Source organism: Sarcophilus harrisii, chromosome 3 (genome assembly GCF_902635505.1).
Source record: "Sarcophilus harrisii chromosome 3, mSarHar1.11, whole genome shotgun sequence".
In the NCBI taxonomy this organism is placed as follows: domain Eukaryota; kingdom Metazoa; phylum Chordata; class Mammalia; order Dasyuromorphia; family Dasyuridae; genus Sarcophilus; species Sarcophilus harrisii.
Window position 1 is genome coordinate 601,907,585 of NC_045428.1, and position 60,948 is coordinate 601,968,532.

General features: G+C 38.2%; 1 protein-coding gene, 1 long non-coding RNA gene and 1 pseudogene across 2 annotated transcripts; 1 reads left to right on the forward strand and 2 right to left on the reverse strand.

Annotated features, from left to right (window-relative positions):
• The first annotated feature begins 9,621 nt into the window (after nt 1-9,621).
• LOC100932267 (zinc finger protein 665-like) lies at nt 9,622-36,837 on the forward strand. Its single transcript, XM_031963478.1, is given in 5 exon segments — nt 9,622-9,702; nt 18,763-18,904; nt 23,025-23,151; nt 28,668-28,763; nt 33,306-36,837. Coding segments are annotated over 4 exon segments (2,985 nt in total). The 5' UTR covers nt 9,622-9,702; nt 18,763-18,871; the 3' UTR covers nt 36,035-36,837.
• On the reverse strand, nt 20,725-43,496 carry LOC116422936. The gene is made up of 2 exons (XR_004233429.1): nt 43,349-43,496; nt 20,725-20,924 (listed from the first exon to the last, which is right to left on the reverse strand). It is a non-coding gene; the product is annotated as an uncharacterized LOC116422936 (long non-coding RNA).
• A 10,065-nt stretch (nt 43,497-53,561) lies between these two features.
• On the reverse strand, nt 53,562-56,219 carry LOC116422703 (annotated as a pseudogene).
• Nucleotides 56,220-60,948: the final 4,729 nt, after the last annotated feature.

A 60,948-nucleotide genomic window follows, 5' to 3' on the forward strand; every position in this document is an offset into this window, starting at 1 on the left:
AAAACAAACAATATCACAACAAGGTGAAGTAGATCCACTATAACTGTAGCTTTAGGTTTGCCGATGAGCTGTTCTCTAGCTGTCCCTGGCGAGCACCTCCTGGGCCTCCCTCCAGCATCTGTGCATGTCACGTCTGGCCATTCCCTGACTGACTGTTCTGACAAAGATCCACCATTTCAATCAAGTTGCCCACCACTCCCTTTCAACCATCTATGCTCCAGGTCACTTGTGGAGACTCTCTAGGTTATGCTGCTAACAGCTGTTTGTGATATAAGCTTTAGTACAATTTAATAAAACTTGGCAAAAATTGCCTTCCAGTAATTAATGTGAAGAAAACAAGTTCAGGTCTTATGGAGCTAACCTTATGAGCAACAGAACTAGAGGAAGAACATCAGGATAAGCTTCAATAGGGTACCGTATTCTTCTTTTTTTTTTCTTGGCTAGGCAATTGTGGTTAAGGGACTTGCTCAGGATCACACAGATAGTAAGGGTCAAGTGTCTGAGGATGAATTTGAATTAAGGTCCTCCTAACTCCAGGCTTGGTGCTCTATCCACTGTGTTAAGAAACGAAATATTTTATTAAGAACTTTATTGACTCACTGATGAATCCTGGATTTTATTTTACATTCTTGCAAGAGTAGTTGTCTAGGCTAGTAGGCAGGAAAAATAATCTTTTATTTCCTATCTTAAAGACCAAGTCCCTCCTCCGATTCCCCATTAATTAGATGTTTCAGAGATTACAGAATATGAATCTCCATCTCTCATTACATCGCCAAGCACTGTGCCAAACAAACCTGGCACACATGGGAGTACAAATGCAAGCAAAAATAACACCAGTCCCTGCCCTTAAGGAGATTACATTCTCTTGGGGGAAGATTCTGAGTGGAGGAACCAGAAAAGAGGTAGGGGGCAAAGTCCAGAGGGTTCCTTTCAAATCTAACCCCTCACCCTTGATTACATTTCTTGTTTCAGGTTCCGGCCTTCCATTTCTTAGATTTCAATTTTCTAATTTAAGTTTTATTTCTCTGTATTTCTCAAGCTCTTTTTGGTCATGGCCTTCAGGTAGACCAATATATATCCAAAGGAAGGTAGCAGCCAATTGATGGTCCATTTAGGTTTTATAGGGAAAATTTAATCTCAAGGTCTTGATGTAACTTGGATTAAAGGACAGAATAACATAGTTATTATAGTTCAAAGCATCCTGAGTTCTATTTGAATTCAGGTAAGAATCACAATTAACTTGGTAATCCATTAAGTGTGCAATAGTATTAAAAACTTTATTGCAAAAAAAATGCTAACCATAACATGAGCCTTAAGTACATTAAATCTTTTTGCTAGTGGAGGGTCTTGCCTCGATGTGGATGGCAGCTGACTGTTCAGGAGAGTGATTACTGAAGATTGGGGTGGCTGTGGAAATTTCATAAAATAAGACAAAGTTTTGCCTCATTGATTGAACCTTCCTTTCATGAAAGATTTCTCGGTAGCAAGTGATGCTGATGTGGACTTTGAGCTTATTCTGTTCGCCTGTCAGGAAGAAGCCCAATGGGCTATTTTCAGGCCTATAACCAAGTTCCAGGCTATCCTGCTTATACAGAGGGATTTGTAAGAATGGAACTCTTTATCAGTCTCCACTGTCTATCCTTCAAACTTCTGGGACTTGGTCTGCAGTGCATTCCATCAGGCTCTTCCTTGATCTCTCTCCCAGGGCTACCAAATTTTTTCCTGGTCTTCCCCTCCTCCCTTGAGAAATCTCCCAAGACTCTGTATTTCTCCTATACAAGATGTGCTCATGATTTGCTAAATCCTTTTGAGGACTAGGTTCACTATGAGGTTCTCTCCCTCCCTCCTTCCTATCCCCCCTTTCTTTCTCTCTCTCTCTCTCTCTCTCTCTCTCTCTCTCTCTCTCTCTCTCTCTCTTTCTCTCTCTCTCTCTCTCTCCTTCTCCTTCTTCCCTTCCTTCTCTTTCTTTCTCCCAATGTCTTCACTTTAATGGTGACTTTCTCCTTCTGGCTAACTCTGCTTAGTTGGCTAAATTCTTGAATGGATCTAACCTGCCAGAATTGAGCTTCACTTACTTTTTAGTTGCTTTTCTTGAGTTAAAATCATTTCTTTCAAATTAACTAGGTGGCAGCATAGTGGATAGAACATTGGGTTTGGAAGCAGGAAGACTCATCTTTATGTGTTCAAATCTGGCCACAGACACTTCCTAGTTACTCTGCATAAGTCAATTAGATTTGTGTTTCAGTTTCTCATCTGTAAAATGAACAAGAGAAAAAAATGGCAAAATTTTGCAGCGTCTTTGCCAAGAAAACCCCAAATAGGGTCAAGAAGAGTTGGACTAGACTGAAAGACCAAATAATCACAAATTTAACCAGTACTTGTTAAACCTCTGCAACTATTCAAAGACCCAGGAATTTTCTTTGACTTCTTAAATCTATCTGGGAAAGGAAAACCCTTGGTCAAAGACATACCAACGTTGGTCTCAAATCTGTATCTCCTCCTAATCTTACTTTTCCTTAAAACAAATTTCTACAGAATGTTACCCTGAAACTCATTTGGATATCTCAAAAGCATTCAAACCCCAATTTGGAAATACACAGTAGAGAAATTGCATTTTATTCTCTGGTTAACTTCTAATTGGTTTATGAAGCCCAAAAAGTCTGTAGTCAAGGGGAAAATGCCCTTCTATCTTTCTCTCTGCATCCACCAAGATGACCAATATTAGAAAAGTAGAAAAAACAAGACTATGCTTTTAAATAATATGAACATTCCTTTCCTCAGGCAATGGGGAAACGGTAGTTAAAGCCCAAATGGCTTGGAAAAACTCAGATATCAATCGACCATAATCTGCCACAAAATAGACCTAAGCACTTACTGGAAAAATGTTTCCTTCTCATCTCTGTGGGTATAATTTTCCATATACCCAGATTCAGATAACAGATTAAGATGTGCAATGTACACAATGTTCCCTCTCTAGAACAATTTTCAGGGTTCTTTGATTAGTTTTGTTAGGATTTTAGTTGCTCCTCTCTTGACTCTGAAGATCTACAAACTGAGAAATCCTTTAGAAAGGAAATTCTCCAAGAGTTTAAGTTCCAAATTTCCTGTTTATATCCTGACTAAGAATGCTTCTCTGTTCTTCCAGGATTCCTCAATCCCTTTGAAAAGTAACTTCTCCAGTGCAATGGCTTAAATCATCTGCCATAAAAACAACAAGAAAAAGCTTCTGCAGTGGAAACATATGGGGGGAAGGGAAAGGGAATAAGTGAACCTTAATCTTAGCAGAAGTGACTCAAAAAGGAAATAACATATATACTCAATGTGGGTAGAGAAATCTATTTTACCCTGCAGGAAAGAAGGAGGAGAAGAGGATAGACAAGGTAAAAGGGTAATAGAAGAGAAGGCATATTGGAAGGCTGTGGTCCAAAGCAAAACATTTTTGAGGAGGGACAGGGTGAAAAGAAGGAGAGAACAGAATAAAGAAACAGGATGGGGGGAGTAAGGGAGAGGAATACAGTCAGCAATAGTGATTGTGAAAAGAATTTTGAAGCAAGTTTCTCTGATGAAGGCCTCATTTCTCAGGTATATAGGAAATTGAATCAAATTTATAAAAAATAAGACCCATTCCTTAATTGATAAATGATTGAAGATATGAATTAGCCCAAAAGGCTATAAAATCATGCATGTCCATTGACCTAATAATCACTAGTAGGTGGGTATTATTACCCAAATATCCCAAAAGAGGTTTTAAAAAATGAAAAGGAGCTAGATGTACAAAAATATTTGTAGCACCTCTTTTCTTAGGCCAAAGAAATGGAAATTGAGAGGATGCCCATCAATTGGGGAATGCCTGGATAAATTGTGGTACGTGTTTATGAGAAATGATAAATGGGATTTTCTCAGAAAAATCATGAGCTCATACAAAGTGAAATATACTGTATACAAAGTAATAGCAATGTTATAGGATGATCAGTGACTCTGCTACTCTCAGCAACATTCTGAAGGACCTATGATGAAAAATGCTGTCCATATTAAGAGAAAGAACTGATTGTGGTTGAATACAGATTGAAGCATACTTTTTTCTCTTAATTTTTAATGAGTTTTTTTTTTTTTTGCAGGGGAGAGCTATGTTTTCTTTCATAACATGACTTTTATGGAAATGTTTTGCTTAATTTCACATGTGCTTTCTCAATGTGAGATGAGGAGGAAGGAGGGGAGAGAATCTGGAACTCAAAGTTTTAAAAACAAATGTAAAATCTACTGGTCATCCTGCCATCTAGGGGAGGGGGTTGGGGGGTAAGAAGTGAAAAATTGGAACAAGAGGTTTGGCAATTGTTAATGCATATAACCTGTAAATAAAAGGCTATTAAATAAAAAAAAATAAAAAACAAAAAACATGTAAAAAAAAGTTTTACTTGTAACTAGAGAAAAATAAAGTATTAAATAAAAAAAGAAAGAAAAGTAACCTTTCCAATGTAAAGCTGGAGGCTACTTCTTGAAGAAAATGTTTTGAGGGGCCGAGAAATTACTTTCCTAAAAAGGCATCAACCAAGTGTCATCAACAATTGGGGTATCCAGGGTTTTGTATTTCCGATTATTACTAAATTGTCACATTAAACAAAAACAGCACCCCAAGACAAATATAGACTGGGTTTTTCTTCAAGGGGATGCCTACTTTGAATTCTGAAGAAACTGGGGTCTGAAGGGAGAGTCAGGTGCCTGATTGTAGTCCTTCATGGAAAAAAGAGCTACAGGTGGCAAATTCTGTCAGTGAACTCTTAGGGTTGGGGGGGCTGTTTTATAGTTCATTCTTTCTATCTCTTCATGGATTTGGAGAAAAACATTATGAGTGTAATTAATGTTGAAAACTGCTCAGAAAGAGCTATGATCTTACTGCGTGCAAGAGAATACATAGAGGAAAGAAACTGAAATATTATGAATATAAGAAAGTTTATAGTTACCCTTTTTTGCTGTTTTGTACATCAGAGAATCCACACCAGAGAGAAACCCTATGAATGTAATGGATGTGGGAAGGTTTTTACACAGCATCATCAGATGATGTACATTGGAGAGAAACCTTATGAGTGTTTGGAATTTGGTAAAGCTTTTAATGTATATTTTTCTGGTACTAAACATTGGAGAATTTATATTAGAGGAAAAATACCGTTAATATATCATATGGAAAGTCATCCCTTATTTCCCATCAGAAAATTCACAAGATAGAGGATGGATTTGAAATTTCATATTGGGAACAGGCCTATTTAGATTTAATATGGGAGGGCCTTCAGTCTGAGAACATCTCTTAATTTACATCAGAAGATTAGAATGGAGAGAAGACTTATGAATGTGTTCCATGAAGAATTGTCTTTTGTTGGATGATGGACCAGACATGATATTCATTGTGGGAAGACCTTCATCTGGAGTTCATATTTGTAATGTTGTTGGAGATAAAACTTGTGGATATGATGAGGGAAAGGCTCTTTCTGCTGCATAGATTTCAGAAGAATCAAAAATCTCATAGTGTGCAAAAAGCCCTAAGAATGGATTGCATTTTTCTCTAAAATTTTAAGGTTTCTCATTACTCCTCTACAATAAGCCTTAGCATTTCTATACCATAACTTTTTTTTTAGTTTTTCAAAATTATTTTATTTTTTCTGATTATACACGTATATTAACTTTGAAAATACACATTTCTTTTTTTTCTTTAAGTTTATGCTCTTTACTCCAAATTCCATATGCAATTTGACAGCCCTTTACACATAGTTCCAAATTGCTCTCCAGAGTCATTGGATCTCTTTACAACTCTACTAACAATGCATTAGTGTAACCAGTTTTCCTACATCCCCTTCAGCATTTATCATTTTTTCCTGTCATTCTTTTTTAATTTTTTATTATAACTTTTTATCGACAAAACATATGCATGGGTAATTTTTCAACATTGACCCTTGCAAAACCTTCTGTTCCACCTTTTCCCCTCCTTCCCTCCAACCCCTCTCCTAGATGGCAGGTAGTCCAATACATGTTAAATATGTTAAAGTATATGTTAAATCCAATATATGTATACATATTTATACGTTGTCTTGTTGCACAAGAAAAATTGATCTAGAAAGAAAGAAAAAAAAACCTGAGGAGGAAAACAAAAATGCAAGCAAGCCATAACAGAAAGGGTGGAAATGATATGTGATACACACTCATTTCCCATAGTACTCTCTCTGAATGTATCTGACTCTCTTCATTATTAAACATGTGGAACTAGTTTGAATCATCTCATTGTTGAAGAGAGCCACATCCATTAGAATTGATCATCGTATAATTTTGTTGTTGCTGTGCATAATGATCTTCTGCTTCTGCTCATTTCACTCAGCATAAATTCATGTAAGTTTCTCCAGGCCTCTCTGAAATTATCCTGTTGATTACTTCTTACAGAATAATAATATTCCATAACACTCATATACCACAAGAAAATACATATTTCTTTATGAATCATATTAAGGGAGAAAAATCAAACCAAAAGGGGGAAAAAAAACCACAGGAAAGGAAAAAAAAACCCAGAAAAAAATGATCATAGCATGTGTTGATTTATGTTCAATTTCCTTAGTTCTGTTTCTGCAGATGGTGTTTTCTATCCAAAGTTTTTTTGGGATTGCCTTGGATCACTGAGCCACTGAGAAGCCTGTCATAGTTGATCATCACGTAATCTTGTTACCGTGCACAATGTATTTCTGGCTTTGTTTGTTTTGCTCAGCATCAGTTCATGTAGGTCTTCACTGTAACTTTAGTCATTCTCCACCTCATAATGTTAGGTGGCACAAAAAGTTCTTATATATGTCTATATATCCATCAGATACCAACACACACACATATATATGTTGGATTTTTAAAATTATCAATAGCCTTTTTTTCAAAATACATGCAAAGGTAGTTTTCAACATTCACCCTTGCAAAACCTTGTAGTCCAAATTTTTCTCCTCCCCTTCCCCCAATCCCCTCTCCTAGACAGAAAGTAATCCAATATAGGTTAAACATGTGCAATTCTTCTAAACATAGGCACACATTTATCATGCTTCATGAGAAAACTCAGATCAAAAAAGGGAAAAAAAGGCAAAGAACGAAAAAAAGATGAAACTACTAAGATGGGATCCATATTCAGTCCCCATAGTCCAATTTCTGGATGTAGATGGCTCTCTCCATTGGTCTGAATCACCTCATTGTTGAAAAGAGTCAAGTCCAGTGGAGTTGATCATCACACATAATCTTGTTGCTGTGTACAGTGTTCTCTTGGTTTTGCTCACTTCACTCAGTATCAGTTCATGTAAGTCTCTCCAGGCTTTTCTGAAATCATCCTGGCTGATCCTTTCTTATAGAATAATATTCCATAACATTCATATACCATAACTTACTCAGCTGCTCTCCAGCTGATGGGCATCTACTCAGTTTCCAGTTCCTTGCCATTACAAAAAGGGCTGCTACAAACATTTTTGTACATTTGAGGGTCCTTTCCCACAAAGGAATACAGACCCAGTAAAGAAATTGCTGGAGCAAAGGGCTTGCTCTTTACTCCAAATTCCATATGCAATTTGACAGCTCTTTAGACATAGTTTCAAATTGTTCTCCAGAGTCATTGCATCTGTTTACAACTCTACTAATAATGTGTTTTCCCACATCCCCTCCAGCATTTATCATTTTTTTCCTGCCATTTTAGCCAACCTGAGAAGTATATAGTGGTATCCCAGAGTTTTAATTTGCATTCTTCTAAACAGTAGTGATTTAGACCTTTCACACACTAGGAAGTGTTAAGTGTCTGAGATCACATTTGAACTCAGGTCCTCCTGACTGCAGGCTGGTGCTCTATCCACTGCACCACCCAGCTGCCCCTAGAACATTTTTTTTTTCAATAAGAATTTCTTTTTATTTAATAGCCTTTTATTTACAGGTTATATGTATGAGTAACTTTACAGCATTAACAATTGCCAAACCTCTTGTAGAACATTTTTTTAATATGACAAAACAGCCTTAATTTCATCTGAAAATTATTCATATCCTTTGATCATTTATCAGTTGGTGAATGGTTTATATTTTTATAAATTTGAATCAATTCTCTGTATATTTTAGAAATGAGCCCTTTATCAGAGCCCTTAAATGCAAAAAAAAAAAAAAAAAAAATTCTTCCTGGTTTTCTGCTTTCCTTTTAATCTTGGCTGCATTGATTTTGTTTGTACAATAGCTTTTTAATTTAATATAATCAGAATTATGCATATGTTCTTCTTTGGTCATAAATTCCTTCCTTCTCCACAGATCTGAGAGATATTGTTTGTAGTATCAACCTTTATGTCTAAATCATGAGCATATTTTGTCCTTACCTTGGTTATAGGAGTATTAGATGTCGCTCAACGCCTAGTTTCTGCCACATTATTTTCCAATTTTCCCAGCAATTTTTGTCAGATATATGTTGGATGTTTTTGTAAACATTTCTTTGGGCTTCTGGATGGCACCATGGTTAGTTTAATTTATAAGTTGTTCAATTGTGGTTCAATTGGGTTTTTTCTGGCAAAGATATTGGAGTGACTTGCTATTATTCCCTTTTCCAGTTCTTTTTACAGAGAAGGAAACTGGTAAGGGCAGGTTAATTCCCCGAGAGCCTCCCCAGCTGTGGATCCCAGCGTCTGAAGGAGCTGCAGGGCAGCCTTTGCTGGCACAGGTGCTGCGGACTGGGAATGAGATAAGTGGGAGGCAGAGGGAAGCGGAGGGAGGTCGGACAAGGCGACGGCCTCTCAGTCAGAGAGGTCAGAGAACGGTCTCCTTGTGTCCTCCTCTCACACGAGGAGACCATTCTGCAGGTCTGGGTGGGATCTCCAGCAGCCACTGTCCCTGGCTCCCGCGTATTCCCACAGGACACTGAGCACGCAGTCTCAAAGTTCCTAAGCGTGGGAGGGCAGATCGCTGCCCAGCTTCCGAGACCACCAGACCCAGGTTCAGATTCAGTCTCAGACACTGGCTGGCTGTGTGACCCTGGGCCAGTCACTTCCACTCTTACGGCCCGACTTTCCCCTCTGTGAAATGGGGCTCATCACAACCCCTTACTCGGAGGAGGCAAAGAGACAGACTGTACAGTGCTCTGCAGGCATGAAGCACCGCGGAAATGCTCCTCACAAAGAGTTGGCCCACATTAGTGCGTGACATGGAAAGTGAGCGCACCAGGTCTGTGCTCAACGAAGGCAGAGACTTCACTTTCTGGGGCTGGATTTACGGATCCCTGCAGGCCTCCTCGTGACCAAGGTGGGGGAGGCCTCAGGGGGGAAACACAGTCCTCCCGGGTCCGGGGAAATGGGGCTCCTCCCTCCCAAGTAACACGGAGGGGACTTTGGGCGACTCAGCGACCCGGTAGCGACCGGGCAGGGGTCCCGCGGGGTGTTTGAGGGCTCTGGATTTACGGCTAGCCCGCAATGCTAGGACCACCCCGCATCACTAGAGCTGGCTCTGCGTCACTGTTGGGGGGGAAGGGCAAAAGGAGGAGGAAGCGGAAAAAAGCGTTTGCGCGGCCTTCTGGGAAATGTAGTTCTCGCGGGTGCGCATGCCCAAGATCAAAGGCTGGGGGAGGAGCCGGGGGCGGGGCGGGGGGCGGGCTCCTGTGGTGCTCTTCTTCGCCGGGCCCCCCCCAGCTGCCTTGTCTCCCTCGCGCGCCCTGGAGACAGTTCATCACAAGTAAGGCCCCCTCGCGCTTGGACCCCAGCTTGGATCTGGGTCCGCTCTCTTCCTGCGACTCCTCGGGGGGCTTATTGCATAAGGAGCGGGAAGCGGGGGTCTCCTCTTTGCAGAATTGTCCATTTCCCGGATAATCGAGGGGCCGAGGGCGTGGGCGGGCGCCGAGCCGGGAGCCCCCGGCCCAGACCCGGCTCTGCCGCGGCCCGATTGCACCCGGGGAGTTGGGGCGGAGAGGGGAGGGCGGGCGAGGCGACCGAGACGGACAGTCCGAGAGACCCGGGTCCCGAGTGCAGGCAAAGTTCCTCCGCGTGGGGGCGTAGGGCGCGCTGCAAAGGTAAGGAGGTGGCCCCCAGCCCCGTGGGAGGCACCGGGCCGGCCAAAGAAATGACGTCGGTCTTAGTTTTACAGCTGGGAGGAAGGAGGAGTGTGTCACGTGGTCTGTACCTGCGAGCCAATGGGCTGTGTCGGGGGGGAGGCGCGCAGGGTTTAATTGGAGGAAAATGAACCATTATTAAGTTACATTAAGATAACAGTTAAAACTCCTATACTTATTTAAACCCATTAACAAATCATGAATACGTCAAAAGAGGCAGAAATGCAGCCCTCATTCCTATTTAAAAAAACATAGCGATGAAGGAATTTTTCCCAAAATGCTGTCAGTCTGCCTTATGGTGAGGGGCTCGGCCGGAAGCCTTCCCCGTGGGATCAGGAGTAAGACAGGCTTGCCCCTCGCCACCCGCATGTCTAGCAGTACATCAGCAACGCTGGCAGTAGCCGTGAGAGAAGAAAAAGCAGGATGGACGGTGAGGGAATGAGACGCTTTCTTGTGTCAGGCGATATTGATGACATGCTTGGAAAACGCCAGAGATTCAGCTAAAGTTAGAAGCCGTTAATCTTAGCAGATCGCAACCTGTGGCCTAAGTGCACAAAAATCACCCGCACTTCATGCGTCACCAACAGAATCCTGCGAGAAGAGAGAGGAGAAGATACGGCGCTTACAGTAATTGTAGACAGCGTAGGATAGCTGGGATGCTACCTGCCAAAAAACAAACCTAGGTACTGTAGGAGCCTAAATCAAGCACTTTTATATAAAATCAGGTTGAAATAACTGGAAAAGTTGTCATTGTTCATGGATAGATGAAGCCAGTATAATAAAAATGACAATTTTACTTTAATCTGTTTAATGGCATCCCAATTAAATTACTCCAGAATTATTTGAATTTAGGAAAAATAATGAAATTCACTAGGAAGAACAGAAGGTCAGTTAGTCCAGATAAATTAATGAAAAGAAACGTCAAGGAAGGAGGTTTAGCAGTACCAGATCTTCCACTATATTGTAAGGCAATAATGATTGAAGGTATTTGGTACCAAATTTGAAATAGAAAAATGAATCACTGGAACAATATATATATATAATTCACAGGAGCAAATGATTATCGGAATCTTGTGTTTGACAAACAAAGAGAATGGAGTTTTTGAGATAAGAATTTAGTATTTGGTAAACATTGTTGGGCTAGCTGGAGAGTCAGACTGCTCTGTCTTACACCCTTTGCCAAGATAAGATCAAAATGATACATGATCTAGATATAAAGAGATATTATAAGATAGTTAGAAGATATTACCTGTCAAGGCATATGATAGGAGTACAGGAGATAGAGAACATTGTGAAGTGTAACATGGATAATCTTGATTATATTAAATTTTAAAAGTGTTGTATTAAAAAAAAAAAAAAGGTGTGCTACAAATAAAATCAATGGAGATAAGATTGGAGAGGGAAAGCCGAAAATTGGGGAAAAAATTTTTATGGACAGTTTCTCAGATAAAAATTTCATATCTTAAGTATATAAAGAACTTTGTCAAATTCATAAGAATATGTCTCATTTCCCAATGGATAAATGGTCAAAGGATATGAACAGGTAGTTTTTCAATGAAGAAATCAAAACTATATAGTTATGAGAAAAGTGCTCTCAGTTATTGATTAGAGAAACAAATTAAAACAACTTTGAGATGCCATTTCACACCTATCAGATTTGCTAAAATAATAGAAGAGAAAATGATAAATGTTGAAGTAAATATAGAAAAATTGGGACACTAATTCCCTACTGTGGAAGGGGGAACTGAGCCAGCCATTTTGAAAAACAGTCTAGAATTATGTCCAAAGAGTTATGAAACCCAGCAATAGCACTAATAAATCTGTTTCCCAAAGTCACCAGGGAAAAAGGAAAAGAACTTATATATTCTCAAATAGAGCGGCCCAAATAGCAGCTCTCTTTTTTGTGGCAAAGAACTAAGAGAAAAACAAGGGTACACCCATCATTTGGGGAATGGCTAAAAAAGTTGTGCTATGCTACATGATGGAATGTTACAGTGTTGTAAGAAATAAGTTGTGGATTTTAGAAAAACCATGCAAAGGCTTGTATGAAATAATGAAAAGTGAAAAGACCAGAACCAACAGAACATTGCACTCAGTAACAGCAATATAGTTCTAAGAACAACTTTGAATGACTAAGTCATTTGAATATCATATAAATATTTCAATCAGATATAACGAACCTATGAAGGAAGATGCTATCCATCCTTAAAGGAAAAACTGACAAATAGAAGTACTATGCTTTTACAAATATACATATATTTGTGTCTTTTCTAGGTAGCCTTTTCTAAGACAGGATGGGAAGAAATAAAAAGTGCACAACAGAATAAAAAGAAAACTTAGAAAGAAGCACAGAAAAGCAGGGTAGCTTTGAAAATGTTATGTAGAATTTATTATATAGTTTTCCAAAAAAAGTAAATAATGTGAAATGGAAATATATGGTTTCATATTCAATCCTCTTTTTATGTTGTTTTGTGAACATGTTCTAGTTCTTTTTGTGTTTAAGTTCAAAATGAATACAGAATATAAAAAAAAAGAAGATGAGCAGGATGGTTTCAGAAAAATTTTGAAGACTTGTCTGCACTGATGCAAAGGGAAGTGAGCAGAACTAAGAGAATATTATACACAGTAATAGCAAATATTGTAAGGATAGTTGACTATGAAAAACTTAGCAACTCTTATCTTTACAAAGAAGTACTCATGATGAGAAAGATCATTTACCTCTGTGGAGAGAAATGATGGACTTTGAGTGTAGACTGAAGTGTATTTCTTTTTTATTTTTCCTCATGGTGGCTAATGGAAATGTGAAAATGTTTTACCTGACTTCATATACATAATAACTCAAGTATTTCTAGCTTTCTTAATGAGTAGGGGGGGGATAGAATTTGGAACTCAAAAAATTTTAAATAAAAAAAAAAAGAAGAAAACTTCCCGATAGCTTTTGACTATAAGTGAATTGGAGAATGGACAACTAATAGTGCAATTGATAGAATGCCAGCTCGGGAGTCAGGAAGACCTGAGTTCAAATGTAACTTCAAATACTTACTAGCTGTATGAACCTGGGCAAGTCGTTTCACTTGTTTATCTCAGTTCTGTAAAATGAGTTGGAGAACGAAATGGCAAACCACTCCAATATCTTTGGATCTACCAAGATCTTTGCTATTTGGGTTTTTCCCAAATGGGGTCACAGAGAATCGGCATAATTGAAATGACTATATTTTGTGCTTGAGGTTTTATCAGAGAAACTCTGAAAGTCTTTTCACCAATGGATTCCCATTCAATTTTAGATGCATAAGTATTTTTTATGTGATAAAAATTGATCATTTTATTTTTCTGTGATCCCTTCTAACATTTGGTGATGCATTCTTTTATCAGTACTTGAAAAATGAATTGTCTCCAAGTTCTTTTAATTTGTGAGCTTTCCCTTCCCTTCCTTTTTTTTTTTTTTAAAGAAATAAGATTTATTTTCTGTATCCTATGCATAGTCATGCCCATCACTTGATTCATCAATAATAGTTGGGTACTTCTATCACATTTATTTTGGTATCTCTTAATTAGTTCTCTGTGGTTCAGAAATGATGAGGGGTCACCATTTAATAAAAAAAAGCTGGAGAGATCTCTAGAGGCAAAGCAAAGTTTATTATACATTCTCGAGAGAAGGGCATCTCACCCATCAAGCTGACAATCGAAGGGAAGAAGCCCCTTCTGGGGCAGGGTCCACACTTTTAATCCCTAACGCAAATACACCCCCTCCCACCACTGACCATTATCCTCATTGGCTGAGGATCTTATATTCTAAATGGAAACTACCCAAGAAATTGAACTTGACCAATAAGTACATAGTTGCTCATATTTGACTGAAATAGGGAGAAAATGATGTCATGGGGATATAGTAGGAAGGGAGATATGCCCTTTGATCAATGCTCAAAGTCCTTCAGCCCTACTCAAACTGAAGTAGATGAAGATTTATTCGATTTTTACAACTGTCTTGACAGATCTCACCTCATCTTGTTCAAGTCTATTTTTGCTTTTGCTTTATCTGAGATCAGAATTGTTACCCCTGCTTTTTTTTGCTTCAGTTGAAGCATAATATATTTTGCTTCAGTGTTAACATTTATTGTGTGTATCGCTCTGTTTCAAATGTATTTTTTTCTAAAAAGCATATTGTAGAGTTATTTTCTTATCCACTCTGCTTTCTGCTTCTGTTTTTTGGGAGTTCATTCCATTCATTTTCATAGTTGTGATAAGCAGCTGTGTATTTCCTTCTAAACTATTTTCTCCTTGTATATATATATATATATATATATATATATATTCTCTCTTTGTACCCTGTCCATCCTTACTTGTGTTTTATTATCAACCCTTTCCTTAATGTGCTTTTCCTTCTATCACCCCTCCTCCCATCCTTTTCCCCCTTCTCCTTTCTACCCTCCCTTCTTATCAGCCTTTTCCTTTTCTTTCCCCTTTTTCCTCCTACTTCCCTGTAAGATAAGATAAATTTCTATGCCCAACTGAGAGGGTATATTATTCCCTCTTTGAGCCCAAACTGATGAGATTAAGTTCCAGGTAATGCTTATCTTCCCCCCTTCTTTCCCTTTACTAGCACTGCTCATCTGTGCTTTTTCATGTGATCTAATTTACCCCATTTTACCTTACTTTTCATCTTCTTCCAGCACAGTTCTTTTTCCTTGGGTGAGCTTTGTAAGTCATGTATTCATTTAGATCTGATTTTGTTTTTTTCATATGAGATGCTGGTCTATACCTGCTTTCTGCCAGATTGTTTTCCAGTTTTTCCAATATTTCGTAGTGATTTCTATACTTGAGGCCTTTGAGTTTGTTGAACCAGTTATTATGCTCATTTACTTTTGTATATCATGCATTCACTCTCTTAAATTTATTAACCTCCAAATTTTTTTACGTACAAAATTGTTTCTGTGACTAATGCTTTATGCCTGGCACAAAACCCAGTGCCCTTTCCAGTACAACAGACCGCCTTCCTCTACATTGTTTTAATATTAATTTTAAAATGACCATCTGATTTCCTGAGATTTGTGATCCTAGGAAAAATAAAAACTTATTCATATAATGATGTAACATTTGCAAAGTACTTAATAAATATTGTCTCATTTGACCTCTGATAACCCTGCTACTGCACCTACAGCTAGGTGCTGTAATTATCCCTGTTCTGTAGATGGGTGAATTTGATTTAAGTGATCATTACATATACCCCTGTGGGGAAAAATCTCTAAGTAGTAGAGTAGCTCTCATGATCAGTGAAAACATGAGAAAAGCAGTACTGGGGTATGAGCTAAAAAAAATGATGGAATCCCATCTGTTCAAATCGTAAGACATTTCTGGAAGTTTGAGAATTTCTTCTGGTGGATAGATGTAGATTATTTCGATACCATTCAGCATCACAATAGTACCAGCTTGTGATCCAATCAATAATGCTGAAATGATCAAAGTTGATCAATACAGTGAAGACTACAATATGTTCTAGAAATAATACAAAGAAGATGCCACATTCATCATAGGGAACTGGAATGTCGAAGTAGAAAATCAAAAGATAATTGAAATAACTGGCAAGTTTGGCCTTGGAGTACAAATGAAGCTAAATGGAGGTTAATAAATTTAAGAGGGTGAATGCATAATATACAAAAGTAAATGAGCATAATAACTAGTTCAACAAACTTAAAGGCCTCAAATATAAAAATCACTACGAAATACTGGGAAAAACTGTCTTTAAATACACAAAAGGGATTTTTTTCTTGGACTTCGTTTATAACAGCCTTTTGGGTATAGTTCCAAATTGTCCTCCAGAATAGATGAACCAGTTTTACAAATCCACTAAATACAAGTAATAACCCATTATTCCATGTCCTCTCCAGCAATTTTTTTCCTTTTCTTTCATGCCAATATGATGGGTTTGAGGTTATTCCTCTGATTTGTTTACATTTGCATTTCTCTGTTAGTGATTTAGTGCATGAATAATGATAATGTAGGTTTCAATTTCTTTGAAAACTACAAGAAATTGATACTTTCAACAACAATCTGAAAAAAAGTTCCAAATTTGTAACCACTTATCCAAGATACTAATAACTAGAAAAATGACAAATGTTGGCAGACCTGACCTGAGGAGTATTTATCACACCGATACTTTGGAACAGTAAACTGGACCACTCCTGTGAATAAAACAACGTGGAACTGTCCACTGAAAGTTCTAGTCTATTCCTACGCTTTGATTAGGGAATAACTATCAGCCCTATGCACTAATAAGATCAAAGAAACAGGGAAAGAAAATACTTTGAGTGGCTTTGTTTGTAAGAGGAAAGAACTAGAAAAAGGAAATACCCATGAGTGGCCCTGATGGCTGAGAAAATTATGACATTAATATAATGGAATATAATAGAAAATTTATTCTGGGAACAAGACCTAGATGGATTCAGTGTGGGAAGGCCTTCAGTTACAGATCATCTCTTATTTTACATGAGAGAATTCATATTCATGAACAGACTTAATGGGGAAAAGCCAACATTTAAAAAATATATATATGTATATATATATAGTTAGATTATATATAATAATCTATATATAGGTTATATATAAATAATTATATGTAGATTTTATATATATATAGTTAGATTTTGGAATTCTCACTCCCTCCCCATTTATTTTCTTCCATTGTGAAAGAGCAATTTTTTTTTTAAAATTTTGAACATGACCGTATTTTCCTGGAATTAAAAGTTTGTTGAAATTTGAAGACAGTTTAGAGTCCAAACCCATAGTTTTATATATATATATATATATATATATATATATATATATATATATATATATATATATATTTAATGGCATAAATTACCGGCTAAACTTCATGTATGGCTTTCTATCATTAGGCACATTTTTTTATGTAGTCCATGAATTTCCAAATAAAGTGATTAAAATTTCCATAGAGACTGTTATTGGGTTTATTAGCCATTGATGTGAAAAAAAGTTCTTAAATAATCTGAAATATCCCGAGCAGCATTTTTTGGTAATTGTTAAGAATTGGAAAAAAGTGGTAGCCCTTCAAGTAGAGAATGGGTAAACCAACCGTGTCCATGCTAGGTCTATATCCCAAAGAAATCAAAGGGAGAAAAATCTGTAAGACCTTGGATGTCCTAGTCTGGAAGAAGATCAGGGTGGTGGGGACAGAGCTGGGAGAAGGCCAGGAGATGTTTTCAGGACGGGAAAGTCTGGAGGGAGGGAGAGGGTGGAGGTTGGGGGAGGAGCGCTGCCAGCCTGACGAGTGGTGGAACTGATGGAATTTGAGCCCCGAGGTGGGGTTTGGAGGCCAGAGAGAGTATGGAGTGGCCCAGGCTCTCCATGTGACGAAGGGCAGGGCTCTGGGAGGAGAGGTAGGCAGGCTCTGGGGCCTGGCTCTAGTTGCCATTGGAGGAAAGGGAAGGTCTGGGGTTCTCTGACGGTTTGGATAGGGTGGGACTTTGGGGACTGGGAGGGCCCACCCACAGCGGGCCGATTGGAAGCAGGAACTTTGGGACCGGGATCCTTCTGCTTCTCCCTGTGCCTTCCGGAAGCTAGCTAACTGTGCTTGCACTTCCCAGGTAGGTCTGTTCCAGTAAGCCACGTGGTGCTGGGCTCCCCAACTTTCCCTTTTTGTTCTCAAGTTATTCTCCCAGTCTGACCTCATGGTGAGTGTCTTCCAGGTCCATCAGGAGCCCCCTTCCCTGCTAAAACTGGCTCCCTGGTCCTCCGTGTGTGAAGGCTCAGCGTCTTAAATGCCCTTGGGCTCCATCCCCAGTCTGACCACTGGTTCCAATGGCCACCCATCAGGCCTCCCTCAGAGGGACCCGGGAGTCCTGCCTTCACCTCCCCATCAGGGCCCATGTGTTCTGTCTCTGCCCCCAGCTCCTGGTCAGAGATTGAATTGTCCTCCAACAGCCCCGGCTCTCTTAAGGACCCAGGAGTCCTGCTTCATCGCCCCAGGACCCAGACCCCAAAGCTCCCGCCCGTGTGGCTCTCCGGCCGGCTCCCTGGCAGACCACAGGCCTTTGCCCCCCGCTCTCTCGTCTGCCTCCAGCCTCCGGGAGGAGCCTCCCCGACTCCTGGTTAGAGCCCAGCACAGGCTTCCTGCTTTTTCCTCCTGGGATTCTTGTGTCGCTCCGTGACCCCTCTCCCGGAGTCCTGCCTCCCACCTCCCGCTTCCCTGGCCCTGATTTGTTCAGAGTCCTCGGGCCCCTGCCCGGCACCTGAACTCCAGGCAGGCCTGCGTCTGCCCCAGGCTCTCCGGGTCGTTGCTGGCAGCCCCGTCCCACCGCCCTCCCGACCCCAGCCTGCTCTGGCTGCCCTCCCTCCTAGACCCAGCAGCGGGTGTTGTGTGGGTTGTGACGGGGGAGAGTTTGGTGAGGGGATGCAGGGAGGGCAGGGCCCCAACAGGAGGGAGAGGTCCGGCTCCTCTCATCCCCTCTGGCTCAGCCCCCTCCTGCCTCCTGGGGCTCTGTGGAAGGAGGGGGCAGCAGAGGAGGGTGGGAGGGAGGGAGGCTTCCTGTCCAGACCGTCCTCATTCCAAGCCTGACCCCCTCTCCCCCCCCCCCCGCCCCCCACTCCCTCCCCTGCTGGAGGCTCTGGTCCGAGGGCCGGGCCGAGGTCTTTCTGACGCCTGTGGGACTCACTCCCTGTCTGTCCCTTAGGCCTGGAAGAGAAGGGAAAGCCTGTCAGCCTCTGGAGTCCTGCTGGAGCCCCCACTCAGCCCACAGAGGACCAAGGCCTGGCCCCAGGAGGGAGCTGGAACCAGAGGGGATGGCCCCCGGGAGCTGCAGGCCCCCGGCCCAGGTGAGTCAGTCTGTGCACAGGTGTCTTCCCAGGTCTCTCTGAACCCTTCCTTTTACCATTTCTTTGGCCAAGTCAGCAAACTTTTAGAAAGGCCCTACTGGGTGCCGAGCACTGTTCAACTTTCCTTACACACAAAGGAAGGAAAAACCAGTCCCTCCTCAAGGAGCTTCTAGTCTAATGGGGAGATATCATGTCAGCAGCTGTGTCCAAGCAACTCCTGCAGTGCAGAAGGGAGGCCCTCTCCCAACAAAGGTCCTCACGCTCCCCAACGAAGGTCCTCACATTTTTGAAGAGCAGGAAAAGCTTGTTTTCAGAGGACAGATTTTAGTGAATCCTGAAAGGAAGCCAGGAGGCCAGGTGAGCAGGGAGGACGTTTGGAGCCATTGGAAAGGCACAGAGTCAGGGGTGGAGGGTCCTGGCCAATGACCAGCCAGGAGGCCTGTGTCCATGGGTCAGAGAGGAGGTGAAGGGAGAAAAGAGGGAGAAGTCTGGAAAGGGGTTGGAGCTATTACATGGTGTCTGCTATGTGCCACGAGCAAAGGCTCCTGTAGAAAGGATTGTCTGGGTCCTTGGTAGAGACAGCCTGAATATGGCAGCACAGGATGTCAGACAGGGACACTGCACTTTCTGATCTACTCAGTGGGATGATCCACTTTATCAGGAGGGGACGAGCAGGACCGTCCTTTACTTCCACAGATGAGGGATCACTGTGTCTCTGGGTCTCCATGGGTCGCTATGGGTGCTTATGTATGTTTGTGTATGTGTGCCCTGTGCTTGTATCCCAGGAATCATGGCTAGTTGACCTATAGGAAACACCATTTAATTTAATCCTCATGACAACCCTGGGGGGTAAGCACTATTATTTTTCTCATTTTAAGTAAGCTGAGTCATAAGTAAAATTAAACTTTTTTCTAAGTTTGTTGTCATTAGTTGCTAAGTAAACTGAGACAGACTTTTTTTTTTTTTTTTGAAAAAGGAGGACTTTGGCACAGTGTTTGCAGGAGACCAAAGACAATAGTGTCTTCTTCATCTGTTATATGTTAAACTCCTACTGTTTGCCTTCTCTGATAGGAGATAGGTCAACTATAGGAAACACCATTTAATTTAATCCTCATGACAACCCTGGGGGGTAAGCACTATTATTTTTCTCATTTTAAGTAAGCTGAGTCATAAGTAAAATTAAACTTTTTTCTAAGTTTGTTGTCATTAGTTGCTAAGTAAACTGAGACAGACTTTTTTTTTTTTTTTTTTGAAAAAGGAGGACTTTGGCACAGTGTTTGCAGGAGACCAAAGACAATAGTGTCTTCTTCATCTGTTATATGTTAAACTCCTACTGTTTGCCTTCTCTGATAGGAGATAGGTCAACTATAGGAAACACCATTTAATTTAATCCTCATGACAACCCTGGGGGGTAAGCACTATTATTTTTCTCATTTTAAGTAAGCTGAGTCATAAGTAAAATTAAACTTTTTTCTAAGTTTGTTGTCATTAGTTGCTAAGTAAACTGAGACAGACTTTTTTTTTTTTTTTTGAAAAGGAGGACTTTGGCACAGTGTTTGCAGGAGACCAAAGACAATAGTGTCTTCTTCATCTGTTATATGTTAAACTCCTACTGTTTGCCTTCTCTGATAGGAGTAAGGGAAAAGAATGAATAGTTTGTGGAGCTTTCCAAAGTCCTATAAGTTTCTTTTGGAACTGAGTCAGGGAGATCCTGAAGAAGCCTTTCTGTATCAGTCAGAAAGGCAAAAAAATTTAATAATTTTATATTTCCCTCCAGATCCACTTTGGGCAATCCTCACAATCACCCCATGAGATAGGTGCTTTGGTTATTTTTATTTCACAGTTAAAGAAGCTGAGACACAGAGTGGGATGCCTAGGACGATACAGCTAGTAAGTGTCTGAGTCTAAGTTTCAACTCAGATCTTCCTGACTCCAGACCCAGTATCTATTGAGTCATCAGCTTCCTCTAAGTAGGAATAATCTTCCTTGTATCCATTTCCCAGATTCTCTTCTCTTCTCCCTAAGAAAAGAAAGAAAAGAGAATCTTTAAAGCATTTTTAAAAATTCTCAGGAGGGAACAGAAGGACTTTGGGAAAGATACATAGACAAGCCAAACATCTTTGAAAGGGTTGGAACATGTCAAGAGCGCTTATGAGAAAATGGGCCAATTATTGAAGTAGAACCAGAGGTCAAGAAAGTCAACTTGTCAGAGTTAGATAAAGATTGAAAAAGGAAGCAAACATCTAGAAAAAAAAAATTATTATCAGCAGTTTATTAAAGTGCCCACTCTGTGCCAGGTACTGTCCTAGAGGTGAGGAATAAAGCTATAAAGAATGAAATTATTCCTGTTCAAATGAGTTTATAGTCTAATGGGGGAGATTACAAGTTCACATCAAAATAGAGAGTAGCATCTATGTAATGAGTGATTAAATTCAAGGCTATACAAAGGGGCTCCATGCACAAGGGTTTAAGGGAGGGCAGTTGGAAGCTGCACTCATGGCTTCATGCAGCAAATGGTGCTTGAGGTGTGAAAAGGGGATTTCAGGGTGGAGTCAAGGACAGGGAGAAGTGAGAAGTAGAAGGCCTTTTTTTGAGAACCCAAGTGAAGGCCCTTGTGGATGTAGCTAAGAGGACAGGAAGGGGAGAAGTATTTTATAAGGCTGGAAGGAGACCTTGGGACCATCTTGGAAAAGGTTTTCCAGCCTTGGGAGAGGGTTTGTATTGATCCTAGCGGGCAGAGGCCATTGGTTAAGCAGAGTAGTCAAATCTGAGCTTAAGGAAAATAAATGAGTTTGGCAGGAGTGGGGAGAACTGGAGTGGGGCAATGGTATAGAAGGACAGGAAGAGAAGGGAACGAACATTTATCGAGTACCCATTATGTGCTGGGCACTGTACTAAGTGCTTTACAAATGTGAGGTCTTTTGATCCCCTCCCCACATCCTTGGGGCCCTCTGTGCATTTAAGGAGATTTAGGTTGACAGGTTAAGTGATATGGCGAGCTTCATGTGGCTAGTCATTTTCTCAGACTGGATCTGAATTCAGGTTTTACTGACTCCGGGGGCAGCCTGACTTTGTTCACTTGGCCATGTAGGTGCCCCTTTCTTAGCATCTAACACCAGAAGTTGGATAGTTTTTTCTTAGGAAGAACTGAGACCATCCTCGGGGATTGATTGGCCTAGCAGACTGAAGCTCAGGCTGCTGATTTTACTTCCTGGTCTCTGGAGGATTAGCAGCCACAGAGAGCAACTCAGATGCTTGGATGATGTAATGGAGTTCCTAATCTGAACTAATTGTCCGCTATACAACAGATAATTAGTCCTCAACAAGCTATAAACAGATAAGAGAATCTGTTTGAAAGAGAGAAGGCATCCAAGTTAATTTAAGACAGATGGCTTAAGGCATCTTAGAGAATGGAAACTTTTAGTTGGGACTTGTTGGAGACCAGGAGACAGATGAGGAGAGAGAATGATGGAGGATAGCTAGAGAAAATGCCCTGAAAATAGAGATGAACTGTCTCCTTCTGAAGTAGGAATGAGGCCATGTCATTGGGTCAGTGAGTAGGAAGGTGGAACTAGAATACCATGTGATGTGTAGGTCATGATGCGCTTTGAATGTGAGAGAATTTGTATTTGATTCTGGAGGTAGAGGGACTCAGTGGAGTTAAGTAGAGGATTCACATGATCAGAACTTTGATTTAGGAAAATTACTTTGTCCCCCAAATAGAGGATATCACAGAAACTTCTCCCCTTGCAGAATGCGCAGTCCCTTCATGGCATTTTATTAATGATATCACTTAAATCTGTTCTTATGAAAAAGAAATTTCACTTCATTTTCTCCATTTCTCCTTCAGAGAATCCTCATATATCTCTGAGAAAACATTTTTCTGATTCCCCAGGTAGAAGCAATTCCAGGTTACATGTTTCTTAGTTTTATTCCAATTGTAAATATAAACTGCTATTGTCAATATTCCATTGGGCTTTTCATGACTGGTTCTAAATGTTGGCTTTGATACTTATTCAAGGTATAAATTTTCTGTTTCTTCCTGTAAATCAGTGAATTTGGACTAGATGAATTCTGAAGTCTCTTTCAGTATTAATTGCTGTCATTTTTGATGGTTTAGAAGTTGGTGAGATTCAAAGATGTGGCTGTGGACTTCACCCCAGAGGAGTGGGCCCTCTTGGACCATTCTCAGAAAGAACTGCACAAGGAGGTCATGGTGGAGAATGCCCGGAACCTGCTCTCCTTGGGTAAGAAGCACTGTATCCTGTGTGCGGGGTTTCTGGCATTTATCAATGATGAGTGAGACCAAAGTGCTGATCTCTTGTGTCCAAGACAGAGTCTTCCTGGTTTTCCTGTAAAATGTGTTGTGTGATAGGGAGCTCGAGGGTTTCCTTTGTTGCTCCTGAAGCTGTCCCTTACTGGTTCTAGGGAGCCTGAAGTCAGAGATCAAACCAGTGAAGAATTTCACACTTGGAAATAATTTTAGAGATTCTAGTCTAATGTCTACTTGAACATGAATTTTTACTGTCAAATCTCTGCACACTCCTCAGGAAATTTTTTCTTCAATTCTTATTTTTAGTGAATTATTTTCTTCAGTTAGCTCTTTTATCTCCTTTTGCATTTGGCCTACTGAACTTTGAAATGAGGTGTTTTGTTCATTGTATTTTTTTTCCATTTCACAGATTCTGATTTTAATGAACTGGTTTCTTTTTCATATCTATTTTGTAAGGAGATTGTATCAAATTTATAGGAAGCTTTTTCTTGGAGATGGACAGTGAAAAGCACCGCCTATCTTCCAAAATAGACCTTTACTCTTTGCGTGGTAGTTATCATGATTTCAGACAAAGCAAAAGCAAAACAGATGTAATTGAAAGAGAGAAAGAAGGAAATTATTTTTTACTGAATAGTATCACAAACAAGTCATATCAGTACTAAACATAATATGTACCAAAAATGAATTAGTATCTGCATTTCTGAAGAAGTTGAATAAGTTACAGGAGGAAATAAGTAATAAAACTATACTGGTGGAAGACCTCAACTTTTTCCTTCCAGAACTAGATAACTATAACTAAAAAAATAAGAAAAAAGTTAAGGAAGTGAATAAAATTCTGGAAAAGTTAGGTATGGTAAATCTCTGGAGAAAATTGAGAGGGAAGAGGAAAGAATATACCTTTTTCTCATCAGTACATGGCACTGACACAAAAATTGACCATATATTAGGACATAAAAACTTCACAACCAAGTGCAGAAAAGTAGAAATAGTCAAAGTATCCTGTTCAGATCATAATGCAATAAAAACTATATTCAATAATGAATAATTGAAAGAGATTAAAAATTAATTGGAAAAGAAATAACATAATTCTTAAAAACAAGAATTATATTATTTCTTTTCCAATTAATTTTAAATTTAAAAACAAGTAGGTTAAAGAACAAATCATATAATAATCAATAATTTCATTAAAGAAAATGACAAATGAGACACTAAAATTTATGGGGTGCAGGCAAGCAGTACTTAGGAAAAAATTCATATGTCTAATTTCTTATATTAATAAAATAGAGAAAGAGGAGACTAATGAATTGGCCATGCAATTAAAAGAACTAGAAAAAGAATAAATTAAAAATCTCCTTTTAAAGACCAAATTAGAGAGCCTGAAAATCAGGAGATTTATATAAAACGGAAAGAAAGAAAACCATGAATTAATAAATAAAACTGAGCTGGCTTTATGAGAAAGAAAAAAATAAAATAGATAAATCATTGGTTAATTTGATTAAAGAAGGTAAGAAAAAAAACATATTACTAGGTGAAATGAATGGTGTGAATTTACCACCAGTGAAGAGGAAATTAAGACAATTTCCAGGAGCTATATTGCTCAATTACATGCCAGTGCTAATCTAATTGCAATGGATGAATACCTATAAAATTATCAATTCCCCAGATTAATAGAAGAAATAAAATACCTAACAAATTGAACTAGCCATTAATGAAACTGTCTAAGAAAAAATCCCCAGGACAAAATAGATTCACAAGTGAATTCTACTAAACATTTAATAAACAATTAATTCCAATACTATGTAAATTATGTCAAAAAATAAGCAAGGAAGGAGTCCTACCAAATTCCTTTTTCAACACAGATATGGTGCTGATACCCAAATCAGGATGACCCAACAAACAGAAAGAAAGTTATACATCAGTTTTAATGTGTATTGATACAAAAATTTTATTTTATTATTATTATTACATATTTTTTTATTATAGCTTTTTATTTACAAGTTATATGCATGGGTAATTTTTCCCTTCCTTCCCCCCATCTCCTCCCCCACATGGCAGGTTGACCAATACATGTTAAATATGTTAAAGTATAAGTTAAATACAGTATACGTATACATGTCCTAACAGTTATTTTGCTGTATAAAAGGAATCAGACTTTGAAATAGAGTACTATTAGCCTGTGAAGGAAATCAAAAATGCAGGCGGACAAAAATATAAGGATTGGGAATTCTATGTAATGGTTCTTAGTCATCTCCCAGAGTTCTTTCACTGGGTGTAGCTGGTTCAATTCATTACTGCTCTATTGGAACTGATTTGGTTCATCTCATTGCTGGAGAGGACCACATCCATCAGAATTGATTGATGCAAAAATTTTAAATAAAATATTAACATAAAAATTTAAACAATTTATTTCCAGGTTAATATAAAGACCAAATGGGAGTTATACTAGGAATGCAGGGCTGGTTAAATATTAGGAAAGTTTTCAGCATAATTGACCATATCAGTGACAAAAGCAAAAGAAACCATGTGATTATCTCAATAGATGCAGAAAGCGCCTTTGACAAAATACAGTACTCATTCCTATGAAAAATACTAGAGAGCATTGGAATAAATGGAGCTTACCTTAAAATGATAAGCCATATTTATCTTAAACTATCAGGAAGCATTATCTGTAATACAAATAAATGAGAAATCTTCCCAATGCAATCAGGGGTGAAGCAAATGACCTCTGTTATTTAATATTGTACTAAAAATGTTAACTATAGTAATAAGAAGTAATAAGAACTTAGCTATAGTAATATAGTAATAAGAAAAAAAAGAAATTAAAGAAATTAGAATGAGGAAACAAAGCTATCATTCTTTGCAGGTGGTAATGATATTATACTTAAAAAATCCTAGAGAATCAGCTAAAAACTACTTGAAATAATCAGTAATTTTAGCAAAATTGCAGGCTACAAAATAATCCCATATAAATCATCAGCATTTCTATATATTACCAGCAAGTCCAACAGCAAGAGATAGAGAAATTCCATTTTAAATAACTGTAGAAAAACATTTAGGAGGTTAGCTACCAAAACAAACCTAGGAACTATATGAACACAATTATAAAACACTTGTCACACAAATAAAGTTAGATCTAAACAATTGGAAAAATATTAATTGCTTATAGGTAGGTAGACTGAGCCAATATAATAAAAATGATAAGTCCATCTAAATTATTATATTTATTTAGTGCCATACCAATCAAACTATCAAAAAATTATTTTATAGAGTCAGGAAAATAGTAACAAAATTCATCTGGAAAAATAAGAGCTCAATAACAAGGAATAAGTAAAAAAATATGAAAGAAGGGGTTCTACCTATATCAGATCTCAAACTGTATTAAAAAGTGGTAATTATCAAAACAATTTGGTATTTGTTAAGAAATAGATTAGTAAAGTAATGGAATAGATTAGAAATAACTTTGTGGGATAGTAAATGACCATAGTTATCTAAAATATGATAAACCCAAGGATTCATGCTTTTGGAACAAAAAGTCATTATTTGGCAAAAGCTTCTGGGAAAACTATAAAAATGGCAGAAATTAGGCATAGACTAACATTACATTGTATACCAAATTGGGTATATGATTTACACATAAAGGGTGATAAAATAAGCAAATTGAGAAATTTTTAAGAGAGCATGGAATAGTTTATGTCAGATTTATGGAAAAGGAAAGAATTTAAAACCAAAGAAGATACGGAGAACCTCACAAATTGGAAAATAGATACTTTTGGTTATATAAAATTAAAATGTTTTTCCACAAACAAAAATAATGCAGCCAAAATTGTAAGGAAAGCAGAAAAGTGAGAAAAAAGTTTGCAGCAGTTATCTCTATAAAGGCCTCATGTCTCAAATACAGAGAGAACTTAGTCAAGTTTATAAAAATACAACTGACAAATGGTCAAAGGATAAGAACAGGTAGTTTTCAGAGAACAAAATCAAAACTATAATCATGAAAAATGTTCTAAATCACTATTGATAGAGAAAATTAAAACAACTCTGAAGTACCACTCATACTCTTTAGGGTGACTAATGTGACAAAAGTTAAAATGTTAGATGTTGGAGGGGATCTGGGAAAACTAGGACACATGCTCTGTTGGTAGAGTTGTGAATTGATGTGACTATTCTGGATAGCAACTTGGAACTATGCTCACAGGACTATAAAACTGTGTGTATTCCTTCATCTAGAAATGCTACTGCTAGGTATCTATCCCAAAGACATCCAGAAAAAGGGAAAAGGAACTGTTGTACAAAAATATTTCTAGCACCTCTTTTTGTGGTGGCTAAGAATTGAAAATAAAAGGGATGCTCATCAATTGGGGAACAACTAAACAAGTTATGCTATATCATTGTTTCTGTTTTTGTTTTGTTTTTTATTTTTTATTTTTTTAATGAAAATTTTTTTTTTATTTTCAAAGCATATGCTTAGATAATTTTCAACATTCACCCTTGCAAAAACCTTGTGTTCCAAAATTTTTTTTCCTTCCTCCCCCCCACTCTCTCTTCTAATGTAATGCAATTTGTTAAACATGTGCAATTCTTTATATTTTGTGGTATATGATTGTAATGAATATTATTGTGCTATGAGAAATGACAAGCAGAATGATTTCAGAAATACTGAAAAGACTTATATGAATTGCTGCATCCTGAAGTAAATAGGACCAGGAGAATATTGTATATAGCAATAGCAATATTATTGATGAAGAACTGTTCTCAACAATATAATGATCCAAGACAATCCCAAAAGACTAATGATGAAACACACTTAATACCTTCTGAGAAATTATTGATATTGATTGAATATAGAATGCAGCATGCCCTATTTCACTTTATTCTTTCAGTTTTCTTCTTTTATTCAAGTATTTTTGTACAGAAGGATTAATGGAAATATTTGGCATAATTGCACATGAATTATCTATATCTGCTAACCATCTCAGGAAGAGGTTAAAGGAGGGAAAGAAGGATAGAATTTGGAATTCAGAATTATAAATAAAAATGTTAAAAGAAATATTAGCTAATTTGATTATCACAAGTTTGTGAGGTAGATGATATTCCTATTTTACAGTTGAGGAAACTGAGGGAAACAGGTTATGTGATTTACTGGGGCACTTAGCTAATACGTTTCTGAGACTGGGTTTGGACTCAGAACTTCCTGGATCCTGGCCCAGGTGTCTCTCCGTTGCACACCAGATGCCTCTTACTGTCTAAATAATGTCTAACTCTATGGAATCATCCTTCTATGAAGGAAGTTGAGAAAACAGAATTTTTTGATTCCAAAGTGGTTTCCAGATGATCTTTCCATTCCCCAGCAAAGCGCCCAATAATAAATACCATGGAAACCATCCTTGAGGCATCGTGGGAACCTTCTGTGACCTGTGACTTGCTTAACATGGCCCCTTTTCCTAAAGAATCACAAATTTCTATTCATCTTTTCTTTATCTCCATGCCCAGGTCTTCCAGTTCCCAGAGAAGATTTGATCTCCCATTTTGAGCAAGGGGAAGTGCCATGGATGCTGGAGAAAGAAGGCCCAAGAAACTTTTGTCAAGGTGAGTGAGGTTATCACAAGAGATAGCTCCGTGACACAGTGAACAGAGTGTTGGACTTGAAGGCAGGAAGATCTTGTTTTTTTCAGAGACTTTTTGGCAGGGGGATCCTAGGCATGGAAATAAAAAAATAGTAAATAAATAATAATCCTCAGTTTCCCTATCTGTGAAATGAAGGGGTTGGACACCACTCCCTTCACTTCCTTTTTGGTGATAAAACTATGAGTCTGTAATATCCGTTGTTTGGAGATTTGGCTCATGGAAGTCTCATGAAAAAAATTTCAAAATGATTTTTCTAATTCAAGCTCTTTCCTAGACCTTAGAGTCAATAAGCATTTATTAAGTGCCTCCTCTGTGCCAGACCTCTTGCTAAGTGCTGGAGATTCAAAGAAAAGTAAGGAACATCTCCTGCTGTCACAGAGCTCACAGAGCAGTGGGGGAGTTAGCATGGACACAGCTACGTAGAACTCACTAAACAGTTTAGTCAAGAGTGGGAAGGCCCTTAGATTGAGGAATGGAAAAGGCTCGTTGTGGAAGGTGGGCTTCAGAGAAGCATTCCAGGTGTGAAGGACAGCCAGGGAAAACCCATGGATATGGTTTGTGCTGTTCAAGGCACAGAAAGGAGGGCTTTACTACCAGATTATAGGATACGAGGAGGCGGGAGTAAGATGAAAGAGGACTGGAAAGGGAGGAGGGTTCTAAGTACAAAAAGAGAATCTGATGTCGTCCTGATGCCATTGGAGAATGTAGTATACTTCAGGTGAATAATAAAAAAAAAGATTGGTGCTCAGGATGTGGTTTTAGACATGAGAAAAGAAAGAGTAAGATATAAAGGATCACAGGGAAATGAATTATGTTCATAGATATGACAGCGAATGAAGTAGTAGGAATACTTAGTATATGTGCCACAAAGAGTACATCTGTCATGATGAAAATTTGTCATAAGGAGAAACTGAGACGCAAAGGTCTGAGCACAATCAATTTATGAGCAATTGCTAGTAAAAAGGATCCTAGGCTCTTCAGTAGCTGGGGATCCATCTGGTAATCAGAGCAGTTCTTTGATAAAGGTTGGTTACATAAGGTACCAGTGATGCAAACTAAATTCAGATTGTTATTACTGTGACATGAGGATGGATTTGATTTGACTCACAAAGGGGATTTCTAGAACTCAAAAGCAAGGGGAAAACCACAGCTGACTTACAGCTGCTGGAAAGACTTATGGTGGACAAACATCTTCATCTTTCCTTTCCTCCTTACCCCTTCTGCAGTGGGCAAAATCTCAACAGATTCTGAGTCTGTGGTCAGGATGTAGCTCATAGGGAACTTTTTTTTTTTTCTTTTTTTTAATCGTAGCTTATTATTTACAAGATATATGCATGGGTAATTTTTCAGCATTGACAATTGCAAATCCTTTTGTTCCAACTTTCTCCCTTTCCCCCCACCCCCTCCCCCAGACGGCAGGTTGACCAATACATGTTAAATATTTTAAAGTATAAGTTAAATACAATATACATATACATGTCCAAACAGTTATTTTGCTGTACAAAAAGAACCGGACTTTGAAATAGTGTACAATTAGCCTGTGAAGGAAATCAAAAATGCAGGCAGACAAAAATAGAGGGATTGGGAATTCTATGTAATGGTTCATAGTCATCTCCCAGAGTTCTTTCCCTGGGTGTAGCTGGTTCAATTCATTACTGCTCTGTTGGAACTGATTTGGATCCTCTCATTGTTGAAGAGTTCATTAGAATTGATACTCATACGGTATTGTTGTTGAAGTATATAATGATCTCCTGGTCCTGCTCATTTCACCCAGCTTCAGTTCGTGTAAGTCTCTCCAGGCCTCTCTGAAATCATCCTGTTGTTCATTTCTTACTGAACAATTATATTCCATAACATTTGTATAGCACATTTTATTCAGCCATTCTCCAATTGAATGGGCATCCACTCAGTTTCTAGTTTCTGGCCACTACAAAGGGCTGCCACAAACACTTTTGCACATACAGGACCCTTTCCCTTCTTTAAAATCTCTTTAGGGTATAAGTCCAGTAGTAGCACTGCTGGATCAAAGGGTATGCACAGTTTGATAACTTTTTGAGTATAATTCCAAATTGCTCTCCAGAATGGCTGGATGTATTCACAGTTCCACCAACAATGTATCAGTGTCCCTGTTTTCCCACATCCCCTCCAGCATTCTGCATTATCTTTCTCATAAGGAACTTCTACAAATTCCACCCCTGAGATCCATACAATCAAGTTTACATTTGATCCATGAAAATTGATTCCAGTGGTTAGATACAATTTTCTTTTCTTTCTTTCTTTTCTTTTCTTTTTTTTTTTGCTGAGGCAACTGGGGTTAAGTGACTTGTCCAGGGTCACACAACTAGGAAGGCCAGATTTGAACTCAGGTCCTCCTGACTTCAGGGCTGGTGCTGTATCCACTGCACCACCTAGCTGCCCCTTAAGATACAGTTTTTAATCAATAATAAAAAAGAATATAATTACACAATAAGTGTAAAATATAATCCAATATGAAGCAAATATAAAATTGGATACAATTCACAATAATTAAATAACTCAAAATAATTTTCAGTTTCATACAGTATGAATCCAAATATAATATAGTTATACATTGGCATTCCTCTGCTTCAAAACTTGTAAAATTTGGTACATTTCAATAGGAACAGTGTTTCAGCACTTGATGCTCGGCTTTTGTTGCCCTTGGTTGTTGGCTTGATTGAGAAGGAGGGATGTAAGTTGGCCAGGAGTTTGCCCTGCTGCTGCTGCTGCTCTTGGCCTTGGGGGCGTTGGTGGGCAGGTTGGAGCCCACAGGCCTGAGGTGGTAACTGTTGGTGGGCAGGTTGAGGGGCTGTTCCTATTAGACAATGTGACCCAAGCTGATAGTCTCCTGGTTCCCCAAACAGTAGGACTGGAAGGGGCATGGAGTGGCTGTTGTGCTCAGTAGGAGGAGAAGGAGTGGGAGAATTGGTGTGATCAGCAGCGGTGGGAACCCCGGTGGAGATGGCGTGGTAATGGCTTTAGAGCACCCAGGACTCCTGGCATCCCCGGGCCCCAGGAGGAGGCCAGAGCCCTAAGCAGTGGAGCTAACAGGACCATAGCTTCTGCCTCCACATCCAGGGCCTCCAGCCCCAAAGAAGTTTGGCTGGTGTGGGGTGGAGGGAGAGTATGGTTCCTCTTAGAAGAGTAGAAGGTGAACTGGGCTAAGAAGGAAGGACCGCAGCTGCACTGGGCTGGGCTGGCTTCTTTGCAGCTGGCAGCCTTACTTGCTCCTTTGGGGAAGTGGGTGGGAATGGGTAGTTAGGCTGTGGACTGGAGATGGACTCCTTATGGGAAAAATTTGTTTTTGCCACTCATTGTATCTTCTGGAACCAATCAATGATGAGTACTGATGTACCATTATATAACCACAGAACTCTTTCTCAGTTTAACGTATTAAATTTATAGAGAATGACTGTGATAATGCATCAAAACTGATCGAGAAAAAGAAACAGGAAGGACCACAAACCCTCTTAAAAAGCATAAAGAACTAGCATTCAAAGAAAAGAATGAAAGTACAATTGAGGCCCCGCAAAAGGGTGGGGAGAGGGGAGAGGCTGGACTAGGAAATTGTGGGCTTCCAGGCACTGCAGAGCTCTTTCCTTTGTGAGTCTTGGGATTCAGGGTCCTTGATGGTTGGGGGTCTTTTGGTGGAACCCAGCAGCTACCAGTCTTCTATTGGAGAAGACAGAAGGCTCAGAATGCCCCATATCTACTTGCTCCCCAGTGAGATTTCCTGCCCATTTCTGGGATGTTCTGAAGGGCAGGAAGGACTCCCCTGGGCCTGTAGCATCTATACCTGGTGGCTGGGCTGCACACCCTGACAGTAGGCTGTTTGTCTATTTGGAAGAATGGCAGTCAAATTGCCCTGGCACGTAGGAGTTGTATACCTTATGTGAACCTTGGGCAAAGGTCTGAGACTTCTCTACTTAAACCAGCAGTCAGTGCATAATATTAAGCTGTGAGAATCTGACGTAGTTACGGAATAACCAAGTTGTAGAGGTATATTAGTTGTGGAGTTGTACTACTGGGTGCCAAGTATATTACTTCCACTGGGCAGTTGCTTAAACTTTTGTTTACCCAGTGGTCTGTATGCACACTTACAAAAATAGGTGAGCATATAGTAAGAAAAATTAAAAAAAAAAAAGTAGAGTAGATAAAGGTCAACCGGTACTATGGCGTAAAATTCTAGTCTCAGCTGATGTTGATTAAGCCACTCAACCATTCTGAGCTCCTGGCCCGAGGTGTGAATATAATCAGGATGCTGGGCCTGACTGTGTCTCAGGTTTGTATGGAGGATTCAGTATTATTGTACGTGAAGTTCTCTGTAGATTAAGTGATCTTGGAGAGGTGAGTTAACGATTGAATCTTATCTAGTTGAGTTTGAAGAATCTTCTTCCCTAAGGAAATAGATAATAAATCACTTAACTTTATATCAATGGAGGGAAGGGAGTATATGACCTATAAATGTTTATTTGTTTCCCTTAGATGGAAAGATGAGGCTTGAAACCAGGAAGACTACCGGCACGCTGAGTATTTCTGTGGAACAATCCCAGCAGCAGAGATTCATGAAGGATGGTCACTGCAACCTCAGTTTGGGAGAACTAGGTGACTCCGATATCAAGACAGAGAAAAAACAAAAGAGTCACTTTGAATTTGACCAAGATGGAAAGAGTTTTAGACAATGTTTAGGCCTAATGGACTGTAAGAAAACGACCTCAGGGAATGACTGCTCTCAGGATAAGGAATGCTTTTCTGAACAAGTAGAGCTTGTCAAGGCTCAAGAGAAGCCTCCTGAAGTGCAAACTTATCAGTGTGATCAATGTGAAAAGACTTTCAGCTTGAATGCAGACCTAATTAAACATCAAAAAAGTCATAGTAGAGAAATGGTTTATATATGTGATGAAGGTGACAAGGCCTTCAGTTGTAATTCAGACCTCATTAGCCATCAGAAAATTCCTGATGGAAAGAAACATGGATATAATGAATGTGGTAAAACCTTTAAGCGACAGTCTTGCCTTGTTCACCACCAGAAATTTCATACTAGTGAAAAGCTATATAAATGTATGCAGTGTGGAAAGGCCTTCAGACAGCAGTCATCCCTCGTATCCCATCAGAGAATTCATTCTAGAGAGAAATCTCTTGAGTCTTATCAATGTGGTAAAACAGAGAAGTCATCCCTTATTGGAAATCAGAGAACCCACAATGGAAAGAAACTTTATGAATGTGATACTTGTGGAAAGTCTTTCAGTAAGAGCTTTAGTCTTGCTTTTCATCAGAGATCCCACACTATAGTTAAACCTTATGACTGTGATCAATGTGGAAAGACTTTCAGATACAGATCCAGTCTTACTGTACACAATCAGAGAATCCACACTAGAGTGAAACCTCCGGAGTATGGTGAAAATTGTGAAAACTCATCTCTTGCACATCCCAGAATCCACACGAGAGAGAAATCATATGAATGTATTCAGTGTAGAAAGACTTTCAGACAGAGTTACAACCTTGCTGTACATCAGAGAATCCACAGTGGAGAGAAGCCTCATGAGTGTAATGAATGTGGGAAAGCTTTCATTGAGCACTCATCCCTTATTGTACATCAGAGAATCCACACCGGAGAGAAGCCTTATGAGTGTAATCATTGTGGCAAGGCTTTCAGATGCAATTCGAATCTTGCGAAACATCAGAGAATCCACAGTGGAGAGAAACCTTATGTATGTAATAAATGTGGAAAGACTTTCAGACAGAGCTCCAGTCTTGCTGTACATCAGAGAATCCACAGTGGAGAGAAACCTTATAACTGTCTTCATTGTGAAAAGACTTTCAGATGGAGTTCTAGTCTTGCTAAACATCAGAGAATCCACAATGGAGAAAAACCTTTTGAATGTTATCAGTGTGGAAAGACTTTCAGACATAATGCCAGCTTTGCTGAGCATCAGAGAATCCACACTGGAGAGAAACCATATGGCTGTAATCAATGTGGAAAGACTTTCAGATGCAAGTCCAGTATTGCTCTACATCAGAGAATTCACAATGAAAAAAAACCTTATAAATGTAATCAGTGTGGGAAGAATTTCAGACAGAGCTCTGATCTTGACGATCATGAGAGAATCCATACTGGAGAGAAACCTTATGACTGTAATCAAAGTGGGAAGGTTTTCAGATGCAAGTCTAGTCTTGCTTTGTATCAGAGAGTCCAAGGTGGCAAGAAGCCTCATGAGTTTCATGAAAGTGGTAAAGCTTTTGTTGAACACTCATCCCTCTTTGTACACCAGAGAATCCACACTGAAGAGAAACCGTATGAATGTAATCAGTGCGGAAAAGTTTTCAGACGCACCTTCAATCTGGCTCGGCATGAGAGAATCCACACTGGAGAGAAACCTTATGAATGTAATTGTTGTGGAAAGACTTTCAGATGCAGCTCCAGTCTGGGTAAACATCAGAGAATCCACACTGGCAAGAAACCTTACAAATGTAATCAATGTGGGAAGACTTTTGCACAGCCTTTCAATCTTGTTGAACATCAGAGAATCCACACTGGAGAAAAACCATATGAATGTAATCAGTGTGGAAGGGCTTTCAGATGCAGCACCAGCCTTGTTGAACATGAGAGAATCCACACTGGAGAGAAGCCTTATGAATGTAATCAGTGTGGAAAGGCTTTTAGACGCAGCTCCAATCTTGCTCGCCATCGAAGAACCCACACTGGAGAGAAACCTTATGAATGTAATCAGTGTGGGAAGACTTTCACACAGACCTTCAGTCTTGTTGAACATGAGAGAATCCACACTGGAGAAAAACCATATGAATGTAATCAGTGTGGGAAGACTTTCAGATGTAGTTCTAGTCTGGGTAAACATCAGAGAATCCACACTGGAAAGAAACCTTACTAATGTAATCATTGGGGAAAGACTTTCACACAAACTTCCAATCTTGCTCGCCATCGAAGAACCCACACTGGAGAGAAACCTTATGAATGTAATCAGTGTGGGAAGACTTTCAGCTCCACTCCAGCCTTGTTGAACATGAGAGAATCCGCATTGGAGAGAAACCTTATGAATGCAATCAGTGTGGGAAGATATTCCGATGCAGCTCCAATCTGGGTAAACATCAGAAAATCCACACTAGAGAGAAAACTTACGAATGTACTCAGTGAAGTAAAACCTTTCAGCAACAGTCATCTCTTTATTTCCCATAAGAGAATTCATACTCAATAGAAACTGTATCACTGTCATTCATGAGGAAAAGCATTCAAATGGAGCATGTATCTTGTTAGATGTCAGAAGTTTCATTCTGTCCACAAGCTCATTATAAATTCATGATGGAAAAATCTTAGTCAGATTATCTCTTTACATTCATTCATAGTGGAGAGAAACACTAGACATCAGAAAACAAGATTTATAGAAGCCATGATTGAGGGAAAGTCTTGACCTAGAGCCCTTACTTGAATGGACATTGGAGAAATGATGCTGGAGATAAAACTTATGGATCTAATTAATAAGGAAAGATCTCCTGCTTCAGTACAGATCTAATTAGACACCCCAAATTTTGTACTGTGCAGAAAGCCCTACAAATGTAATTTTTCTGTGGATTTTTAAAAATTACTATTCAAAAATAGTCCATATCATTCACATGCGCATAACTTCATCAAGCATACGCCAATTGATTAATATCCCCCTTGTTGTCTGTCTTGTTTTTGTACACAAAAAATTCTGATGGAAATATTTTGGTAACTGTTGGATATTTGTTTCTGTAATGATTTCTTTCGGCACTAAGTGGGGCAATGGTTGCTCTTAGAGCCTCAAGACCTGAGTTGAAATTCATTCTTAGACACTTACTAGCTATGGGACCCTACGCAAGCCACTTAATCTATTACTGCCTCAGTGTTCCTCATCTGTAGAATGTGTATATTAATGATACTTTCCTCCAAGAATTGAAGTGAAGATCAAATGAAATAATACTTGTATAGAACTTTGTAAATATTAAATCACTATTTAAATGTTAGCTGTTGTTATTCTTTGGACTGCTGAAGTCATTGGCTTAAAGATATGGACATTTTAGTCATTTGTAATTTAAATTGACATTCTAAACTGTAAAGGAAGGCAGTATGTTTTATAACAAGGGTGCTGGGTTTAGCATCAGGAAGATGGGTACAAATATACCTTAGGTGCTCTAATGTGTAACACTGGGCAAGTAACAACCTGTTTTTGCTCATTTTTCTCATTTAAAACAAGGAGGTCGGCCTTAGTAGTTTGTAGGTCCCTTTCAACTCAAAGTATTTGCTCCCATATTTATATGTCTCTATTGACAGTTTCTGTTCTGGAAAGGAGGCCTAATGGGACCAAATATGAAACTATAGCATCACTATTCTGTAGTAGTTAAAAAATAGAAATTGAGAATTTGAGATGGATCAGGTGCATAATATACAAAAGAAAATGGGAACTGGATCCAAAGTGACAGACCAGCATGCTTATCTCTAGCTCTTACAATCCACTTCTTTTTAACGATTTAAACAAATGTGTCTAAATATTGAACAAAAAGAGACAACAGAAATGTCAGTGAATTGTTTTTGTAGTTCAAGGAAGTTTAGGAGGATATAAAGAGACATTTGTGGATGCAGGGGTGGGCACTAGCTGGTAACCTGGTGCAGTGGAATTGACATTGACCTAGGGGCTTTGGAGCTGACAGCAGCAGAGGCAGAAGCACTGGAATGGCAATGGGGCTGTAAGGTTGGTTATAAAGAGATACTTTGGGACCCCAGAGCTACTGCTGTGCACAGGATCAAGAGAATTTGGCAGCTCTGTCATCTGTTACCCAGTTTCCTGTCTGAATTTCAGATTGAAGATTCAGTTACATAGGGACCAGTTGCCCTATCTGTGTAAGGACCAGAGTACAGACCAAGAGAGAAGTGACCAAGTCTGTGCTTGTCACACCACTTTGGAATCACTAAAAACTTACAAGCTTGTAGACCTAGCAGTAAAAGCAGCAGAACATTTAAGGCAGAAAATCAGGCCAGACATCTTCTCTCTCCCCCCTCCCCTCCCCCCGTTCTTCCCCCCCCGCCCCCAGTTGTGAGCAGAGTTTTATAATGGAGCAATAACAATCAATGAATTGGATATGCAACTATATAAACATGGAGACCAAAGTCAAGAAGTAGACTGGGAAAATGAGCAAAAAATGATCTGGCCTTAAGTAGCTACTGTGGTGACAGGGAAATTAGGGAAATTCAAGACCCAATACAAAACATCTCTAAGCCTCAAAAGAAAATGCAGATTGAACACATGTCCAATTAGAATTCCTTGAAGACCTAAAGAAAGAAAAAAGCAAAAGAAGAATTTAAAAAAATGGTAGAAAAAACATTGAGAAAAAAACCCCATAAATTATGGCAGTAGAACAAGTAGTAAAAGAGGTACAAAGGATACAGAAAAAAAAATTCTTAAAAATAAGAATTGGCCAAATGGTAAAAGAGGTACAAAACTTCAGTAAAGAAATTAATTCTGTAACAGAATTGTTAAGTGAAAGCTAATATATTTATGAGACATTAAGAAATGATGAAGTCAGGGGCAGCTAGATACTTATTGGCTGTGTGATCCTGGGCAAAGTCACAACCCCAATTGCCTCAAAAAAATGATAGTCAAAAAACAAAAAAGTTATAATTATGAAATATTTCAGAAAAAAGTTATTTGGAAAAGAGATCAAAGAGAGATTTAAAAATTTTCTGGATGGCCTGAAAGCCATAATTTTTTAAAAAGTGTATCAAGAAATGTATATCAAGAAATTATAAAGAAAAATTAGCCAGATACCTTTTAATTCAAGAGCAAAGTAGAAATTCAAAGGCTGCACTGACCAATTCCTAGAAAAAGTTTCCAAATGAAAACTCTGGCTTATTTTAAACAAAACCCAGTAGTGTCAGGTAAAGGAGTAAGTATAAGCAATCAGAAAGTCAATTTAAATACCATGAAGCCACAAAAAGAGTTTTACAAGATTTAGCAGCTACTATTAAGAACATTTGTAATGTTATTCTGGATGACAAACAATTTATAGGACTAAAACAGGCGCAGCTAGGTGGTGCAGGCAGGTTCCAGCCCTGAAGTCAGGAGGACCTGAATTTAAATCTGGTCCCAGACACTTAACACATCCTACTGTGTGACCCTGGGCAAGTCACTCAACCCCAATTGCCTCAGTTAAAAAAAAAAGTATTAAAACTAGGAATAACCTCAGCAAAATTCAGTGTGATCTCTCAAGGAAAAAAATGAATATTTTCTGAGAGAACTTAACTTTTAAACGTTTCTAGGGTCTAGAACTGAATAGAAAGAATGACATATAAACACAAAATTCAAGAGAAACATAAAAATAGTATAATAAACCACTTCCATTCTTATGTGGGAAGATGATAAATGTATCCTTTTAAGAACTTTATAATGATAAGGGTAGTTGGGAGGAGACTATACAGAGATTTTGTGTATGAGTTTATTTTTTTGGGATAATTTCAAAAAAATGGACAAGTGAAAGAAGGATGCATGGGGAGGGGACAGTAAAGAAAGAATAGGGAAACTTAGAGAAAAAAGTAATGCAAGGAAGACTTAAAAATGGAGAAATAATTGATCAATGAATTGGGTATGCAACTATATAAACAATAAATTAAAAATCTTTAAACACCAAAATGGAAATCTTGAAATCAAAAATGTATAAAATTGAAAGTAAAAAAATTATAAACAAAAACTTACAAAATACATAAATTACTGGCTAGTTTGATTTAAAAAATGTAATTACTCATCAAAAATAAAACAGGTGAATGTTCAACCAATGAAGATGAAATTGAAGCAACAATTAGGAACCATTTTGCCCAACTATAAACCAGTTTAACTCGATCTAAATGAAATGAATATTTACAAAAATGCACGCTGTTTAGATTAATAGAAAGGAAATAAAGTATTTAAACAATCTTATGAATGTAAACTAAAGTCATGAATGAATTACCTAAGGGAAAAAAATCCCATGAATCAGTTGGAATTAGAAGCAAATTCTATGTAACATTTAAAGACCAATTCCAACTGGAAAAAAAATTCAGAAACTGCTAAAAATAAGAACATAAGGTTTGCCAGCAGGATAGTTCATCTCTCTTAAGAAGGTAACATTTAACACAAAAGCAAAGTGCACGTGAAGCTTGGATATATGATTCTTAGTGTTTGATTTCAGGTAAAAGTCCTAATTAACCTTTTCAAATAGCCAGTCCTACAGCAACCACTTTATTCATAGGGTATCTAAATTAACCAGTTGGGAAACGTTCTTGTTTCAAAAGGAAGTCATATAACAAAGACTGAACAAAAGGGTCATTACATGAAGGCCATCCTTTCTACTTTCCCAGCACATTTACTTTTAGCAAATTTGAGATCCACTCTTTGATCTGCTCATTGCATTTCCCTTGAAGGTTGAAGGAAGTCTCATCGACTTGATAATTCAGAAAACTTAATTGAATTCAAAACTAAAAACAATATCAAATTATAGTAACCAAATATTTTCTCTCAAGTAGCAAGTTTTGCTAATCACAGTTTAAGGTTAGTTACAGTTATTATTTTTCTCACATTATTGCAATAACAATAACAGGTTTACAAGGCCTTTCAAAAAAGTTACTTTATTTCGGATTAGTAAAAGTTACATTATTTAGGGTTAGTAACATTTTTCTTCTTTAGTTTAAACGACCAATCATTAGCAATTAAGAAAATAATTATATTCTGGAATTCCACATAGATAATGAATATTTGATAATTCATTCAAAAGCCTAATTAGTAGGAGTCTGCAGACTAAGTTATCCATTTCTTTAGGTATTGTATATTAACTCCCATGGCAAAAAAAAAAAAAATCTCGAGATGTAACAGCAATATGTATCATTTTCATTTCATAATTTTCATAATTATCCATCATCCAAGTCACTTCAGTATTAAAAACATAAGCCTCCCACTCTCACTCATTATTTTGGTAGTGATATTAGTGATGGAAGAATAGATCTTCTCAGGAAACTAATTAATCACTATAGAATTTCACAACATTTAGAAGGTTTTCTTCCCCAGATCTGATAAGATTTGATGACTTTGCCCAAGAAAACCTGGCAAGTTTACAGAGAGGATTTTACATTCTCTTCCCTTCATACACAACTCCCTTCTCTTCGTACTTTTCACATTCAATAAATAATTATTATTCTTTTTAAGTCAGTCATATCTAATTAAATACTTGATAGTTTATCACATTATGACAACAGCCTCTGCTGACTTCATAGTTTTATAGCCAGGTCAAAAGATAAGTTCAGTTGAATGAGTCTTCAAATGATTTTACGTAGAAGGTCACTTCATTCACTTTATTAATTTTGACATCCTATATGTATTGCATTCAAGACAATTTTAGAATAATTGTAAATCTGATTATATTTCTCGCAATACTTTTCACATTTTCTAAATCTATTGCCTTAATGCTAATTATTAAGTGAATTTTTCACTGTGTCCTGATCTACTTGTAATAGGTCAAACATCACAATTTTCCCAATAAGAGAACACATTTCACATTAAATGAGATTAGAATAATCTCAGTCACACCTGGATCTCTATATACAAATGGCATCATACAAATCTCAGTTTTCCTATGAGTCACTTACTGCCAGAACCTTAAATTGCAAGGCCTGTTACTCTTACTTAGTCTACTTCCATAGATTTAATGTGATAGTCCTATATTTTCTCTTCTCTTTTAGGGTTCATGAGGATTTTTTGAAACATGGAAATTGCAACATACTCTCTGTTGTGCAATACTTAAATTATCAATTTATATTCCTTACACTAGGATGAAAACATACCCTTCCAATGGTTCTCCAGATACAGAATTTTGGTATGCAGCTCTCAAATATCTCATATTCTAAATTTATTACTATCGTTTTATAAGTATAACTAGATAGAATTTTAAATTACTAACAAGTATTTCTCTTAAAAGTTTCTCAATAACTTTCTACCCATCCTCTTCTCATACCTAATTGCTTGAAATTTCTCTCCTCTTCTTTTAAAAATTTCCTTCCATTGAACTTTAATTCAAGCCCCTCAAACTTCAAAATAGCTTCTTTCTTGGTTTCTTACATATTCTGATGCAGCATTTCTCTTCCTTTCTCCTATTTTCTCAGTACCTCTAGTCTATATTTCCCAATCTTATCCCAGCTATCTATAGAACAAATCTTCCCTCTATCTAATTTCTCTCTTGCACTTTAACACAAGTTCCTATTATACCAGTTTATTGCTATACTTTGAATTTTAGGATTTGTAAGAGTAAAATTTTTGTAATTTGTAATTTGTAAATTCATGTCCTCTAAAAACTTCTTTTAGGTGATTTTGCTTCTAGTTTACCTAAATTATCATTCATAGAAGAAAATAGAGTCAAAAAGATAAAACATTTCCTTAAATTAAACTTTACTTATTTTCAGTATATGTAAGGATTTGTTTTAAACAAACTCTTCAGTTTTGTGTCATTAAAATGGCCCATTTTACTTCCTGTGACCCTCTCTTCCTTGCTTTTTCATAAAATCCTCTCTATCTATATTGATAGAACTAGTTTTCCTCCTTTCCCCCCTTCCTGTGTTTATATCTTTCTACTCTGGGGAAATCATGTGGTATTTTCTGTCCTTCAGTCCTTATTATGGACAATATCCCAAAGACCAGTGGGTGAGTTATCTAGAGGAGTGAAAACAATGCCCACACAGAAACCATGAACAGTTTTCCAAATCTTTCCAGAGGATTTGTGCTGTTCAGACTTCCTCTTGTGTCTAGAGAGGTCTGACCCATGCCTTAATCATTCCCTCTGTCTTGTCCTTTGGGCTGATCCCACTGTCAATTTCATCCTATTTTACAAACAATATTTAAACACCGATTGCATGAGGAGTCCTCTGGTTAGACTGGGATAGACCCCCAGCATTTGGTGAGAACCTTTTCCCAAGGAAGATCTGGGCCTGGCAGCTTCCAATCAATTTAACAAAGGCTTCTTGAACACCTGTCAGTCATATATCACACCTTGTTCAGTCATTCCCCAATTGTTGGGAAATTTCCACAGTTTCCAGTTCTTTATTACCACAAAGAGCAACTCTAAATATATTTTATACATATTAACTCTTAACTTTTTGTCTTCTTTCTTTTTTAATCTCTTAGTAGTGTATCACTGAGTTTAAGAGTACATGGAAGGTGTCATGCTCCTCTTTGGAGGGGGGGGGGGGAATGGGCTGAGCTGAAGAACAATATGGACTTTTTTTTCAATTAGCATCCTCCTAGGATTAGGTTCAGTGACACTATCCCCACCAGTGCCCAGTCTCAACTCTTTTTTTACTCTGCATTTGAATTTCTGACTCTTCCCTCCTCCCTCAGTTAATTCAGGGGATGCTGGTTCTCCTTGTCCTTGCAACTCCATTTTCCTCTGTCCCTGGTGGGATCATCTTCACCCTCTCTATGGGAACATAGTATTCCCTTTGTAGCCCAGGGTTATGTGAGAGCATAAAAAGAGTGTACCTTTCAAATGATTGTAGAAATTCAGTCACAGAGTCCCGAGATCCTGGGCTAATATGGTTATTATACACCTCATTCTGGACCCTCCTTGGCTCCCGTTTGAGGTGCAGACTGGCCATTTTCAAGGAAGAGCTGCCATGTGGGAGATGGGAACCGAAACCAGCCTCAGCAGACAACAGAAGTTCTCTTCCTCAAACAGCTTCTGACACATAACAGTAACAGAACAAGCTTTCCCCCAGTCTATAGAGAATGTACAGGATTTACTAAAAGTCCACAAACAATTCACACGATGCCATTTCTTTTCTTTTCTTTTTTTTAAGAGTCCTCAGAATTCCCAGAACCACTATGCACTTTGGGTCCCATCTGGAATAGAACTAAGTTTGGAGGCAAGCTGGGGAACACCCCATGATATTTAAGTGAGTTTACCTTTCTATAGGGATATATGTAGCCCTTTAGGCTCTCAGTGCCATCCTGTGTTGAAGTCTACTGAGAAGAAATCTGAGCATGATAGTAATCTGGGAGCCACTCCCCCAAATTCAGGTAAATTTACTTTTCTGCAGGGACGCATGTAACTTCTTAGACTTTGAATTCCATTCTGTGCTTTGAACTTTCTGCAGTAGAAAAACAAATCTGTGGCTTCTGAAGGGGCAATCCTCTTTCCATTAAACTCACCCTGTCTAAAGAAACATGCGAAAAAGGAAAGGGCAAATTCAGAATCCTGACTTTTCCTTACTGTGACTTTGTAGTCCTAAGGTATGCTTGGTTTTATATATATATATATATATATATATATATATATATATATATATATATATATATATACTCTTCTTCCTTTTATAGGCTAAATCTTCACACAGGCTCTTCTCTTCCTGATAAAAGACTGAGTTCCATTGCTTTCCACCTTGGAATTGGTCAAGAGGCAACTCCTGGGGAACACTCATTATGTAATGCCATTAGATAAGACATCAGCTTGGGGACAATCATCATCTTTATGCAGATATTTCTCAGATGTATTTTTCCAGCTAGATTCTTCTCTCTCACATTGCCAAGTGATGAGACTTCTCCAGATGGGGTATTCTAAACTTCTCTATTTTACCATGCCCAAATCATCACTTATTTTCTTCCCAGCCCTCTCCCGCCCTCCCACCCAGCCCTGACAAAAGGAATCAGTATATTCCTTGCCAACTTTTTTTCTTATTGACCAGGGCAACCCTGTGCTCACAGTTTTACAGCCTCTCCATCTTGGTGTCATCCTTAATACCTCAATGATAATCTTCCTATATAGACAATCCACAGGTTTTGTCCTTGATTGCTTTATAATATCTCTCTACTAGACACTCTTCTGTTCCTCACATAATTGCCACTATGGGGAGAGAGAGAGAGAGGGAGAGAGAAGTGCTTGTCACTTCTTACAATTCAGAAACAAGTTGATTGGCTATTTCCTCAAAGGCCTGTACCTTATTCCAGAAGCCAAGATGATGGAGTAAGCAGAAAATTGCCTAAAATCTCCCATGTTCACTTCCAAACCATCATAAAATAGTACCACAAAATGAATTTTAGAACAGCAGAACCAGCAAAAAGACAGGATGAAACAATCTTCTAGCCCAAGAAACTTGGAAGGTTGGCAGGGGAGGTTTGTCTTAGGTAAAAGCAGGACAGGAAGCATCTCAGCTAGCCAGCAGCCAGCCTTGTCTCAGCAGTGAGCCCCAGTGCAGTGAAGCCAGCAACCATTAAAAATAGGACACCCCTCACATGCCTCAGCATAGCCAGACAGACAGCTAGTTGTCAGTACTGGTAAACTGCTGAACTCCCACAATCTCTAGCAGAACCAATCACTCCACTGTACTCCCTCAATGCAGTACCAGATATGGGGTCTCCATGTGTCTCAGGGCAACACTAGTGCATCATCAGGTAAATAGTCAAGGCCTGCAATACTTGACACAAATACCTTGGACAGTGTCCCTTTCTCTCTAGGAGCAGAGCTCAAATTTGAAAGTGATGAAAAAACCTGGAAAAGATAAGAAAACAACAACAACAACAGCAACAAAGAATCTGGATCAGAGAACAATTCATAGAAACAATCAATAATTTCATTAAAAAAATTACCACAGTGGGGCAACATAACAAAATTTGTGGGAGGAAACCAAAATAGTATTTAGGGAAAAAATTTATTTCTCTGAATTTTTATGATTCTCTGAATTTTTATATCACTAAAATAGAGAAAGAGCAAATCAATGAATGGAGTATGCAACTAAACAACAAAAAAAGAACACATTAAAACCTTGCCTATTGACACCAAATTGAAAACCCAGAAAACCAAAAGTGAGATTAATAAAAATAAGAGTAAGAAAACTATTGTGCCATTAAATAAAAGTAGGAGTTATTTTTATAAAAAAGCCAATGAGATAGATAAGTCGTTGGTTAATTTAATTTAAAAAAAGAAAGAAGAAAACCAAATATTCAGTATCAAAAATTAAAAGGATAAAATTATCACCATTAAAGAAGAAATTGAAATAACAATTAGGAAGTATTTTATCCAATTATTTTCCAATAAATCTGATAATTAGCAAAATTGAAGAATATTTACAAAAATACAAGTTATCTTGATTAACAGATGAGGAAATAAAATGCCCAAATAACCCTATCTTAGAAAAAGAAATTGAATAAGACATTAATGAACTCCCTAGGGAAAAACTCCCAGGGCCACATGAGTTTACAAGTGAATTCTACAAAACTTTATAAGAACAAATAATTCCAATATTATAAGAATTATTTGAAAAAAATAGGTAAAGAGGGAGTCTTTACAAGTTCCTTTTATGACATAAATATGGTGCTCATACCTAAACAAGGAAGAATTAAAACTGAGAAAGAAAACTATAGACACATTTCCCTAATGAATATCAATACAAAATTTAAAAATAAAATACTAATAAAGAGGTCATAACAATGTATCTTAAGGATCATACATTATGATCAGGTAGAATTTATACCATGAATTTAGGGTTAGTTCAATATTAGGATGACTATCAACATAATTGACCAAATCAATACTACAACACCCATTCCTATTAATAAGATTAAAGAACATAGGAGTAAAAGGAGCATACCTTAAAATGATAAGCAATATCTATCTAAGAACCATAAGGAAGCCTTATCTATAATGGAGATAAACTAGAAGTCTTAAAATCAGTGTAAAGCAAGGATGTCCATCATTGCCACTATTATTTAATATTGTTCTAGAAATGTTAGCTATAGCAAGGAAAGGGAAAAGAAATTGAAAGAATTAGAATAGGCACCCAAGAATCACAACTATCATTCATTTCAAATGATATAATAGTTATTTAGAGGATCCTAGAGAATCAACTTAAAAAACTACTTGAAATGAACAACTTAAACAAAGTTTCAGATTAGAAAATAAGCTTACAATAATATCCAACATTTCTCTTGTGACCAACAAAGCTCCCACAGCAAGAGATAGAAAGAAAAATCCCTTTTTAAAATAACTGTAAATTGATGGCACATGTATAGACTTTGCCCAACTGCCTACCATCTTTTAATAGGGGGGAAAGGAGGAAGAAAAATTTGGAATTCAAAATCTTATAAAAATGAATGCTAAAATTTTTCTTGACATGGAACTGGGGGAAAATGAAATACTATTAAAAATAAAATAAATGTAAACAACATAAACTACTTGGGATTCTACTGGCCAAGACAAAGCCAGGAACTATATAAACCCAGTTACAAAACATTTTTCACACAAATAAAGCCAGACTAGGAGTCAAAAAACCTAGGTTCAAATCCTGGGCCTGAAATTTACAAGGCATTAGGTCTTCCATCTGTTCTCCTAGACTAAGCTTCCATTGTTTCACTAGGATTAGTAACTGTTGTGGAAGTCATTGTAGTCCATCTCTTGACTCCCAGTTTTATGGTTTTTTCCTAATCTAGGAAAAAACCTCTTTCTATTGTAACACACTGTTGCCCGGCCATTTCATTAAATTCAGATGCACATTTTAAAGCACTTATGTGTCAGATAGTGCGCTAAATGCTAGTATACAAAAATTAAAAAAAAAGAAAGTTCTACTTTCTTTTTAAAAAAAATTGCTTTCTTTTTTTCCTGGTTATACATGTACATTCATTAAAAAAAACACAATTTCTTTATTGTGTGGGACAGTTTTGACACAAAAAACAATCAGAACTCTCAGAGGAAGAAAACGCACAAAGAGTTTATTATGATCTTGGGAGAAAGGGCATCTCCCATCTGACAAGGTATTTGTCATCAAAAGAAGTGCAAAGTAAAAGCTGCAAAATACAAGGCTTTTAAATAACTTAAATGCAGAAGCTCCCATCCTTGCCTGGCTTTTTCTCCCATTGTTTGGGGGAGTCCATGATTAAATTCTAATAAAGGAAATATTACCCAGAAATAAAATAATACAAGTCAATAATAATAAGCTTTTAATTTAAATATGTCTAGAGAACTGCAATACAAGCAGATATCCTTGGAAAAGAGAATTCAAAACCATCATCACCTTTAAAAGAAGTACTTAAAGGTTAATTAAGAGGTTATGGGAAACAGGAGGGGACAAACACTTGCAACTTTTAGCTGTAGCTCTATTTGTCATTATAAAGTCTCAAATCACAATTAAGGCTAAAGTTTAAGGCTATATTCCTAGGAGAAAGTCTTCACTCAGTTAATTTCACTCATTCTGAATCATATTGGGAGGAAAAAAATCAGAACAAAAGGGAAAAAATGAGAGGGAAAAAAAGGCAGAAGAAAAATAAAAAAAAGTGAATAAAAGATGTATTGATTTACATTCAGACTCCATAGTTCTCTCTGTGGATGCAGATGGTGTTTTTTATCCAAAGATTATTGAAATTGCTTTGGATCACTGAACTATTGAGAAGAACCAAATCTTTCATTGTTGATCATTGTACAATGTTGTTACTGGGTACAATGTGTTCCTGGTTCTGCTTGTTTTGCTCAGCATATATAAATCTTTTCATGCCTCTCCAAAATTAGCTTTTTTGTCATTTTTATAGACCAATATTCCATAATTTATTCAGCCAGTTCCTAGTTGATGGGCATTTACTCATTTTCCAATTCTTTGTCACTACAAAAAAACTGCTACAAACATTTTTGCACATGTGAGTTCTTTTTCTTCATTTATGATTTCCCTGGGATACAGACTCACCAATGGAACTAATGGTTCAAATGATATGTACAGTTTTATAACTCTTTGGGCATAGTTCCAGATTGCTATTCAGAATGGTTGGATCATTTCACAACTCCATCAGCAGTGTATTAGTGTTCTAGTTTTCCCACATCCCCTCCAACATTTATTATGATCTTTTCCCTGTAATCTGAGAGGTATGAGGTTGTACCTCAGAGTTGTTTTAATTTACATTTCTGTAATTCAAGAGTGAGTTAGAATATTTTTTCATTTAACTATAGATGGTCTTAATTTGTTCATCTGAAAATTGTCTGTTCATATCCTTTGATCCTTATCATTTGAGGAATGATTTGTATTCTTATAAATTTGACACAGTTCTTTATATATTTTAGAGACGAGACCTTTATAAGAAACACTGGCTGAAATTTTTTCTCTTGTTTTGTGCTTTCCTTTTAATCTTGTTCGCATGTAAAATTTCTACTTTTAAAGAGTTTGAATTATATTGGGCGAGGGGGACAAAATTTAGTATAAAATGTATAATTCAAGCTAATTTGAGGAAAGGAGGAAAAGGAGGAAGAGGACGAAGCAAGAAGATGGAAGAGGAGGATTGAAGAAAAGAAAATTTAAGAGGAGGATGTAAAAAAAGGAGAGAGGAGAGGATGGGAGAGGGATGGAATGAAAGAAAGAGAGGGGTACAGAGAGGAGAGGAAAGAAAGAGAAAACTACTGAGATTCAGTAAAGATTTTTTTTGTTAGAAATAGTACATAATCTGAGCCTTGAAGGATCAATGATTCTGAGAAGTGAAGATGACAGAGGAGTCCCTTCCAGGCATGGGAGGTAATGTGTTCACAAGTCTGGAGGAAGGAAATGAAATATCAAAGTTGGGACATCACTAGTTCAATTTTGCTGGAATATCAAGCACAGTTTCTTGCATACAACAGACAATTAAAAATACTTGTTGAATTGATTGGATCACATTTGATTGGATTGAAGGTGGAATTCATAAAAGTAGAAAAATGAAATAAAGCTGGAAAGGCAGGTTGGTCCCAGAGTGCAGAGTGCCTAGAAAGCCCTGATAAGAAGTTGGTATTTTATTGTGGAGACAACAGGGAGCCCAAGATGATTTGTGAACAAGGAAATAACAGGATGACTAGTTTCAAAGAGTAGTTGTTGATGATTCCATGAAAGCATGTTGGGATGTCCCCAGCAGAGTGCTCATGGGTCTGTGCTTGGCCTTGCCTTGTTGATCTTTGTCCCTAATGACTTGGATACAGATTGATGGCATTGTCATCAGATTTCCTCAAGACACAAAGCAGGGAAGGACCCACCTAACACTGAATGAAGAGTCAGGATTTCAAAAAAGTCTATACAGGTTAGAGTGGAGTTCTTTTTTACCCAGGGTTGCTTTATTTTCTTGATTACATATTAATATAATTGATTCCCTTGGTAATCATACATTTTACATTTTGCATTTAAAAACATTGTTTTAAGGAACAGAGTCTTCATCAGACTGACTTCCAAAGGGACCCATGGACACATACAAAAGTGAAGAACTTTGGGACTAGAATATTGGGCTGAATCTAATTAGACAAAATTCAATAGGAATTTCCTCAGTTGTAGGGATAGTTAGCTTCAATTTTCTAGATGACTGTATAATCTTTCCCCCACTAGGTGGTGCAGTAGATAAATCATTGGATCCTTATTAGCTATACTTAACTTTTCTTAGCCAAAAATTTTAAATCCTTAAAATAGGAATAACTATAGCACCTACTTCGAAGAGTTATTGTATCAGAAGTGATATATAGATCTGTAGCTAGATGCAAGGATAGATAGGTGAATAAGCGGATTGATAAAAAGGAAGAAAGAGGGAGAAACCAAGGAAAGAAGGAAGGGAAGAAGAAAGATAAGTAGGGGCATAGAGTGAATATGTATATACAGTTAATAGATAAATAGATTGATAGGGGTTTGCAAATTTTAAAGTATTTAATATTTAAAGTATTAAAGTATTAAATAAATTATTAAATAAAATATTTAAAGTATTAAAAATGAAGTTTTTTACGGGACTAAAATCAACTTCCTAGGTGTAAGATAGAGAAAAGATAGGCAAACAGCAACTGATATGAAAAAAAAATATCTGGGGATTTCAGTAGACAGCAAGCCCAATGAGGCAGCAGCAGTTTGATGTGGCAGCCAAAAAAGCTGATGGATAGTTGGGCTAACTTAAGAGGGTCATGGCTCCCTAGGAATAGGGAGGTGAAAGTCTATGGGATAATGTGGTCATTTCTAAATTTTATGGGAAGCAGGACACTGATAAGCTAGAGAATATTCAGAGAAGGGATCTAAGTTGTGGAGAGTCTTGTCTATTTCATAAGAACAGTGGCTGAAGGATCTGAGGAAAGTTTAAGCTGAAGAAAAGAAAACTCAGGAAGGACTTGAGAGTCAAGTCTTGGAAAGGCTATCATGTGGAAGAGGGCTCAGATTAGTTATATTTTGATCTCAGAAGGCAGACATAAGAACAATGGATGGAAGGTGTGAAGAGGATAATTTAGTTTTGATGGCAGGAAAGACTTTCTCCTCATGAAAGCTAGTCCAAAGCAGAATGGGTCTCTTTGAGAAGCACTTGGAGATCTGAACACAGAAGCTGAATAACCATTTGTCTGGGAAATTATTGAAGGTCTTCCACACATGGACGAGATGCAGTAGTTAGTCACTGAAGTCCTTTCCAACTGGTGAATTTTGTGATTCGGTCATGTCATCCTTTCTTGACTCATGAGACCAACACCCTAATTCAATCCCGCATCCTCTCTCATATGGACAATGATCATTTCTACTATTTGGTCTTCCAACTTCTGCCAATACAAAACTCTGCCAATAAAGTTTTCCTAGGGTATATGTCTGATTATCCCTTCCTTATTCCAAAACCATTAATGATTTCAGAGTGAAAAGAAACTTCATTCTGAGAAGAAGGCAAGCAGCTTCATGTTCAATTTTTTATGCAACAAGAGTCCAAACCACCAGGTGGCAGTCCAAGTCTTGAGTAGACATCATGAGTGTTAGGAGAATGAATTTTGTTTTTGTTTTTTTCAATTACATGTCATAATTTTCAACACATTCATTTTTTAAAAAAATATAGTTCCAAATTTCCTTCTTCCCTTTGTCCTCTCCCTTCTCCTTGAGAAGGCAAGAAATTTGATATAGATTATGTGTGTGAAGTTTGCTTAGGATGGACTAGCTGACCCTTGAGGTTCCATCCAACTCTAACTACCTGTTAGGGTTGCCCACATGTCCCCTTCACTCCCCTCCCCCAATCTAAGCCATGATAACACACCAAAAACCTGTAACTATTCTAATGTTCAAAGATCCCTTTTACCTTCCTCAAGCTGCTCCCATCCAGGCTGGTTCCAGGGTCTCTCAAGGAATGGACATAGATGGACCAGAACTATGGAAGAGGAGAAAGACTCCACCCAGGCAGGCAGAAACTTCTGATTTATGACCTTGGAAAGTACAGACAGAATATGAGAACATCCATTTGTCTGTCAGAGAAGAGAAAAGGAAGAAAAAAGAAGGAAGCAGGATTATTGTAAGAGATGTTCTTAGTGACATCAATGGAGGCAGGCAATGTTGGGCTTAGGCCATTTGATACAATTCAAGGAAACATCCATTTGTCCATAAATCATCCACCAGTATTTCTGAAGCTCCTACTATCTGTAGCTGGGCATTGTTTTAAGGGCTGAGGATATAAAGACACAAATGAAAATTAGTCACTCCTCTGAAGGAACTTCCAGTTGAACAAGGGAGACCCACCTGGATATACAGAAGTAGATACAAAAATCTTTAGGGATAAGACTAATGATTTGATTAGAGAAGGAAACTCTAAGCAGGACATCTTCCTTTACATATTTAGGTCTAAACCTGTTCTATATTTTGTAGCATTACCTACTTGGAGAGTGAGAGGTTAAATGAGTTGGAGCCAGTAAGTGTCAGAGGTCAGTCTTTTTGTAGAAGGCCAGTTTGCCACAATAGTTATGGTACAAATCATAAACAAAATAAATTAAAAAATGAGAAGCAATCTGGAATGGGAAAGGTGTTGAGTCACTGAGAAGATAAGGGAAGACCTCATATCAAAAGGTGATATGAAGAAGCAATGAAGGGGACTAGGGTGACAAGAGGTACTTCAGAGTCAACTTGGACCAGTGGGTCTGCTGAAAGGAAATTGACAGGGATATAGAGTATGGCGGTGGGTATTTCATCTTAGAATTTATTATAGAGAAGGAGGGGAAAGACAGGGCTGGCTTTAAAAACACCTTCGCCTTGGGCACAACAGTGGAGGGCAAGCAGTATCTCTGATCCACATCATGAGCATTTTACTCAATTCAAGATTTTAAACCAAGTGAGCTAGAGCAAATATCTAGAGGAATATTCAGTACTCATAACTAAACCATATTAACATGTGCCAAAATAGTGACACTGCTTTTTTTTATTATAGCTTTTTATTTATAAGTTATATACAAGGGTAATTTTACAGCATTGACAATTGCCCAATTTTTGTTCCAATTTTTCACCTCCTTCTCCCCACCCCCTCCCCCAGATGGCAGATTGACCAATACATGTTAAATATGTTAAAGCATAAACTAAATACAATATTAGTATACATGTGACACTACTTTCAATGTTGATTCATAATTTTAATGTTAAAGATCTTATCAAGGAAATAGCAAAACTCTCTGAGAAAAATAAAAACAATTGAATGTTCAATGAAATGATAAAAAAAGATAAGAGGGAAGGGAGAATAGCACTTCTAGACTTCAAATTATGTTATAAAACAGTAATTATAGAACCATCTGCTATTGGCTAAAAATAGAAAAGAGCAATAAAATAGAAATCAGTCACTGAGAGACAATAAAAACGATATGAATGGACACTCTCACCTTGTTGATTTCAAGAGAATGGAGGTAACAATTGATAGATATTGCACATATTTTCAGACATCTTTGATACATTGAACAGCTATATTAAATGTTCCTCTTATTTTACTTTTTCTTATGATACTATTTATTATATGCTATGGGCTCAGACGCCTGGTATGGAGCCATCCTCCTATAGTAGACACAGCTATAGTTGCCAGCATCCTGGGAGCTCACGGTGAGAAGGGAAAAGTTAACTGAGGTCCCAGCTGGGCCCTGGCTCTGCAGTGGCTGAAGACTGTCCCCTTTCTGCAGAGTGAATGTCGCTCTCCAGAGTGCTGACTGAGAGTTCTTGAAGTGGAAGTCCCATGCTTCCCAGGCCCCATCACTAGGAATGAATGGTAATGCTGACAGGGATGGCTTGGGGAGAGATCCTCTGAGGGGAAGAACATGTGGTGGTGGTGGTGGTGGGGGGTGAGGACACCTGGGTCAAATTCCTGCTCTGTCTCTCAGTTGTGAAATGTTTCAGTCATTTGGTCTGTCTGAGTCTAAGTTTGGTTGTTCAGTTTTTTGTCAATCATGTCCAGTTGTTAGGAGCTCATTTAGGGTTTTCTTGGGAAAATCTTTTGCCATTTTCTTCCCTACTTCATTTTAGAAATGAGGAAAATGAGACCAACTGAGTTAAATGATGTGCTCAGTCTCATATAGGCAGTAATGGTATGGACACAATTTGAATTCAGCAAGATAAATCTTTCAGTTTCCAAGCCCTGCTTCTATACCTTAAGCCATGAGTTTCATTTAAGTCCTTGCTACATGAGAGGTTGAACTTGAATATCTCTTGAAATTTTGTAGTTGCAGGTACAAATCTAAGGAGATTGTCACATTCAGGTGAGACAACCCAGTCTATGGTCTCATACATGTGATGACTCAAAGAAGAAAAGATCGTGGCCCCTCCTTCCTAATCTGGGCTATCACAGCTTAGTCTAAAACCAGGGTTTAGATCATATTTCAGGAGAGGGAAGGCTGAGACTTGTCTCCAGGCTCTGTCCCTAAGTCTTGCTGTGACCCCAGACTAGGCTTTTCCTCTCAGTTCCTCATTTGCTCATTGGTAATGGGAGGGTTTGGGCCTCAAGAACCTCCAAGGCCCCTTTCAGCTCTGAGTCTCTGTGATTTTTCCCTAAGCCCTAACAGCCCCATCATAAGTTTTTACCTAATAGTCCAGATTACAACAGAAATATCTTATGTCTTCCTATGCCCCTGATTCAGGATAGATCCAGGGCACAACTGCCTGTGTAGACATAATTCCCTTGTCTTTGTGAAATTCTTTCTGACAGAGCACAGAGGGGTTATTCTTAGGACTATTCTGTGTCCCTCACACCCGTCACCCAGCACCACTATCTCCAGGTATCAGTGGACTCTGATTCTCCATCCGAGGATGACTTGATCTTGTAAGTATGGCTGTAGCTCTCAGTGTCTTCTCAGGTCTCATAGAGGGGAAGGAGAAGTCAGTCCAGAGATCTGCTGAGGCCTATGGCTGTAAAGGTTCCTGAGTCTCAGCAGTCACACTGTGAAAAACACTTCTTTAAGACAGTCTGGGCCTTGAGCATCACAGAGTGATATTAGTTCCTGGGGCTATCATAAGGCCAGATTGGGCCCACAGAGTGGCTTTGGGGAGTTGTCCTGAGGAGAAAGGAGTTCTAGAGTTCAATGTCTGATGTCATTTCTAGGCACCCTCCCTTTAGCCCTCAAGAAAGAGGTAGTAGAAATTTTGCCTTTGTTTTCACTTACTTCTCTGGAGTCTACATAAGCTGGGAACACTCCTATTATCATGTGGCCCAAATCTGAGTTCATGTGAAACAAGAGAGAATCCTAGGTCTCCCCCTCCAGCAAACCATCCTTTCAACAATCCCTGGCTTTTATGCTGTCCCCATAGTTCTGTGGGCCTTCCTTTGTGGAGGATAGAATTGGAGACTTAGGGGGTTTCCATATCTACTCCCTAAACAGTCATCTTCAAGGCTTAGTTGGGATATGACCCTCTCTAGGAGGATGTCTTCCCGTAGTAAATACAGCTATAGCTCCCAGTGTCTTTGACCCTCAAAGATGGAAGTGAGAAAATGGCTGCTTTTTCTGTAGCGCTCTGTAGCTCTAAGGGCTCCAGACTCTTTGCCTCCAGGAGGGCAAAACTGTAGTCCTGAGAGGGTGACATGATGACATTTGACTCTAAATGGTTATTCTTCTCCCTAGGGTTATTATGGAACCAGTTCAGTTTGAAATTCTAGGTCTGGGCATGGCTCCTGTGAAAGGAGGAAGCAAGAGATCTAATCTCTCATATCAGCCTCTCACATTATTGCTTGAGAAGGGGTAGGGTGGGCTGAGGGTCCCTGGCCAGGTGGCTGGACCCGTCTTGTAGGCCTGTTCATTGCTCAGTAAGTTGGCTCCCAGGGTCACCAGAAATATGTTCTAGTCCAGGAAGGCTATGAATGTACAGAGCCATGGGAGGAGAAGTGACATGATTAGAGGTGATTATCCTCTCCCTCCTCACCCTTCTCACCTACTCCAAGGTATCCAGCCTTGGCCCTACAGCTGGGCTGCTGGACAAAGGCAGGATCTTAATGTGTCATCACTGACAAATTCAAATCTTTCTCTTAGCTTTGTGGTTTGGAAAGGTCTTTAAAAAAATAATTCCATGAGTGGATGGGCTTGGGTGTGGCTAGAGAGAAACACAGTTTCTGAGGAAGGGCCCTACCCATTTCTCATACTGTTGCATAGTGACTGATCCTTGTTCTGCTCCTCCTTGTCCATCCCTTAGTGAAACCAGAGCAGAGCTGTCAGGGCTGTGTGGTTCAGGATGGTGAGGGCAGACACTGGTAAGGAGGACAGGAGCTCCATCTGAATTGATTTATGAGAAATTATACATTATCTGGTTCTCCTGCCCCCACTCATCATCTATGAGCCATTTTTTGCTCCATGATGAGATAACCCAAAGATTAAGGGAATGAACCATCCCTGCTACCACCAGGGGTTCACAGTCCCAGTGATCACAGGGGCTCAGCTCAAACAGCCCCATTAGAGAATTCTGCCTATGAGCTTCATGCCATGGAAAGGGGAGCCGATGACTTTGCAGGGTAAGGGATAATTCTCTCTTCATAAAAGTTTGTTAAAGCCAGAATAGGATTCTAAAGGGAACAAAGAAAAAGTCATGGATAGAGGATTGGGACTTTAGTATATCATACTAATTTGAAACAATTAAGTAGGATGGAAGAAAGTCTAGAGAGTAGAGAGCTTTGACCTGGGCAGTGCATGGTTCAGAATCCTGAGTGAAGGCACTGGGTAGTGCATAGTTAGCTCTTCAGCTCAGTAAAAAGTAAGATTGGCAAATGTTCATTCACTGTAGGTGGAAAAAAAAGATGAATACATATTTGCAACATGGATGAGAGGGTCATTGGTCCTGTCCAATGGACAATCAATCTTAAACATTGACCAGGCTTTAAGTTACCTCCTGGGGATTCAAAGACAGAATGAATTGAATATGAAAATTGAAAGAACTTAAACATTGATCAGGTTTTAAGTTACCCCCTGGGGATTCAAAGACAGAACAATTTCAATATGAAAATTGAAAGAACTTGGGAGTGATAACAAAGAGTTTCCATTCCATCATGTTAGACGACAGATACTTGGGGCATGTTTATGCAGAATAAATATATACAGGCTCAATATAAAATAAATATTTGTTTGTGGGTAGAGATTTCATCTTCACAGTGATATATGAATAGATTCCTCAATGAATAGAAGGTCCCTGTGAGGCAAAGGTCAATGGGGGAGTGTTGGAATCTTTACAAAGTGTTAAGCCATTGGAGTTGATTTAATCTTAGAGTTATTTTGGGTCAGAACTTGAACTAGGTACTAAATACAACTGATGGAAACAATGCTTGTGTTCACACCTTTAGAGAGCTCATAAGTATCTAACTACTCAATGGAGTTCACACGTGTAGGGCTTAGTCCGAATTCACACCTCCCTTGAAGTTCTTAGGACCAGAGAGCACTCTGGGAGATAACCCACAATCCCTGCCTCGAGAAGGAGGAGTTAACCTTTGGGAGATGATATATATGGAGGAAGCTCTTGGAGCTAGGAAGAATTTCTCCGGAACATCGACAGGACTCTGAGATAGAACACTCTGGAAGAAAAGCCTACAAGCCCTAATCTAGTTCAAGTTCTGACCCAAAATAACTCTTTCTAAGATTAAATCAACTCCAATGGCTTAACACTTTGTAAAGATTCCAACAGGGGAGAGCATTATAAATATGGGAGATGGCCAAAACAAAGATACATCTCTATGTAGATATAGATATAGTGTATTCATACACACATATCACAGAACAGTGAATAGATCAAAATCATTTTTCATCTAACCATCTTGTGATTTTAGTGAATGAAAAGTTTGAGGTGTGAACAATGTAGTGAAACAGCAGTTCTAAACATTGCTGAGATCGATCAGTCACATGGATTTTAAGAAGAGGTCTTCCAAAATTAAACTGAAATAGTGCTCCTGTGCCATACTTATTTCATGCCATCGCGCCACCTAGCTGCCCCTTATTTTATGCCAGAATCAAAGTATCTTGCTTAGTGGGAATTGTGATCCTATAGGAAGAACGTGAAGAAATGAGGGAAAATTCTGTGTGTGGTGATCTGAATGATCATTGATCATAGATCTCCTGATGGAGCAAGCTAACTGATGATCTTATTCCAATATCTCCATGTTATCGATGAGGAAACTGGTGCTGAGGAAATATCAGTAACATTCAGTGTTAGAAAATGGAATATCATTTCCTCTGAGGACAGATTAAAAGAAGTGAGATATATTTAGCTTGGCATCTTTATTGTTAACATAGATTTTTATTAATCTTTTTGAGTTTTTTCATCTTCAGAATATCTTTCAGTATACCTTTGATACTCCTTCAGCATCTTCCCATAAAATCTCACAAAATCAATGATATTTTAAAGGAAAAAGAGAAAAAAAGAAGTAATATATCAACCCCAATCAATACTATGCAGATCCTTGAAAATATGTGCAATGTATCAAACTCATGGAGTTCACCTTTGCAGAGGAATGGGTTAGGAATATATGCTCAACTCTTACCTGAGTATTTCTGAGCTGGAATAATTGGGAAAAGGAAAAAAGATGGTCAGAATGAAATTCATTGAAGAAGGTTAATGCTTTGGTGAGTAGTACAGAAGGAGAACTAATTTTGATTGAGAAAATTATTTGATTATTGTGAATCTCAGAGGAGAAGAAGGTGATTCTAAAATTGAAAGAAGAGAGAAAGGAATATTCTACGTGAATAAATATAACCAGAACATTTTAGAGACATAACAAGTGCAGAGCTATAGTTTGGGATTCTATTATTCATGAGTCCCCATCAGTGTGTCTCCATATCATCAATGAATATCAAATAGCCAGGGAAATTGAACTTTATGGAAAGTGTTTTTGTTCATGTGAAAGAATATTAATATTTGGCACATATTACTCAAGTATACTTGACAAACCCTCTCATCTATATTAATAAGGTCCAATGTAAAGTAGGTTCAAATTTAGAGAACCCATATCCCAAAAGATATAATAGTGCTTCTAATTACTAGAAATAGAAAATTTTTTCCCTTTGAGGAATTTTCTTTAGTTATTCTGTAACTTCTCTTCCTGGGCATTGAAGAGTCTTGATGCTCTCCTTTCTTAGTGCTTCTTGGGGCGTCCTGGGTTCCAATGGTCGCTGTTACCTATCATCATGATTACTACTGTAATGGGCTGAAGCTTGAGTTGATGCACTGAGGTCCCAAGCACGTGAGGCTAAATAGTAATTGGACTATACTCTATTAATATACATGCTTGGATAAAGAATGGCCCCCGCCCACTCTGTGCAAGTCCTGATGTGTTGTATAGGAAATGACAATTTTGGTGGATGGAGGCAGAGAGACAGGAAGAGAGACTGGGAGAGATTGGGCCTGGGTTCTAGGCTCATATATGCTGATCATAGACCAGGTTGCTGGTCTAACTAGCTTCTTGACTCAGCTGCATACATTGCTATTGCCCATTCTCTTCCACCTCCGATCTTTCTTCACTGAGAATAAAGATTGGCGATTTCCCCCTAACCTGAATTCCTGACTCCGGCTGATTTTAAAATACACAGTCTTCACATACTACTATTCCTAGGATACTTGTAGAATGTGGAAAAAAAAGTCCAAATCTGGTATTATGGTGTCTTGTGGCCAAGAGCAAAAGACAGAAACAATATTTAATGACAAAGAGAAAGAGAGAAATGGATCATATTTTAGAGAAATGTGCAGAAAATAATATTTGAAGTACTAAAAAAGAACTTGCAAGTCAGCAGAGGAATGGGCCTCACCTTAATTACTTATCTGAGAGGAAAAGAGAGGGGGAGGGAAATTAAGTAATTAGATAAAAGGAAGAAAAGGGAAGTCATAAGCAAAACTCTAAACCCAGGATGTGTGGAATGAAGATATCTGGCTCAAATAAATCAAGGAGATTTCTCAAAATAGAAGCAGAAAGTAGTTACTATCTCACAAGAAAAGGTGTCTCCTTCCCAACAACTAGTCAAGCAAGGAGAAGAGAGTTACAGAAGGAAAATACCAAATTTTATACCCCAACCTGGAAGATCCCCCACCCACCATTGGCCTTCAATTACAGTGGGACAGACACAATCCTGATTTCAGTGGAAAAGTCTCCAATCCTGATTTCAGTGGAAACGTCTCCTCAACCAGAAATTAGGGTGAGTACAGCAAGGAAGCTTTGTTAAAGGGCTAAACTATATTTCAGCTGCAATGAGACAGATATTTAGAAAACAGCCTTCTTTTCCAGTTCAAGGAAATTATGTAGAGAGCATTGTCAGACTTATGAAAAGCCAAGGTTTGATTATAATTTGGGATCAAATCACTGTACTTTTAGAAATTGTACAGTACACATCTCTTTGGTTCTCTATAGAAAAAGAATTGGATCCAAATGAGTGGAAATTAGTAGGAGAGCAGCTATGTTAATTCTACAATGATAATGGACCTGAATCGATTTCCAAAGACACACTTAATACATGCAATTTAATACAATTGGCTTTAGGAAATTATATAAGTTATAGAATAAGGAAAAAGATGAAAGAGCAGGAAAGGGAGGAACCAGCTAAACTAGGTGAAAAGGATGAAGAATCAGAGAACAATGGAGTTAAGTAAAATTTTGAGTGTGATACTTCACAGCAGGAGAAATTAAGTCATTCCACCTCCCCTGACCTACTTCCCTCAATTAACCCTTCATGGGTGGAGTGAGGAGGAGAGGGAGAGGCAGTGACACAAACAGAACCACCTGTTAAGCAGCCTATGACAAGATTACAACAAGTACTGGTTAAAGCAAAAAATGAAGGACAGGATGTATCTGATTTAAAAATAAATGCATATCTTGTGATTGAAGAACTTGACTTTTCAGGTCAAAAAAGGAAAAGATACACTCCTTTTGATTAAAAAAAAATTAAG